The sequence below is a fragment of the Mustela nivalis genome, assembly GCF_964662115.1.
Source record: "Mustela nivalis genome assembly, contig: HAP1_SCAFFOLD_2215, whole genome shotgun sequence".
Classification (NCBI taxonomy): domain Eukaryota; kingdom Metazoa; phylum Chordata; class Mammalia; order Carnivora; family Mustelidae; genus Mustela; species Mustela nivalis.
In genome coordinates this window covers 6,203-73,230 of record NW_028134450.1, presented here as the reverse complement: position 1 = coordinate 73,230, position 67,028 = coordinate 6,203, and the positions used below count along the sequence as shown (strand labels likewise).

General features: G+C 51.2%; 2 protein-coding genes across 6 annotated transcripts; one reads left to right on the top strand and one right to left on the bottom strand.

Moving 5' to 3' along the window:
• Positions 1–6,612: 6,612 nt before the first annotated feature.
• Positions 6,613–32,389, top strand: MPP2 (MAGUK p55 scaffold protein 2). Of its 2 annotated transcripts, XM_082751033.1 has the most exons (13): positions 6,613–6,705; positions 9,181–9,244; positions 14,207–14,325; positions 24,233–24,385; positions 24,517–24,666; positions 25,024–25,251; positions 25,998–26,129; positions 26,244–26,349; positions 26,433–26,501; positions 26,728–26,889; positions 27,784–27,986; positions 28,387–28,515; positions 29,815–32,389. In XM_082751033.1, the coding sequence occupies exons 2-13, from the start codon at positions 9,214–9,216 to the stop codon at positions 29,989–29,991; spliced, it is 1,659 nt and encodes a 552-aa protein (XP_082607159.1). In that variant the 5' UTR covers positions 6,613–6,705; positions 9,181–9,213; the 3' UTR covers positions 29,992–32,389. The 2 variants fall into 2 exon arrangements, with proteins under 2 accessions (XP_082607159.1, XP_082607158.1); XM_082751032.1 differs by lacking the exons at positions 6,613–6,705; positions 9,181–9,244 and adding an exon at positions 12,561–12,657.
• A 9,279-nt stretch (positions 32,390–41,668) lies between these two features.
• On the bottom strand, positions 41,669–54,750 carry CD300LG (CD300 molecule like family member g). 4 transcript variants are annotated; one of them, XM_082751030.1, is made up of 8 exons: positions 54,621–54,742; positions 53,289–53,624; positions 50,526–50,627; positions 49,548–49,632; positions 48,735–48,847; positions 46,983–47,035; positions 43,770–43,859; positions 41,669–43,253 (listed from the first exon to the last, which is right to left on the bottom strand). In XM_082751030.1, the coding sequence occupies exons 1-8, from the start codon at positions 54,661–54,663 to the stop codon at positions 43,140–43,142; spliced, it is 936 nt and encodes a 311-aa protein (XP_082607156.1). In that variant the 5' UTR covers positions 54,664–54,742; the 3' UTR covers positions 41,669–43,139. The 4 variants fall into 4 exon arrangements, with proteins under 4 accessions (XP_082607156.1, XP_082607154.1, XP_082607157.1 ...); XM_082751028.1 differs by having other exon boundaries at positions 49,548–49,803; positions 54,621–54,739; XM_082751031.1 differs by lacking the exon at positions 50,526–50,627 and having other exon boundaries at positions 54,621–54,750.
• Positions 54,751–67,028: the final 12,278 nt, after the last annotated feature.

Genomic DNA, 67,028 nt, shown 5'->3' with positions numbered 1-67,028 from the left:
CCAAACTTCTTAGCGTGACATTTGAGGTCCTTCACAATTTGACCTCAGCCCACTTAAAAACCAAACAAACCTTCAGAAACAACTTTGGAGAAGTAGCATTTAAACACAATAAAACTCGCCCATTTGAAGTGCGCCAGTGGAGTTCTGACCTGTGTCACCGCCCCCACAGTCAAGACCCAGAACATTACCAACCCCTCAGTTAGTGCCCTCCCGCCCCTCTCCAGTTCACCTGGCCTCAGACAGCTGAGCAGATCTCTGTAGATCATATGTGCCCGTCTCAGACTTCATGCAAATGGTGTCAGTGTGTTCTTTCTGTCCGGCTTCTTTCACTCAGCATAAGGCTTTGGACATCCCTCCGTATTGTGAGGTGTATCCACCATGTGTTCCTTTTTATTGGTGCGTAGTACTGTTTGTTGAGGAGAATGGACCACAGTCTGTATACCATGCCTCTGTTCTGGATGTTGGCATTGCCGCCCACTCTCTTCAGCCACGTCTCCTGCTCCTGGATCGGTTCCTCCCTCAACGTACCTGTCTGACCCTCTACCTGCTAAGACTCCAGCGGCTTCCCAAACCGTTCTTTCATACCCCCAGCCTTTGCCTGGGCTCTTCCTTCTCTCGGGGATGAGTGTCTTGTACTCCTCCACTTGGCAAGATCATAGGACTCGGTTCTGGCAATTTCTCTTCTGCGAAGCCTCCCAGGTCCCCTCCTTACGTTGCCTTGGGTTCCTTGGATCCTCTCTACAGCCAGTTGCCTGCCGGTCCTCACCTGCCTACGCACCAGGCCGATCATCTGATGACGACAACTTACCTATTCTCTTCCTTGACTGTGCGCTGCAATCATCTGGAGAACTTTCCAGCCACTGTTGTGTGGCTCTCCCCCCAAGAGCCTGCCAGTGCAGAGGCTTGGTGGCAGGCAGTGTGTCAGGTGCTGGAGTTCCAGAAGTCAATAAGATATAGTCACTATCAGGGGGCCTGGGTGGCTCAGTGGGTTAAAGCCTCAGTGGGTTAAAGCCTCAGGTCATGATCTTGGGGTCCTGGGATCAAGCCCTGCATCGGGCTCTCTGCTCAGCAGGGAACCTGCTTCCTCCTCTCTCTCTGCCTGCCTCTCTGATACTTGTGATCTCTGTTTGTCAAATAAATAAAATCTTTTAAAAAAATCTTAAAAAAAAAAAGATATAGTCACTATCTCCAGGGAACTTCACAGTAGTGGGAATAGGTATTTACTGAATGGACTAATTAATACTCCAAGAAATACCTACCAAGGATACCACTTCTTGGAAATCCCTGTTGGAAAGAAGGTTTTTTTTTTTAAAGATTTTATTTTTTCATTTGACAGAGATCACAAGTAGACACAGAGGCAGACAGAGAGAGGGGGAAGCAGGCTCCCTGCTGAGCAGAGAGCCCGATGCGGGGCTCCATCCCAGGACCCTGAGACCATGACCTGAGCCGAAGCCAGAGGCTTAACCCACTGAGCCACCCAGGCGCCCTGAAAAGAAGGTTTTTATCTCCTTCATGAGCAGAGTGGGAAGTTGTCTCCTTGGATACACATTTTGATGGATTTGGAAGGGAATTCAGGAAGCTAGTTCCAACTTCCAAACCACCCATTTTATAGATGAGAAGGTCAAGGCCAAGTAGCCAGGTTTTCTCCCCTGGAGGAGAAAGGTAGTCTCTGAAAGCCAGAAGACTTTCCCATAAGGGCATCCAGGCCAGCTGCTCTTGAGAGCTGCTGAGCTGTTCTCAACCCTGGTGTCTGATGCCAAGTTAATAAAAGATTCAGGACACATTAGTAACAGTATTTTAATCAAGTCTAGATAAATTCAAGATTACGTTAAGCCATGGTGGATAACAGCAAAGAATCTGCTACAAAGATGGCAAATTGTTTCTAGATGTTTATTTCTTTTAGTACTGATAATTTTATGCATTGTCTCAAATTAAGTCAAATTTAAATGTTATTTAAGTTCAGCAGTTTTTGTGAGTTCTCATATTTTTGTAGATTGGAGAATAATTATGGAAAATGAAGCAAGTTTCTTTACTAACAAAACCTGCTAAGCCAAGCTCTGCCATTTGCTTGTTGTGTGATCCTGGGCAAGTCATTGAACTCCTCTGTCCTTTCATTTTTGTTCTTCTTTGAAGAAATGAAAGCTAAAAATACTACCTATGGAGCAAGGCCACACAACCTGGGGACAAATCCCAGCTCCACCACCAACAGCGTCATGCCGGTGGGCAAACTGCTTAATCTCTCTGTATTCCAGTCTCCTCATCTGTAAAATGGGACTATAGTACTCCCTGCCTTGCCAGTTGTTATGAGGATCAGAGCAATGTATAAAGGGGAAGAGACTGGACCTGTGCGTGGCAGAGCTCACACGTGGCAGCGCTGGTGTGGGTGACGGTTAGAGCGGAGTGGCAGCCCACATGGCAGGAGAAGATTTTGAATTATGAATAAGCTTTTTGAAAGTCAAAGAATGCAAATTAAGCAACGGGGTGAACTGACTGAGCAAATCCCCCAGACACAGTGGGAAGAAAAGATCTTCCCCATTTCTCCTACCTCCACACCGTCCTCCCTCTTCCCTGTGGGATGGGCAGGAGGTCCCCCTACTCTGCCCTGCGCTCGGGGTGGGCCCAGGGTGGTTAAACCTCAGTGCAGAGGGTGGGAGAAGATTCTGGTGGGGAGGCTTGGAGCTGAGCAGCTGGCACCAAGCAGGGCTGCAGTGGGGAGGGAGAGCTTTTGTTGTGTGCCGCATGGCATGGGCAGAGAATGGCTCTGGGACTGGGACCTCCCGGCATTCCTGGGAAGGGGGCATGGTCCTGGGTAACTCAGCTCCCCTGCTGTGGCTCACAGAGCACTTTTATATGGGTATGCAGAGGCTTTGAGGCGGATATTACCCAGCTCCAGCCAAACGATTTGCCTGAAGTCACCCAGCAAGCTGTCTTAAAGCTCTCCATAACCCCTTTCCCTGTCCCTTCTGTCTCTGCCTCAACCCACTCTACAAGAGCTCCCGTGGCCCAGGGCTCTGGGGGTGGGAAGCAGCACAGCGCTTGTGGGTGTGTGGGCGTACGTGCGTCCATTCTCGCACATGCAGCCTTCTTCCAGGTCACCAGTCCAAGTGGGGACACTCCCTTCTCCTTTCTTTCTGTCTCCAAACAACAACCCGAGTGCCTCACACGGTCCTCAGGGCACGTATTCCCACGGTCTAGAGCCTCCCTCCACTCTCTTCCCTTTGGTCCACAAGAGCACTCTGAGGCATCACTGGCTTGTGAGGGTCTCCAGCAATGGAGATTGGGTTATGGGGCAGGGGTGCTAGCAAGACTCCCTCCCACTCTTAGGTTCTGCTCTGTCTTTTACAAGCTCATCTCCACTCTGTTGATGGGCTACCTATTCCTGGCCCCTTTATATGGTGTCCAGAGCAGAGCCCTTGGCAACTTGGTGGGGGCAGTGGAGGAAGAAGAGGTAACAGTGGGTAGCACAGATAGGGCTTGGCAAGATGCCACTAATGGTTGTGTGGGCAGCTGGAAGAGGACGTACTATCCAACCTGATACCTGGGGAGCCAGCAGCCCTGGGGTGGACCTCTGTCTGCTCGAGGAAGACCTGAGGTCAGTGATGGGCACACCAGATATCCAGAGAGAGACTCAACACTCACTGCCCAGAAGGTACCTAGCTAGAGCCTGTTCAACCCAGCCCCAAAGGGAAGCCGCATTTATTATACACACCTTCTGTGTACCTTCTATTGTAGCAGTCACTCTACATGGGTCCTCTCCATTGGGGGTTATCCCAATTGTAGAGATGAGAAAATCGAGGCTCAGAGAGGTAATGCAAATGACCTAAGAGACTATCTCTATCTCTATCTCTATCTCTATCTCTATCTCTATCTCTATCTCTATCTCTATCTCTATCTCTATCTCTATCTCTATCTATCTATATGCAGTGAGAGTTTCAAACCTTTTTTCCTATTGAGAGGTCCAGCCAAGAGAAAATGTTTCTAGAGCAAGACTGGAGAGTTGCATGGGTCACGGCAAACGCGAGCGTGTAGACGTGGGATAGCTGTGGCGGCCCCTGCTGGCCATGATCGTAGGTGCACCATCACTCTCAACAGCGCCAGATCTGCCAGAAATTCACAACAGCCGCTTTGAATTTTATTTCTCTTCGTGTCCTGACTCTCAAAGCCCTGAGATGAACATCCACCAAACCTTGATTTTAGGGGAAGCAGAGACGCTGACTGCACCCTTGTGATCTCTGGTGGCAGGGAGGACGACTGAGCTAATTACAGACCAGAGAGGGAAAGGGAAGGGATGCTATCCCTCTCGCTTCCCCCACTCTCCTGCACCCCCGCCCCCCGCCCCCCTGGGTTGCCACTAACTGCCATGGGATGCGTTTGGGGCCCTTCCAGCCTGCTTCCCTTCTCAGCTACTCTGTTTCCCACCAGTAGCACTCTCATTCCTTGGGGGCTCATTTACTGCTCTTCCAGTATGACAGTCAACTACACCACCAGAAAGTGCTTTTTGTTTTGACGGCGCCCCTGAGCCCGGACCTCCACCCTAGAGGGGAGCTCCAGGAGATCGGGAGCCACTGAGCCTGGCACCAAAGCTGGTATCTTGACTTAGTATTACTGAAGCTGTCACCTTGTCTGAAACAGGGAACATGGTACTCTGCACGAATAAATCCTTCTTTCACACCGGAGTCTCACTGGGCTGATGAGAGAATCAAACAATTTATCAGCGGGAAGGGTCCTGAAAAGATGTGAGGTGCTGGCATTCTGTAAGGCTCTTTTAGAGAGATACTTGATACTTGTTGACTGACAGTTACTGGGAGTGTGGGTGGGGAAGGCAGTTTGTAAGAATAAAATTGGATTACACCTCCTTAGTGGTCCAGAATCTGGGATTCCACCTTGTCTTGGGGATACTGGATGAAATTGAAGGTTTGATGTGGATTGCTGTGGCTTAAAGAGTTGCCTGATTGAGAAGAAGTAATTAGTATTTCAGAGGGATTCAAGATCCTCCCACTTCCCAATCAAACGTAATTAGCTGAGTGATTCTCTCTCTGCCCAGAGGTGGACAGGTGACACTGGAGAGTGGCCTTCATAATGGGAAGAGGGCTTGTTTCCTGAGGTGAATTAGGTGGATCTTCTGGTCTGAGGGCTGGGGAGAGGGTTGGAAACAGTGCGCTCCCGCAAACCTCGGGTTGGAAACAGAACCTGCAATTCCAATTTCCACCATCTGGGGTCGCTTCTCCTTCAGTAAGGCGGGAAGAGCGAGGAAGCGCCAGGCCTTTCAGCAGAAAGGTTTTATGGCTTTTTTTTTTTTTTTTTTTTTTTCATGGCTTTTCCCTATATCTGTATACCCAAGTTTATGCCCTCTAGAGCTCAGGGGTGAACTGAGTCTCTTGGGGTCCCGGGGACCAGTCCTCCACTTCCAGGATGGATTCCTAAGTCAAACCCATTTCTGAGATTTCCAAGCAAGTTTCCAGGTCGCAGTCCACTTCCTCCCTTCCTCCCTCCCTTCCTTCTTTCCTTTCTTTTATTTCTTTTTTAAAAAAGATTTTATTTTGGGGGTGCCTGGCTGTAGAGCATGCTACTCTTGGTCTCAGGGTCGTGTGTTCAAGCCCTCATGATGGAGTTGGAGCCCAGGTAACAACGACAACGACAACAAATTTGTTTTTAAGTAATCTCTACACCTGAAGTGGGACTCAAACTCACAACCCCGAGATCAAAAGCCGACTTCACCGACTGAGCCAGCCAGTCTTCTGGTCTTAGGAGCTGAGGTCCACTTCTGGTCTTAGGAGCTCAGCTAGCAAGAAAGAGGGATGATCTCTGCATATTCTGGAAGACAGAGGGGGTGGGGGACACTGAGGTCAGAGAAGTGCTGGGGCTGGCCCGCCTATGCTAGGCTGTCTGAGCGAAGGATGGTCTCCAGGCTGAACCTACAAGCATTCCAAGGCCATACACTATCTTTTACAAGCAGGTCTGGGGTGGAGCAGAGCCTGATGAAGGCAGACAGCTAACTGGGTTTAACACTTTACTTCACTTCTTGAGATGGGACTCTGAAGAATGATAGAGAATTACTTCTTTCCCTAAACGGGCGTATGGACCTGTTCTCTGATCCGAACCTAAAATAAGATCTCAAACTCTCTCTCAAAGACGTTTCCCCTGTCTTCTTCCAGAGAGCCTGGGATCCCACTCTTCCCCATTGGAGTCCTTCCAAACTGCCCCCTGAGCCTGAGACCCTATGGGAATGCCCCTAGGGGATCTCTCTCAACTCCTCCTGTTCCTTTTCCCAATTGGGAAACGGGATAACCTGGAAAGGTGAGGCAGATCTGGAATTGAAAGGTGGCTCTAAACTGAGAGAAGGGAGCGGAGTAATCGTTCACCATCGCCCTTTTAAGGGATCGCTGGGCGCCAAGGGACGCTCGTTGGAACGGGTCCTAGCTCGGGCTTCCCCCAGTGGAAAGCGAGCAGGGGGTCTTGGGCTGTGCGGTTTCTCGCAAACCACCACCTCCCCGCCTACCCTCTAGCTGCACGGAAAGACTACTTTCTCCGGCTTTTCCCTCGGTATCCAGAGCCCCCCTCCCTTCCTCTCGCCTCTGGGTCTCCGCCCCCTCGCGCAGAGGAGGCCTTGCCGCTTTAAGAGCCGGGGTAGCGATTGACAAGCAATAAACGCGGAGCGCCGGGCTGCGCTGGAGCCGCAACGAGCTAGGGGCTGCCGGGGCGCAGGTAGGCGCCCCCCGACTCCCGGGCCAGCGCCCACCCCAGGGCCCTTGCTTTCTCTTCGTCCAGGCACAACCCTTTTCTCTGGGTCGGGTCTCCCCGGGCCCCTTCCTTCAGGCCGGTCCCCTCCCTCCCCACCACCCCCTTTCTCGGGGGCGTCTAGAGAAAAATCAAACCCCGCTGCTTCTTGATGCTGGTCGGAGCGGTTAGGGCTTCAAAGTGACATCGGGCACAGAGCTGGTGGCGAAGCTCCGATATCCGCGAGGCCTCTTCGGGGGCTGTGCGGATTCGGGGGACTTTGGAGCCGGGCATTACGTAAGAACAGCGCTGTTAGCGCTTCCGGGGGTTGGGGGCGCGAGACAGAGGTTGCGTGGGTCCCGGTGGCCGCCCCCGGACCCCTTGGGAGGCCAACACCTCAACCTTCCCTGGGAGGGGGTCCTGGGAAGGGGGGCACTGCTTCTTCCCCTTCCAGGCAGTGGGGGGGCCGGGTCGGGGTCGGGGGCCAGGGTTAGGGTCTGGAGACCTGAGAGGGGATCGGTGCCAGGAGAGAAGAGCCGAGGTCAGAAAGTTAGGTCAACTAAGACGGGGGGGTGGGGAGAGTGAGGACGGGGGCGGGGGGACATCATTCAGTGACCTCATCCCCTAGTCTCCCGCGGGCGCGCTCGCAAAGAGCCTTCTTTGATGGCTCGCAACACGCCCCCCTTCCGCCAGGTCCTAGCGCCCAGCCATTTAGGGCCCGGCTCTCGGGGCGGGGGCTATCCGATTGTCGGTCCGTGCAGGTCCGCACGTCTCTGGACGCCCCCATCCCTCCGTCTGTCTACCCCTCCCCACGACCTGTCGGTCTTCAAAGCGCCTTTGTCAGACCTTTCTCTTCCAACATCTCTTTGTATGGGTATTAATGGAGGGGTGGATGGGAGGGACGTTGGAGGGAACCTCCCCCTTTCGCTCCGGGTCCGCATCACCTGCTGACCCTGGATAGTGTGAATAGTCTGGGGGTAGAGGTGAGAGGGCACCGAGGCCCAGGCTTTTGGAAGCCGAGGTGCGCATTCCCCGAAGCCTGGGCCCCGGGCCTTGGCCCGTAGCCAGACTGGCTTGCCTGGCACTGCTGTTCTCCTGTGGGCACAAGCCAGGCCCCGCCCTCCCAGAGGCCGGGGTGGGGGTGGGGAAGAGCTAGCCGAGGCTGTGGGAACTGATTACCCAGAGAAAAACCCAGGCAGGCTGGGCAAGACTCCAGGGGACAGGATCCTCCCTGCCTCTTCTCACCTTCCAGTCTCTAAGGAAGGCGGATGTCTGGGGTCTGCTCTGCCAGTAACAGTCAGGGAGAACAGCATCAGCCAGGGAGAAGGCTCCAGGTTCCAGGTGGTCAGGACTTTGGATGGGGGAGGAGGGAAGACACAGCAGGGGTGGGCACAGGGGCACTGGCTGGCACAGCAGATCCTGGGCATTTCTTCCAGCCTTGGTGCTAGCCTGACAGAGGGTGCCCTTCTTTTCCCTGAAAACACCTTTCTTCATGTCTTTAGGGGAAGACCCAGGAAGAAGGGGAGTCATCCCCCAACCTTTGTGATTTCTGCCATTTGAGCTCAGATGACCGACCAGCTCTGGTCTGGGGGTGGAAGGGATGGGACTAGAGAGAGGGTTTTCTTAAAACCTGGTGATGATCCCTCTGGGTAGAATCCTTTTTTTGGTGGGGAGAGGAAGTTGTGACTCCCTGCCCCCCAGGGCCCAGCAGGCATTCGGTCCTAAAGTGGGCACTGCCAGCTGCTTCCCCCTTCTCCCCCACCCCTGCTGTGAGCCACTGCCTCTAGTTGTCATAGCAACTGGGAATTAGGGTTTTCTCCAGTAGCAAGTGCCCAGGAAGGCAAAGGGAAGAAGGGTAGTGGGTATCCCTCCTGTAACCTCCCCTGGAGAATAGGGAGCCCCCTGATTTTCTTGTCCCAGCTCTGGACTAAGAAGGGGCAAATGGAGAAAGTGGAAGTCAGAGAGGCCTCGGGAAAGTATGACTTCATTTCTGTCAGCCAGACACACACACATGTTTGTAGAGCACCTACACTGGCTAGGTTTGGGATCCAGAAGCAAAATAAAACAGGTGTAGTTCTTGACTTCATGGAGCTTACAGTCTGGGAATGCCCATCTTTCCGGCTTTTGACTCAGATTCCGGACTCAGACCACCCCCCAAAGAAATAAAGGACAAATGGCAGACAGAAACATAATTTTTTTTTAAAGTCATAAAACCTGGGTGTTCCATGTGGCTCTCTTTATTAGCTTCATGACCTTGGGCAAAGCAATTATCCTCTCTGAACCTCCTCCCCTCCTTCTTGGAGAAAGGGGCATGTGATATCTGCTCTTCTTGCCTTCCAGGTCTGTGGGATCCTGCAGCCTCTACGGAATGAATGCTCTCATCCCGAGGGGAGGCTCTTCCTAATTCCTTCCCTCATTGCTTTGCCATTGTGCTTTCTCATTCTTTTCTCTCCCCTCTTCTAGGAGAGACATTTCAGAGCCCTCCAAGACCTCACCATGCCAGTTGCCGCCACCAACTCTGAGTCTGGTAAGAAGGGGTTGAGGATGTCCGTTTGTATCCATGGTTCGGAGAGTGCCAGGCAGGGCCTTGAGGGTGGAGAGCAGTGGTGAGGCACTCCCACAGTCACCGGTAACGATGAACTGTCCCCCACCACTGCTCCATCCTGCTACTCAGCCTTTCCTTTGGGCAGCTTCCAAGGCTCTGCTGCACCTGCTCAAGGGTGGGGCCGGAGACACAGCTCAACTCACTTCTGTGGGGGGCCAGAGATGATCCCCAATATTGCCCAGGGCAATGGCCTGGGGCCAGACTCCTTGGTGAGGTGGCCCTTAGGAAGGGGCCCTTGGAGGATGGCTGGGGGTTGGAGGACAGCCTGATGCCACCGGATTAGTAAGCAGCCTGTGCCAGGGAAGGGCTTGGGGCTGTGTCCTGGGACGCTCGGAGTTGCACGTGGAGAATGCCAGCTGAGGAAGCCTGGACTTGCTTCTCTGGGAGATTGTGGGGCAAGGGAGCTGGTCGCCCAGATGAGCTAGGAAGCCTCAGGGGCAAATTTCTTAGCCTTTTGGAGGCTGTGTCTCTTCTCCTATAAAGAAATCGATGTGACACTCTAAAGCTGTGACTCGGGAAGTATATTCCCGATAGGGGTACGCACAGTTGTTAAGGGGTGCTCCTGGGTTATGATCTTGGTGAGCCTGTGACCTTGGGTCTTTTTTTTTTTTAGGACTTACGTTTTCCCATCTGTAAGATGATGGGATCGGATAAGAAAAGTGTTCTTAACTTTTCTTGGTCCTGGATCCCTTTTTGAGAATCTGATGACAGCTGTGGGCCTTTCTCATAGACAGATGCTTCTCTGTGCACAAAATCTGTATTCTGTTCTGGGGGTTCATGGACCCCATGTGCAGTCAGGGCCCTACCAGGTGAAGTTCCCTATGCTGGAGGCTATGGGCCCTCACACCATAGCCTGCTCTGGTTTTGCTCTGATTTGTCTGATGTTTCCCTGCCTGGGTGCTTCCTGCCCCTGCAGTCCTATCCTTTGCTCCAGGCCTTGCTGCTGCCTCTGTAAGATATTCCGGGCCTCCCAGTTTGGTTAGAGTAACTCCCCTGTCCCTCCCCTTCGAGAAAGTGAACTAGGAAAGTGAAGGCTGCTGTGGGTGGGCCAGATCCTAAACTGTGACACCCTTGCCTCTCCTCCCCCCAGAAAGACCTTTTCTCCATGTAGTGGAGGAACTGTACTAATGTCCCCCAGCCTTGGTGGCCTTAGAGGCCTTGGAGGGCTCAGTGCTTCCTACCTTGTGTCCAGCATGCTGAGCCCCCTGGGTTCTTCCCCTGCTCTGGTCTGCCTGGGCCTCACTGTAAGCTGCTTAGGGGTTAATTAAGTCCAACTCTGAGCCTGTGATTAAAGGCCTCTCAATCTGGGGCTGGCCAGTAAACCCATTAATAGTGCCTGGCAGGGCTGTAGAGGGAGGAGAATTTGACTTCCCTGGCTGCAGGCCACTTGATGGGGGCTTGATGGGGGTGCAGTGGGGACCAGGCAGGGAGTGGAGGCCAGGGGCAAGGGACAAGGGAAGAGGGAACTCATCTGCTTCCTCTGAGGACCCCTGGGGCCCCTGATCCCCTGGGTGTTATGTCTTCAGCTACTTCTGCCTTCCTGTATCCAAAGGAAGGAGGATAGGAACAAGCTGCTTAACCTCTTGGATCCTGAGTTTCTTCTGTAAAGAGATGATGTGTGACCCAAGCTATGAGCCTCTTGGCTCTTCCTGCAGGCAGCCCTCCCTGCTCCCACCCTAGGCTGAATTGGCTCCCGGCCTCAAAAATCTGATAATGGGTCTACTTCTTCTAATTTGGTGGCCATTACACTTCCTATAGGCCTGATAAGAGAGGCAGCTGTGGTCAGAGTCACCCACCTCTGAGGTTAGGGTCACCTTCCCTCTCCCCGCTCCCTTCCCAGGGAGATTGGAGCCTTGCGACCTGCAGAGTGAAGCCAACAGTTCCCTTTCCTATGACTCAACACAGCCATTGTCATTGGGGAGGGGAGATGGTGTGAGTGTACTCTCGTAGAGAGACCCACCTCTCCTTCTAGTAAAATGGAGGGGCCCTTTCCTGAGGGTGGGGGACAGGCTGGGGGATATGTGGGCCATGGCATTGGCTGAGTGTTCAGAGAACTTGCCCCTGGAGTTTTCAGGCCTGGAGCCCTGCCCACTCTGCCCTCTTTACTTGACTCCCTCTTTTCTTTGAATCAAAGCGGGCCGTTTTGAGGTGAAGCTGTCCCTTTAAATCTCTCCTGCATCCCTGGGTTAATGTCCTGGTGTGTAATCCCTCCTGCTGCCATGGCAACCAGGGGTGCATTTCGACCTGGTGCCACTCCTCTGGGAATGGCTGTCTGGTGGCAGCCTCAGCTGGTGGTGTCCTCATGGGTACAGGGTGTCAGAGGAATGGAGGCACTGGGCTGGGGTAACGACCAAGTTCTATGCTCCTGCCCACCGGGTTCCATGCTGCGAGAATGCATCCTCACCTTTTCCCTTCCAAGATGCCTGACTTGCCCACCAGTCACCATCCCTAACCTAAGGGGAGGAGCCAATGTGAGATGGGGGAGGGGAGGGGCCACTGCTGCGTTATGGGGTCAGACTGGGAGGTCGCTCCCTTCCCCTCCTTTTCCTCCCGCCCCCCCCACGCCTCCCTCCCCATGGCTAGCAGGTGGGGCAGGCATTTGGGGCTTGCGGTATTTGTCCCATGCCACAGTGGTGCCCCTGCTCCTTGCGGAGGGCTGAGAGTCATTCTCGGGGGCTTCCTTTGATTCTGAGGAGGTCATTGTAAAGGAAACTGGGCCTGGAGAAGGAACGTAGAGGTCTGAGGGCAAGAGGAGGAAGTGGCATGCGGGTTTTAGAGGAGAGACTTCCAGAAGAGGGGGGCGGGAACAAGCCGGTGCCAAATCCGCACCCCGCCTTGGGTTTCCCACAGCTGGGCTGTAAGAAGGGGGTCTCTGAGCACCGCCTCCGTTCTTAAGGGGCGGCAGCCTTAACCCCTTGCCCCGCAAACCTCCCCTCAGCCGCCCCCTCCGGACCCCCGCGGGTGTGAACACCGGGTGCAAGGTGCGATCAGGCTCAGGGAGGACCCGGACTCTTTGCCACCGCCCCACTCTCGGCTCTGGCACCGCCCCCTCCCCACCCGGCTGCTCCCGTTGGGGCTTTGGCCAATCAGCAAGGCGGTCAGGGAGACTCAGCCTTGCTATTGGCTGATCCCGCAGCTGGCGCTTCCCCCGAGTCCCGCCTCCTCGAGCGCGGCCCCCCTCGGGCTGGCAGAGCAGCGACAGCTGTGTAGAGGCTACTCGTGGAGCCCCCGGAGCCGGGTGTGGGGGGCAGCCATGGCTGGCAGCCCAGGCAGTGGGGCCTCCTTGGAGGGTGTATCCCTGGGCTCTTCTGAGGAAGCCGATCTCCAGAGGGAAGGTAGGGAAAGGTGGGGCGGGGAGGCTGCGCGGGGAGAGCTGGCCCCTTCATCTACCTTCCTTCCTCAGGGTTTGGGCATCTGGAGAGGGCGCCCTGGGAGCGGGCCCTCGGGAACCTAAGGGAGCTGGCCTGGGCAGAGGGCCCTCACTCCCCCGTGCTCTGTCCTCCTCCAAGGCTGACAGGCTTGTGAGTCTGTAGGTGAGGATGGCTGGGGAGGGTGGATCCCAGGATACCCTGGCAGAGTGGGAAGGGTCCCTGCCCTGGCTTCTTTCTGAGGCCTCTAAAGGCCTTGCAGGTGTCTGATCAATACCAAGCCCAGGCCTGGGCAGGAGGGATCTAGAGGGCGGGCTTGGATGTTGTTTCTGGAGAAGGTGGGGAGGAGGAGAGGTTGAGGGGGGGTTCCCTGAGCCATGTCTGCTTCTCCAGTTTCAGTGCCCCCTCCTCCCCATCCCTGTTCCTTCCTGGAGGAGGGGGTTCTGACAAGAGTAGTGAGAGGAGCCAGGGACTGTGTCCGCCCCCCTCCACGGATTGAGCTCTGTTATGTAGATGCAGGCGTGGGTGGATGGGTGGCAGAGTAATGATACCCCCTGCCCATCTCTGCCCCCAGCTGGGCACACTCTGCTTCTCCCTTCCTCCCCCCAGAACCTGCCACAACTAGGCGCTCCCACCTCCGTGGGTGCATACAGACAAGGCCAACCTCAGATCTCAGCAGCCACTGCCATAGCTGTGTCAGGTATTCTCATGTCCTTGGTTATGTCCCATGGCAGGCTGAGGGGTTGCTGATCCCTGGGCTGACTTGGTCTAATCTCTGCCCTTTGGCACCCACAGCTCCCCCAGGTGCCTGTCTCCCCAGCTCCTGTAGATGTTCTGGGCCGTAGCGTTGGCTTCCTATGATCTATATTAACTTCTCAACATTAATAGATCACTCTCTGACTGAGCTGAAGGGCCTGTAGACACTGTCCAGTTCCACTCACCCATTTTACAGGAGGGAAAGACTGAGGCCAGTGAGGGACCATGACTTTTGAAAAATCATGCGGAATTAGTGCTGCTGTTGTACAGCGCACTGTATAGGCTCTGACCTCCTGCATGACTGCCTGCTTGACTCTGGGCCTGCATTCAGGGACACGCTCCAAGTACTGTCTCTCCTATCCCTGAGCCCCCTAGGTGCAGGTGGCTGAGTCCTGGGACTTCAGCCCATCCAGAGATCATGTGAGGAGTCTGTGGCTCTCTGATTCAGGGCAGAACCTGGAACCTGACAAGGGCTTCCCTTTCTCCCCTCTTCCCACGTCAGAGTCCATTTCCTGATTCCCAAACCCTCCCACCTGCCTAGGCTAGCATTACTTAGGGCTTAGAGACCAGCTCAAGGAAACTGACTCCCTGCCTACCCTAGACCCCAGCCCTGGACATTCAGGGACCGGGAGTGCCCGAGCTAGGCAGGGGGGAGGGGCTGCCGGAGAGAGGCCGTCTTCTGCTGGACATGGGGGAGGAGGGGTGATTGCTCTGGTGCCTCACTAGTTCCTGTGTCTCATCACCTGTCGCTTCTCCCCAGCCATGCAGCAAGTCCTGGACAACCTGGGATCACTCCCCAATGCCACGGGGGCTGCAGAACTGGACCTGATCTTCCTTCGAGGCATTATGGAAAGTCCCATAGTGAGATCCCTGGCCAAGGTATAGTACTCCAGGGAGGTGGGCACGAGGGCACTGTGCCTAGGGAGTTTATGGGGTGTTGGCCATAGGGTGCTTGGGAAAGAGGCATGTGGCCCAGAAGACCCCCCGTGGAGGGACTCTGTGACAATATCCCTGCCCAGGTAATGAGTCTGCAGGACAGCAGGTGGTGGGCAGTCCCATACCTGGCCAGTGAGAGTGTGGACATGCCCAGGTGGATGGGATGACTGCCAGCTTGGAGGGGGGAGGATGTGATTGGTGCCTATATATTGGAGTCTTCAAGAGTTCATCCTGCCTGTCCCTTCTGCCTTTGGGCATTTTGTGCAGATGTCTTTTTAAGGTCACTTGCCATGTGCATCAGGTGGGGGAGAAACTCACTAGGAGAGAAGTTTTTAAGCATTTTGATAGTGGCTCTGCTGGAGGCAGATGCGCTAGGCATTTTGGGAATGTGAAGGGCGGATGTCTAACCTGGTCTGGAGTAGCCAGGGTCCTGGAAGAAGGGCCCCTTGAGCTGAATCTGAAAGACTGAGGAGGAGGGGGAGGGCATTTGGGGCCAGTGGAAGAGCTTGAGCAGAAACAGAGGTGAGAAAAAGCCAGAGGTCTGTGAAGGGACATAAGGGCAGGTGTGAGGCTGAAGCTTCAGGTCTGAGACAGGGAGTGTAAGCTGCAGACATGCTCTCAGGTTGTGGAGGGCACTGGGAGCTGTGCTGGGAGCTTGGGCCTTGTCCTGTTATGTTCTGTAAATGACACGGACCCCTTCATGGGGCTGAGACGTAGGGGACAGTATGAAGGGGACAGGGGAGAGGAGGTGGCTTCGTGGGTTTCAAGTGGGGGTTTGATGATAGGATATGGATGTTTTCGGAGCATCCTCTGGCAGCCCCATGGAGGGTGGTTGTAGGGTCATGGCTGGAGCAGGAAAGGCCAGAGTTGGGGATGACCCTGAGCTAGACTTGTGGTAAACCTTTGGGCTTAAGGGAGGAGAGGATGAAAGAAGTATTTAGGAAGTGAATTGGCAGGGTGTTTGGGCGTGGAAGGTGAGGGGTGGGGGTAACAAGGCACTCAGGATTCTGCGCAGGGGAGGTATGAGGCTAAGGTTCAGAGGCAGGGTTGGGAGGGGTGGGGGTGGATAGAAGGGTGCCCCCTTTCCTGGGGTAGAGGCAATGGAGTTGCAGGGAATCCTGTCTACTTGCTCAGATTTTCCAGAAAAGGGGGGGGGGGGCGTTGTATGCTGGAAATCAGGGATCAGGGTTGAACTGGGGCATTTGGAAATGAAGACTCAACTAATCACTGAAGGGAGGGGAGAGGGACCCCACCAAAGCCGGGGAGCAGGATTGACAGAGCCCCAGACTGACTGTGGCAGGTGCCTGACTTTCTAGGGTGGGGGTGATTCAGTCCTGGGATGCTGGGAGTAAAGGGTGGGACTTTGGTCCAGGTATGTGCTGGGTGTCGGCTGTGAAGGCTGAGACGTAGGGGACAGCATGAAGGGGACAGGGGAGAGGAGGTGGCTCAGAGTATCCCTGGGAGGGATGGGGAGGGGGACTGGCAGAAGAGAGGCAGGAAGAAAATGGAGTAAAGGGCGGGGGCTCTCTGAGGTCACCAAATGTTTGGGGAGAGAGTGGGTAGCTGGAAGAGAAGGCAGAGTTCAGAGAGAGGGAGGTCGGAGATTTCCAAGGAGGACGGCTTTGGGGGATGACGTGACAATTTAGGGTGTAGCTGCGGCAGGCAGGGAGGTCAGCAACATGCAAGAGGCCCAGAAATGGAAGGTTTGCATGTAACTGGCGTTGGAATCTAAGGTATGGCAGGCATCAGGGTGGGACAAGACGGAGGTGGGCTCAGGGTCTCAGGGAACGGCGGTGGGGTGGCCAGGAAGTTGGTGATGACAGTGATGAGACAGCAGAGAAGGTAGCCAGGTGGCAGCTTTTCCACAGGGTGGAGAGGGGGACTTTGTCACAGGATGGCTGTGACCGGCTCTGGCATGGGGTGTGGAGGGGGGCCAGGCCTTACTGGAGGGAGAGAGCTGCGCAGGGGACGCTGTGTCCCCGGGACATAGCCTGGTCCCACTACCCGTGCAATGGCTAAAGACCCAGGGAGGTTGCTAATGGCAGAAGGTGAAAGTGGAATGTTCTGGGGAGGAGAAAACTGAGCAGACTGGGGCGGGGTGAGGGAGGGGATTGGAGAAAGGCAGAGGCTTTCCATTCAGTGGTCAAGGATTGTATGCATGGATTAAAAATAAAAATAAGGGATCCAGCATTTCAAACAAAGAGAGTGTGAGCTCCAGCAGGGTGGGGCATGTCTGCCTGTGTCCCCAGGGGCCGAGAACAGTGCCTTGCACAGAGTAGGTGCTCATGGAATATTTGCTCAATGAATGAATGCAGAGAGTGTAGGAAAAAACCGAACAGCTCTCTGAGTATCATCTCCAGGATGGGAACGCTGACCCCACTTTCTTGCATTCTTGCTATGTCTTTATAAGAAAGAAGAAGTGTGATGCTGGGGCACCTGGGTGGCTCAGGGGTTAAGTCTCTGCCTTCGGCTCAGGTCATGATCCCAGGGTCCTGGGATTGAGCCCCGCATCGCATTGGGCTCTCTGCTCAGCAGGGAGCCTGCTTCTCCCTCTCCCCTCTCTCTGCCTGCCTACTTGTGATCTCTGTCTGTCAAATAAATCAATAAAATCTTAAAAAAAAAAAAAGGAAGTGTGATGCCGCTGGTACCCCTCCTCAGTCCCACTTCCACTGCTTTCTGTCCCCGCAGGTGACCCCTGGCTTGAGGTAGATGGTGTCCCACCCCTGAATGTTTGCCTGTCTTGCCTACCGCTGTGTTCAGATGTACACAATCCGTCCCTAGGATATGGGATTTTAAATGTTCCCTAATGGAATGATAGCGCGAGCCACTTAGGTTTGGGAGAGTTCTAGTTTATGTAAGTCACATGATTCCTGACATAAGTATAGATGGAGATACAGGTAGATTAATTTTATTTTATTTTTAAAAGGTTATTTTGACAGAGAGAGAGAACAAGCAGGGAGAGTGGCAGGCAGAGGGAGAGGGAGAAGCAGACTCCTCACCGAGCAGGGAGCCCGATGTGGGGCTCAATCCCAGGACTGTGGGATCATGACCTGAGCTGAAGGCAGATGCTTAACCGACTGAGCCACCCCAGTGCCCCATATAGATTTATTTTAGCTGTTGTGTCGTGTTCCAGTATATGAAATAGAGTATTTATTTATTGGTTCTACTGAGAGACAGGTACAAGAACATGCCTGTTGATTTCCCCGCTATTCAGAGCGGCGCTGTGGGGAGCGTCCTTGCATTCCTCTGCTTCTGCACATGTGTGAGAGTCTCTCTAGGGTTGACACATGGCAGTGGCATTGCTGAATATACACATTTTGACCCTCTCCACCTGTAACCTGCCAAAGCTGATTTCAGAGTAGAATTTATTAGACCATGTCACCTCTGGGTCCTGTTAGATGTTGCCTCTACAGTGAGACAGAGTGAAAGAGGGAGCTTTTAGGAAGGCAGAATCTCAGGATTGGAAGTGCCCCTCCAAAGCACGATTGCCCTCAGTGGTGTTCTTTGGTGTCTTTGTCTGGTCCACTGGACAGCTCTCCAGTGAGGGGTTTGCTGGCTGGATGACTGTCCCTCACTCAGTCATCTGTCTTCGCTTTGATGAGTATCTGTGGCGTGATCACCAGTAGCAGATACAGCACTGAGGCTGTGGGAATGAACTGCTGGAGAGTTTGTTCTCTGGAGGGGGTCCAAATCTGTTGGCCTGGGACCTCCCTGTACAGCCTAACCTAGAATCAGCCAGATCAGGCGGTAGACATAAACTCTCTTCTCCAGAATTCATCTTGGGGATAAGCTGGTGAGAATTTCCTCTGAAGAGATTCCCAGGATGGTTTCAGATGCATAAAGCACAGTAGAAGGTGGTGTGGACCTTTCTTCAATACTGAGACTCCCAGTAAGAGGCTGACGGGCTAGGGGGACCCTGTGACTTCTCTCCATTGAGCTGTGAGACAAGCAAGAAGTGCATCTCCAAAAAGACCATCTGAGCTCAGTAAGAACCCCTCTCATCCCTGTACGTGTAACCCTCTGCAGTGGGCCTTGGTCACTTCCCTCACCAAAAGGTAGAGTTTCTCCATTCTTCAATCTGGACTTAACCACATGACTTGTTTTGGACATTGGGACCTACTTTGTACTCCTCATCAATTTTAATAATTATATGTATAGAGACACAGTTCTAACCTAACAGATAAAAGTACTCAGATCCAGTTGTAAAAAGATCCAGCAGTAAAACCTTGGTTCTCTTGGTGAAGTGGCCCATAAACTCAGGAATAGTTAAGCAGGAATTAATAATAGCTATTAATCCCCTTCCCTTACTCTCGTGGAGTGGAACTTGCCTCTCTCCGATGGGGTTGTGCAGACAGTGTGGGAGGGGCTGGGCTGAGTAGATCTCAGACCAGGGAGGGGAAGGGCCTCAGGAGACAAATCCAGAAGGAAAGGCTCTGGAGGGAAGTCAAATCTGGCTAACAGATCATAAGTCCGTGGGGTTGGCTGCAGATGACAGCTGCAGCCCTAGCCAGTAGGTGACATCTGGGAAGGCTGACTTGGATCCAGCAGCAGGTGTTTCCGACAACAGGCAAGGCCAAGGTGAGGAATCCAAGTCAGGTGACATTCAGTAATTCAGGTGAACTGTTACCAGTGGGGACATCTGCCAGCTGGGAGGCCTGTGATCTAATCTATATGAGATGAGGTAGAAAGAACACAGGGTTTGGAGTCAGAAGAGTCACTGGCTGGCTGTGTGATTTTAGTATGTCTGACAACCTCTCTGACCTTTAGTTATTTCTTCTGAAAAGTGGAGATAATGATGTTTCTTTTCCAGAGACATTGGGGAATGTCATGGGTGTAGAAGTGTTTTCCAAACCATAAGGAGTTGTTACAATGCAGTCTTGGCCATGGCCAGAGTTCACTGGGAAGACTCCATTCCTGTGATAAGGCCAGGGTGAGAGTTGACAAAGCAAGACAAGGTCCTAGAAGAATGAAGGAGAGGGGGCAGGTCACTGAAATAGAGATTCTGACCAGGGGACAGGACAGGTGGAAGCTACAGTGGTGAGGAGTTCAATGTATCAGTCAGCTTCTGCTGGGTAACAAACCATCCCACAGTTTGGTGGCTTAAAACAACCAAGTTTCATTTCTCATGATCTTTTTGATCATTTCAGTGGTTTTGCCGGTCTGGGCTGCTCAGCTGGGGCAGAGTGGTCTAGGACATTCTCCTTCACATGGCTGGTGTCTCAGCTGGGAAGGGTGCAAGGTCTATGATGGCGTGCTCTCTTGTCCTCCAGGAGGGGGCCACTGGAGGGTACTCCACAAGGCAGTCTCAGCAGCAGGGAAGGACAAGCCCCAAGTCCCAAGCACTTTCCAGGCTCTGCTTGCCTCACATTTGTTAATGTCCCACTGACCAAAGCAAATCACATCATCAGTTCCAGATGGAAGAGTGACTTTACCTTCTGGCATACCATTCTCTGGGACTCCTTTCAGTATTTGAGCTATTTAATTATGAGCCTAGACTTCAGGGCTCATAATTCTCAAAATGAGAATTCCCTGTTTTCTGCCATGATCAGAGAGGTTGGCATGGAGGGCAGAAGGAAAAGCTCTCTAAGAAATGGCTAAGAAGCGTTCTGATTCTGGCTATGGATCTGGAGCTGACAGATCAGGGTTCAGGTACTGGCTGCACCCTTAGCTAGCTGTGTACTTGGTCCAGGCTGGGCTTCAGGAAAATCTCTCATCTGATGCTAGGGAGAGGAAAAAGTGGCCCAAGGCCAATGGAAAGGGGTTGTCAGTATCTAACAAAATCAAACCTGTGTCTTCTGCTTGACCCAGGAATTTACATGGAAGACTTCTCTATAGACAGACAACAGCTGCCCCAGGTTCTTCACTTCAGCCTTATTTGCAATAGTGAAATATTAGAAATAACGTAAAAACCCATGAGATTGGTTGAATAAATTATGGTCCTCCAGTCATGCAGTGAGTCAAATGCAGTAATTAAAATATAATAATAATAATAATAATAAAGAAAGGTCTGCAAGTAGCAGCATAGAGTGATTTCCAGGGCGTATTGTTAAGTAAAAAACCAAAGAGCAAACCAAGCCAATTAAACAAACAAACAAACCCCAAGGAATCAAAGAGTGGGTATTGTGTTCTATATTTTATGTAAAAAAGAGAAATTTGTACTTATTTTTGTGAAAAGAAACAGAATAAATTGGAACTAATAAAATGATCTCCTCTAGTGTGTGTGTGAATAAGGCAGAAGGGATGAGGATGGAAATGAGACTTATTTTTTATATAGATTTAAAATTTGAACAATGTAAATGTGCATATTCCAAAAATACAAATAAATTAAAAAGAATGAAAAAGTTAACTCTGAAACTAAGTGTGGGTAAGTGAATCCATCCACCTATTAGATTGTTAACATAACCATATAGAAAAGGGAATTAATTCTAGTTACTTTTGCTCATAATATTCTGACTGTATACCCTAAGTGAGATATAGGCTAAGGCTGTACTTCTTTCTTCTTTTTCTTTTATAAAGATTTTATTTATTTATTTGGCAGCTAGAGATTGGAAGTAGGCAGAGAGGCAAGTGAGGGTGTGGGGGGAAGCAGGCTTGCCACCAAGCTCAGAGCTGGATGTGGGGCTTGATCCCAGGACCCTGGGATCATGACCTGAGCTGAAGGCAGAGGCTTTAACCCACTGAGCCACCCAGGCACCCCAAGGCTGTACTTCTTAATACAGTAGCCAACAGCCACATGTGAGTATTTATTTATTTTAAATATTTTATTTATTTATTTGACAGACAGATCACAAGTAGGCAGAGAGGCAGGCAGAGAGAGAGAGAGGAGGAAGTAGACTCCCTGCTGAGCAGAGAGCCCAATGTGGGGCTCGATCCCAGGACCCTGGGATCATGACCTGGGTGGAAAGCAGAGGCTTTAACCCATGGAGCCATCCAGGCGCCTGTGACTATTTATTTGAATACTTAAATGGAAGGTATTAAATATGGAATGAGGGAAGGTGAGGAAAATCTTCAGATTTTATTTGGAATAATCAGATTCAACTAATGGCTATAAGTGACACCCCAGAAGGAATGAGCACCAGATGCTCAGATCTTGGTTTCTAAATACCATTCCCTGCCAAAAGGAATCTGAGCTCCTTGGAGAAATTGCTGAGCCCAGACCTGGAGTAGGGAAAGTATAGGATGAGCCCGTGGCAGAAGGAGGAAGGTGCTCAAGGACTGATGGGAAATGTCAAAAGGACGCAGGTGTGTTTGGGGGCTCCTACTGCACAAATTGGGGATAAATTGAGAAAAATAAGATAGTGATGGTGATGATTTAGAGCCCAGGGTAAAAAGAATCCATAGTGATGCAGAGAGGGGGCTATGGGGAGAGGGGTAAGAGGGGAAAAGGACAAGCTCTCTCTTATAGTAGAAAGCCAACTAATAAATGTAGAAGCAATAACGAGTTAGAAAATAACTATTTTGCAACTCCTAATTTAAGAATTGACTGGGGGGCCTGGTGGTGCAGTTGAGTATGTGTCCAGTTCTTGATTTCAGTGAGATCCAATCCCGCATCCAGCTCTGTTCTGGGCATGGGAGCCTGCTTGGGATTCTCTCTCTCTCCCTCTGCCCCTCCCCGCCCCCTTAAAAAAATGAATTGGTGGGCACCTGGGTGGCTCAGTGGGTTAAAGCCTCTGCCTTCGGCTCAGGTCATGATCTCAGGGTCCTGGGATCGAGTCCCGCATCAGGCTCTCTGCTCAGCAGGGAGCCTGCTTCCTCCTCTCTCTCTGTCTGCCTCTCTGCCTACTTGTGATCTCTCTGTCAAATAAATAAATAAAATCTTTTAAAAAAATGAATTGGCTTAGGCATGTGTCATAAATGAATGCTAAATTCATCAGTGAAAGATTGTTGGGGAGCAGAATAGTCACAGGATCTCAAGGTGTGGGAAAGAGACAAGATGGCTTATGTAGAGCACTTGCCTAAATGACTAACCTGAGTCTAATCATGGGGATATAATCGGGAAAATCCATTTTACAAACAACTTGCCTGAACTTAAAAATGTCCTGAAAGACCAAAAGTTATTGGGATCTGGTCTAGATTAAAGGGGAATAAAATGGGGTGCCTGGGTGGCTCAGTGGGTTAAGCCTCTGCCTTCAGCTCAGGTCATGATCTCAGGGTTCTGGGATCGAGTCCCGCATCAGACTCTCTGCTTGGCGGGGAGCCTGCTTCCTCCTCTCTCTCTCTGCTTGCCTCTCTGCCTACTTGTGATCTCTCTCTGTCAAATAAATAAATAAAATCTTTAAAAAAACTTAAAAAAAAAGGGGAATAAAATGATGGGACAATGAAATGTAACACCTGGTGCTTGTTGAGATTGCCCATCAGGGACAAACAAAACAAAACAACAAAAACAAAAACAAAACAACAACAATAAAACCCCACAAAAATGAATCTATAAGGGGAAATGTTTGGGACAACAGTGAACATTTAAATAGAGATTGTCTACTAGATTATATTATATCAGCGTTTTAATGTTGAACTTCCTGCGTGTGATACGGGATTGTAGTTTATGTGGCAGATCTCCTGTTTGTTCTTAGGTGATGTATGCTGAATGACTCTGGGGTGAGGTGACTTCTTTTTCAAACGACTCAGAGAGAAAAAAGTCTTCATGTATATCCCTGACCCGGCACTCCTTACTTCCTGACCCAACTAACATGACTCTCCTGGCTGGGCTGGGCTGCCTTTCCCTTTTTTCAGAGCAATACCTTGTTGTGGACCCCAGGGTTAGTAGAGGGACAAATAGGTACAGGGCCTTCTCCTGGTACTGTAGGCTGTTGACCCTTGAACAACATGGGTTTGAACTTGTGAGTTAACTTATATGTGGATTTTTCTTAATAAATAAAGTACAGTGCCTCAAATATGTTTCCTCTTCCTTATGATTTTCTTAACACTTTCTTTTCCTTAGCTTACTTTATTGTAAGAATACAGTATATAATCATATAACATAGAAGATATGGTTAACCAACTGTTTATATTATCCGTAAGACTTCAGCCAACAGTAGGCTATTAGTAATTACATTTTCGTGGAGTCAAAAGTTACATAGCGATTTTTTAAAAAGATTTTTTTTTTATTTGACAGAGAGAGAGAGAGACAGTGAGAGAGGGAACACAAGAAGAGGGAGTGGGAGAGGGAAAAGCAGGCTTATTGAGCAGGGAGCCTGATGCGGGCCTCAATCCGAGGATCCTGGGATCATGACCTGAGCTGAAGGCAGACGCTTAATGACTGAGCCACCCAGATGTCCCATACATAGCAATTTTTGATGGCGCAGGATTGGTGTGCCTAACCCTCGTGTTCTGCAAGGGTTAATTGTACTGATTTCTTCTCCCCCCCCCCCCCCCCCCCCGGGAGCACTGGCCTGAAGGTCTGGAGACCCAAGCTTGGGTCCCTGTGACCTTGAACAAGTTGCTCCACCTCTCCTGCTTCCTCATCCTGGGGTACAGGATGTCCAAGACCGTGCCGTCACGTGGAAAAAGCTGTCCTTGAACTCACAGGCTTATAAGGTTCCGGGGGAGTGGGGACAGCTTGATGATTTTAATGGCCCTCTGTGACAAGAGGATGGGAATGAGCGTTTGGGCTTGTATTCTTCCTTCTATAAACTGGGTCCTCATCATCGTTTGGGGCAAGAAAGGGGAAAGCAAGGTATGTCTGTGTGTGTGTGAATGTGCTTGTGTCTGGGTGAGCGAGCATCTGAAGCTGGTGTCAGAAACGATGCGGAGGTTGAGGTCGGAAGTCAGGATCTGAGCAGGTAGGGGACAGTGGTACCTCAGGCTTCTTGGTGATCCTCAGGTGTCACCTGTTCTGCTCATCCCCCACCAGGCCCATGAGCGGCTGGAGGAGACCAAGCTGGAGGCAGTGCGGGACAACAACCTAGAGCTCGTGCAGGAGATCCTCCGGGACCTGGCCCAGCTGGCAGAGCAGAGCAGCACAGCCGCGGAGCTGGCCCGCATCCTCCAGGAGCCCCACTTCCAGGTTCGGGCCCTGGGCTGGGGTGGGGGCTGGGGCAGGCTGCGGGGAGGGGGCTGGCAGGACATTAGCACAGGAATGGGAAGGGACCATGGGACACTGTCTCATGGTTTGCCCTCTTTCCACTACCTCCACAGTCTCTCCTGGAGACACACGACTCTGTGGCCTCCAAGACCTATGAGACACCACCCCCCAGCCCTGGCCTGGACCCCACCTTCAGCAACCAGCCAGTACCTCCTGACGCAGTGCGCATGGTGGGCATCCGCAAGACAGCTGGAGAGCATCTGGTGAGGCTGCAAGGCGGGGCTGGGGCTGGGGGTCTGGAGGGGGCACTGAGAGTAACTGGTGGGGACCAAATCTGGTCAGGAGAGGGCCGAAGAGGAAGATGGGCCCATGCAGCTCCTGGAGTCCACAGACCCTGTGCACCTGAGCTGCGCACAGAAAGTGCCCACTCTCCCTCCATGAATGCCCCCCTGAGTGAAGAATTTGGTCAGAGAGTTGGAAGAGGAGGACTCTGCGAGGCCGAGTCCGGGATAGAAGGGGGTGACGATGGGAATGGAGGGGTGCTTAGGAGACCCATCCGAAGATTCCAGCTTGGAGCCCCTCGGAGCCCCTTCATCATGCCGGCCCTCTATCCCCTCCAGGGTGTGACGTTCCGCGTGGAGGGCGGCGAGCTGGTGATCGCACGCATCCTGCATGGCGGCATGGTGGCTCAGCAAGGCCTGCTGCACGTGGGCGACATCATCAAGGAGGTGAACGGGCAGCCGGTGGGCAGTGACCCCCGTGCGCTGCAGGAGCTCCTGCGCAGTGCCAGTGGCAGCGTCATCCTGAAGATCCTGCCCAGCTACCAGGAGCCCCATCTGCCCCGCCAGGTGGGTCCCTCCACCAAGCTCCCCACTCCCGCCCAGACTCAGGCCCAAGGGGCAGCCGCCAGGGTGACATCCCGGGGGTGAGAGTGCCCCATCTCCTGCATGCTCGTGCATTGGCCCTAGTTGTGGGCACTCATACACATGTGTAAGGGACACGTGCACATTTAAGGCCTGGGGTGCCCACAGGAGCGCCCGTGTGGATGCAGCCCTGCATCTGCAGATGCGAACGGGGTGCACGCATGCGCAACGTTAGGTAGCCACGTGTCCTGTATGGCTGCCTCCTGGTTGGTGGATTATGGGGGTCTGGCTGCTCTGTCCATCTTCTCCGGTGGGCTCTCCAGCCATCTGCCAGAGCCCACTGGGCCAAGGGGAGAGTGTGGGTAGACCGAGGGATCCTGGTTTATGTGCCAGGATTGTGTCCCTTCCTCAGTGATCCCGCCTTTTCCTTAGTGGATGGATCTATGCACCCCCCTACCCCCGGCAGAGACGCCATCACTCTGAATCCTTTTGTTCTAGATGCAAAGGGAGGCTGGTCCCAGGGAGGTGGCTGGGTGGGTCTGGGGTGCGTCATGCCTGGAGAGGGACGGTGCCCAAGCCTCTTGCATCTTTGTGAAGGTAGGGGGAACACAGGGGACTGTGTGACACTCCCCCACCCTCAGGAGGGGGACGTGGGGTGGGGCTGGTCTGAGAAGGGTACTGCCCTCCAGCCTTCCCTTCTTCCTTTGACCCTTCCGTGATCCCTGGCCCAGGTATTTGTGAAATGCCACTTTGACTATGACCCGGGAAGAGACAGCCTCATCCCCTGCAAGGAGGCGGGCCTGCGCTTCAGTGCTGGGGACTTGCTGCAGATTGTAAACCAGGATGACGCTAACTGGTGGCAGGTGCGGCTCCGTGTCTGTCTCCTGTTGTGGCGTGGGAGGGGGTGGGAGGCGAGGTGAGGGCCTGGGGAGGTGTCTTCTCACTCAGGGCAGGTCTTTGTCCCATATCCCTTGCAGGCATGCCATGTGGAAGGGGGCAGCGCTGGGCTCATCCCCAGCCAGCTGCTGGAGGAGAAGCGGAAAGCCTTTGTCAAACGGGACCTGGAGCTGACACCCACTTCAGGTATGAGGGTCCTCCCTGGAACCCCTAGTCTGGGATCCGACACAAGCCTACCTGGCCTCACTCGCCCATCTCTCTGTGGCCAGGGACGCTGTGTGGCAGCCTTTCAGGAAAGAAAAAGAAGCGAATGATGTATTTGACTACCAAGAATGCAGGTGGGTGTTGGAGACCCTCTCCCTGTCCTCCAACACGGTCTGCCCCCCTCCCAGCCGCCAAGGACTTGTGCGCATGCTCTCCCTCCCTGTGCTTATGCGGCCAGTCTTGTCCGTGGGCCCTGGCTGCTCTCTCTTTGCTGACCCTAGCCCCAGCCCCTTGGCCCTTGGCTCCTGACCCCTCCTATGCCAGCCGCGTAACCTGATGACTACCCCTCCCTGTGTTCAGAGTTTGACCGCCATGAGCTGCTCATTTACGAGGAAGTGGCCCGCATGCCCCCCTTCCGCCGGAAAACCCTGGTGCTGATCGGAGCCCAGGGAGTGGGCCGGCGCAGCCTGAAGAACAAGCTCATCATGTGGGATCCGGATCGATACGGCACCACAGTGCCTTGTGAGTGGGAGCTGGGCCCTGCTGGGTGGGGGGCCAGGAGGCAGGAGTGCCCTAGGGGCCAGGGCCACATTCACTGAGTGGGCCTGTGCAGGTCATCAAGTAAAGTGATACTTTTGGAGGGGGGTGCGCCCCCAGCGGGTGATGGGGGAACTGCAGGCCGGAGAGGGTTTGGGACGCCCTCTTTTGAACCTGTGGCCCGGGTAGGCTGAGCAAGGCTTACCTCTCCTTCTGTCATGTTTCACTTGCTAAAAACCCAGCTGGGGGGTGGGGGGGCACCCGAGGGGCGCAGTCGGTTAAGCATCTGCCTTTGGTTCGAGTCATGATCCCCTGACTCCTGAGATGGGTCCGGATCGGGCTCCCTGCTCAGTTGGGGAGCCTGCTTCTCCCTCTCCCTTTGCTCCTGGCTCATACTCCCTTGCCCTCACTCTCTCTCTTTTAAATAAATAAATAAAATCTTAAACAACAACAACAACAACAACAACAACAAAACCCTGTTGGGAACCCGTGTGAAACAGGGCCTCATGTAGTGACAGAACCAGCAGGGGTGGTCAGAGCTCCTGGCTCCTGGAGGCAGGAACCTGAATGCTGACCCCAGATCCGCTTGACCTTGGTGGGTGGCTTTGGGGTGCCCATTGCCCCCCTGGGACTCCGCTCCCCCATCTGTGAGAGCTGGGCTGGAGCAGTGAACTCTGGAGCCCCCGCCCCAATATGGATGTCTCGGATCTGTGGGTATCAATGGTGAGGGCGAGGGCATGGGGCATGGGAAGGCAGCAGTGCACTGAAGGTGGAGGGGAGCTGCACCTGCTGGGCTGCGTGGCTCCCGTAAGACATGTACACGTGTGTCTGAGGCGGCACACGGCCTGCATGTGTTCATTCAGGCCCTCCCTCCCCCAGACACATCCCGGCGGCCCAAGGACTCGGAGCGGGAAGGCCAGGGCTATAGCTTTGTGTCCCGTGGGGAGATGGAGGCCGACATCCGGGCGGGACGCTACCTGGAACATGGAGAATACGAGGGCAACCTGTATGGCACACGCATCGACTCCATCCGGGGTGTGGTCGCCTCCGGCAAGGTGTGCGTGCTGGATGTCAACCCCCAGGTAGGGTCTCAGCCTGCTTGTTCCCAGCCTGCCCACTTCCCCTCTGTGTACTCTGCTGCCCACCGCCACCCCGCCACATACTCCGCATATATTTCCAGGCCCTGGTCTCCCAAGCAGCTCCCCCATATAACCCCTCAGCTCCTGCTAGGGACCCAACACACCTAGAACCTTTTTCTCAGCCTCCCAGGCCCCCCACTCCTCTAGCCTCCTCTGGTGTCCCAAACCCCAGCCACCTGCCAGTGGTTCCTCTACCATTCATCCCCGGGACTCAGGTCCCAGGATGCCAGGTACCATTTCCCCATCATTTCCAGATATCTGCCCCCCCCCACCCAGTTATCCTTCACCAACCTTCTAGGATGTCTGTGGGGATAGACTCCCCCATCCCCTTCTCTTCCTGCAGGCAGTGAAAGTGCTGAGAACAGCTGAGTTTGTCCCTTACGTGGTGTTCATCGAGGCCCCTGACTTTGAGACCCTCCGGGCCATGAACCGGGCTGCCCTGGAGAGTGGGGTGTCCACCAAGCAGCTCACGGTGAGGGCTCCTATGTATGCTGGGAGGGGTCCGGTGGTTGCCTTGGGGAGAGGACAGGCTGGGAATGAGGGAAAGGTGAGGGGAAGAAGGTGGCATCGGGGAAGGGGAGAGGGGCCCGCCCGAAGTATCAGTGAGTTTGGACTTGTGATTCCCGCTTTATAGATGTGAAAATAGAGGTCTGGGCAAGGAAGTGAAGTGTCCAAAGTCTTACAGTCAGGGATATGGCTAGCTTGGTCTGCAGGAGCTTTTGCCAGCCCCACAGCTTCTTCCATTCTATGGGGACAGAGTGCTGACCAAAGGGAGTCCAGAGGGCCAGTGGGAGATGTGTGGGCAGAATGGACCAGGTGGTGTGAAGGTGTCCATAGCTGGAGGGAAAGGCTGAAGGAAGCAGGAAGCTGGAGGCTGGAAGTCTGGCTGGAGGGATGAGTTAGCGTTAGGGAGGAGGAGGCTTCCAGTCAGGTATTACAGGACCCCAGGACACCTACCTCCCCACCAGGAACCCCTTTGAGCAGCCTTCCTCTTCCCAGGGAGATGTTGGGTTTGCCGAATTCTGGGCTCAGGGGTCCATCTTTTGGCCATATCTGGTACTGCAGCTCTCAGGCCCTAGGTCAGAGTCCTGCGGAGGCCCTGGAAAAGGCTGCCTGGGCTGGGCTCCAGGCTGAAGTTCCCTCGCCACAAACGTAGCCAACCGAGGTCACGGGGACATAGCTGGGCCAGTCCTAGAGCTCCCACCTTGACATATTTAAGTCATTATTCAAAGTTCCCTCTGCAATCCTGCCTGGCAAGCTGCCCAGCTCTGACTAGGTGTGGGGTGGTGGTTCCTGGGGTTGCCCCAGTAACAGCATGCCTGGGAGGTGTATCTCAGGCTGCGGAGGTTAAGGGCACCTGGTCAGAGTGGAGGGAGCATTGACTTTAGAGTCAGGCGGACCCTGTGCACCTGCTGGCCAGGTGACCACCCTGTACAATGTTCTCTGTTGGAAATGGCAAATAATGAGTCCTGCCTTACAGAGCCACAGGAAAGATTATGCGGGTTGCAAAGCAGTTAGTATGCCCTGCTTGGCACTCACTGAAGTTTATTTCCTTCCTTCCTTCCTTTTTACCTGTTAGTCTGTCCAGAGTTGCCAGAGAGCTGCCCTGGGGCATGTGGGGAGGGGCTCCTGCCTCCTCAGCCTGGGGAGCCCATACTTGATATGACTGGGCTAAGGGGAACAGGGACAGATAGGGAAGGCTGCCAATTCCCCCGACGATGGGGGTGAACGTGGGGGACACTGATGGCCGGGAGGGTCCCTTGTGCCGCAGGAGGCTGACCTGAGGAGGACCGTGGAGGAGAGCAGCCGCATCCAAAGGGGCTACGGGCACTACTTCGACCTCAGCCTGGTCAACACCAACCTGGAGAGGACCTTTCGTGAGCTCCAGGCTGCCATGGAGAAGCTACGGACGGAGCCACAGTGGGTGCCCGTCAGCTGGGTGTACTGAGACTGTTCATGGGGACTGCACCCCTCTGGGCTGTGACCCAGAACCCTGAATCCATCCCCTCCCCCAGCCATGACCCCCAGTCCTGGTCCTTAGCTCTCATCCCCTGCCGTCTGGCTCTCCCTGGGTGTCAATGGCTCCTAGCGGGCCCTAAGCTGTTCCACACAGATGCGCGCACTGCCAAGGAGGTGGGTGTTCATGGGGCACCACCGTGCCCAGGTGCTGCCCACTCCCGATGCCCCCTGGCCACCGGATGTCCTTCTCTGAGGGCCAGGCGATATGCTGTTTCCCGGAGTGTGTCAGAGTCACCTCCATAATGCCCAGTGCAGAGAAGAGGAAAGCTGCTCTGGGGCCTTGTGGTCAGTAGGTACACTGCTCCTGGCCACCTCTCTCAAACCGCCCTTTGCCCTTGGACTGGCCACGCCCATTCCATTCCCGGGCTCCTCCCGCCCCTCCTCCCTGTGGGGCTCGGGTCCCTGGGAGCAGGCCTGGCCTTCCAGGGCAGTGGTCCCGCCTGGGGCCCTCTTGAAGGCTGGGGGAGCCAAAGCTTGAGCCGGCTGCCACAGCCAGGGAGCAGTGCCGTCCCAGCTCCCTGGGGATGAGGCAGACACCCGCAAGTGGACCCCACACCGTCCTTCCGTCCTGCACAGCTTTTCACTGCCGAAGTCTCTCCATGGACTTCTCCGGATGTGCCCCTGGCAGGGCGGCTCTGCTCCCCGCAGGGCTCAGCGCAGGGAGGGGTGAGCTGACGTGTGACAGGGAGCCTGTGACTGCTGACCATGGCTGGGGGAATGGTGGGGGGGGAGGTTGGTGGCCTGTCTGGGCTCCCTGTTCAGGACCACAGTCCATCCTGGTCCCTCCGGTGGGGTCCAGGGGGCCCACTCTCATCAGGTGTGCCTGCGGGACTGAGGATGGGTGCAGAGAGGAGCTCGCCAGCCGGCCATGGAGCAGGGGCTTGGCAGAGGACGTCTGTGCTCTAGCCGGCTCCCTGTTGTACAACTCCAGGGGGCGCCATCCACACTGTTTCTGCCTGCGCAGCTTAGGTTCCGCAGGCCGGGGCACCTGGTCTGTGTTTGTGCTGTTTGCGTGTGTGAGTCTCGGTTTGGGGAGAAGAGAAGCCAAGGGTTGTTTTGCTTTGGAGGTCACTTTTTGGGGCCCTATTTTGGGGGCTCCCCATCAGTCCCCAATTCTTATGAGACCCTGATCCCAGTTTCCAGGGCCTTGGCCCTCCCTGGATGTCTTTCTCCCCCTCTCCTAGTGTCCCCCTATCCCATACGACATGCTCGAGTCCTTGGGGAAGGCAATTGTGTAAGATAGGAGAATCCCTTTTAAGAATGCCGTCCTAGACTTCCCCAGGCACCTGGCCCCTGTCCCTCTCTGTGACCCCGTCTGGGGTGAGTCTGTCCTTGCAGGGACCACCCTGTCAACCCCACCGCCAGCCAGCCCCTCTGTCCTTCCTAGTTCTCTGAGTGTCTGATCAGTCTTTGCTGCAGGTTCAGCCCGAGCTGGCCCCTGAACCACTGTGTGCCCATTTCCTAGGGAAGGGGAGGGAGAAGAAACAGAATATTTATTACAAAATTAGAAATATATTTATTATATTAGGGATCTCATTTGCATTTGCCTAGGATATGCAAATGAGATATAAAGGTCAAGCCTGCTGCCATCTCATTTGCATAGCTTGGCATCCACTATGCAGTCACCTTTATACTCCTCTTTCCCCTTTCATCAGTGTTCTTTTAATCCTCATTCCACCTCTTCCTTGCATCACCCTTACCCACTGCCCAAGGGGACCAGGAGTGGGAGGAAGCGCTGCTCTCCTCCTGGTCCGAGACAGTGGTGTCCTTTGCCAGTTCCCACCTCACCTGGGGCGCTTGGGAGTAGAAGCAGGGGAGGATCTGCAGGTGCAGCCCCCTCCCCTTGGTTAACCCTCGAAGTCCCCTAATGGAAAGAGCATCCTCGGATGGAGGTGGGGGAGCCCCGCCTAGGGTGCTGGGCACCTTGCTGAGGAGCTGCCACCTGGCCCTGCCGGACAGATCTCCTGCGCTGATGCTGTTCTGGCTTCTGGCACCTTCACCTCTAGTGATGCCTGGGGGACAGGGCTGGGCCCCTCCTCACCTGTCTTCATCCCATCAACTGCGTCCTACCTCCCCTACACTATCCCACTCACTCCTGGCCCAGGGCTGGGTTGGAGCAGGTGTGTGCCCATCACATTACCTCTCTGACCCTATCCTCCTTCCCTGGACGCTTGTATTTGGGGCACCTTGGGATAATGAGGACTCTGCCCCACACTGTCCACACTCAGTGGCCCTGTCGCCCTTCCCTCTCCCCTCCCTCAGCCAAATCCTGAGCTTTTGCTCTGACTGGTTTTCTTTCTTTTCCTTTGATTAAATGTGAAAACAAAGGCTTCTGGGCTCTGTCTGTCTTCGGTTGGGGCCCGGCGTATGGTTTTGGTACGGGGTGAGAATGGGGAGCCCAGCACAGACGATTCTGGAATGGAAGTCAGAGTGACTTGTGTCCAGTGATGTCTTCTACGATTTCCCATCTCCCCATTCCACGTGCCCCATCACCAGAAGATGCTTGTTCTAGGGGCGCGTGGGTGGTTCAGTGGGTGAAGCCTCTGCCTTCGGCTCAGGTCATGATCTCAGCGTCCTGGGATCGAGTCCCGCATCGGGCTTTCTGCTCGATAGGGAGCCTGCTTCCTCCTCTCTCTCTCTGCCTGCCTTTCTGCCTACTTGTGATCTCTCTCTGCCAAATAAATAAATAAAATCTTTAAAAAAAATTAAAAAAAAAAAAAGAAGAAGATGCTTGTTCTAAATGCTCATATCCAGGAGTCTGTGAGCATTCCTGGGGGCCGGGGACTTGGGGACTCCAAGGCTAATCCACTCCACTTCACCCAGAACTTGCTCTGTGGCTTTCAGCAAGTCCCTGTCCTGCTTAGGTTTATCCTTTATGGAAATGTCATGGGACTCTCTCTGAGCTAATGTTGGGGTTGGTTCTAGGCACTCAACAACACAAGCCATAGACAGCTGGTTGAAATGTCACCCAGATGTCACCATGGGTGTGTGTGTGTGTGTGAGTGTGTGTGTGTGTGTGTGAAATCCCTCAGGCAAGGCATCAGCCTTCCTTCCCACCTTGAATTCTTCAGGGGAGCTCAGAATGTTCACTGAGGAGTCTCAGCTGGGGGCTTTAGCTTTTCCCTCCTCCCCGCAACAACCAAACATGGAACCAGCTTTCTTCCTTTGATTTCCCCAAAGCATCCACTCACACAGGGATGAGCATGGGACGGAATTCGTTGGGGGGTGTGGAGACAGCATAAGGACTCATGTCTCCCACCTAACAGATCTGATGAGAATTTAGGGTTGAATATTAAATGCCCCAACTCTGAAATATTCCCTGATCATTCCCAGCACATTGAATACTTTTCTGGTCAACCTTTCCCTTTGGGGTCCCCTGTCTCCCTCCATGTTGTTACACCCTCTTCCTCTCTCTCTCTCTTTTTTTTTTTTTTAAGTTGGCCCCACACTGAGTGTGGAGCCCAACTCGGGGCCTGAACTCATGACCCTGAGATCAAGACCTGAACTGAGATCAAGAGTTGGTCACCGAAAGAACTGAGCCACCCAGGTGCCCGTCTTCCTCTCATTTTTGAACAACCTTCTTCCCATCTCTGGGGTGTCCTTGGAAAAATGAGTATTTCATGACCATACCTAGCGACCCCACACTTGTATTTTTGTCCTAATCCAGCGTTTCTCAATCCTGGCTGCACATTAGAATTGCCTGAGGGGTTGAAAAACAGACACACACAAAAACAACTGCTTGGATTTTATTCCAGATGAGTTAAATCAGAAGTTCTGGAAAGGCAGACCACTATAACTAACACAGTTGTTTATTATTATTATTGTTATTATTATTTTGTTTTATTTATTTATAGAATTTTCAATTCTCTCTCATTAGATATTTGTTTCTATTTTTGCTATTATAAATAACAGCACGGAGAGTCTTCCCACAGGCTCAATTTGTCTTTTTTTAAAAAAGATTTATTTATTTATTTGACACCCACAGAGAGAGATCACAAGTAGGCAGAGACCAGCAGAGAGAGAGGAGGAAGCAGGCACCCTGCTGAGCAGAAAGCCTGATGCAGGGACCCTGAGATCATGACCTGAGCTGAAGGCAGAGGTTTAACCCACCAAGCCACACGGGCATCCCTATTTTTTTTTTTAAGATTTTATTTATTTATTTGACAGACAGAGATCACAGGTAGGCAGAGAGGCAGGCAGAGAGAGAGGAGGAAGCAGGCTCCCTGCGGAGCAGAGAGCCCGATGTGGGGCTCGATCCCAGGACCCTGGGATCACGACCTGAGCCGAAGGCAGAGGCTTTAACCCACTGAGCGACCCAGGCGCCCCTATTTTAAGTTTTTTAAAAAAGATTTTATTTATTTATTTGACAGAGAAAGACAGCACGAGAGGGAGCACAAGCAGGGGCAGTGGGAGAGGGAGAAGCAGGCTTCCTGAGAAACAGGAAGCCTGATGCAGGGCTCAGTCCCAAGACCCTGGGATCATGACCTGAGCCAAAGGCAGATGCTTAATGGCTGAGCCACCCAGGCGCCCCTTATTTTAAGATTTTTATTTTTAAACAATCTCTATGACCAACGTGGGATTCGAACTCACAACCCTGAGACCAAGGTCTTATGCTCTTCAACTGAGCCAGCCAGGGCCTCCAACACAGCTTTATTATTAATTTCTTGCTCACATCATATCTGATGGGAATTGGGTGGCATTCCTGGTAGTGACTCAGGGATCCAGCCTCTTTCCATTTTTGACACCACCATCTTTCAGAACAGGCTGCACAGGTGGGATGGAAGAGGAGTAGAGGGTCAGAAATTACTCAGGGATATTATGGTCTAGGCCAGTTGGCCAACATTCCTTGGCTAGAACCTAGTCATGTGGCCCTGGATTATTGCAAAGGAGCCTGGGAAATGTAGTTTTCCTTGGTGCTCAGGAAGAGGAAATAGGATCTAGTCAGCCTCTGCTAGGCTAGGAGTGGAGTTTGGGAAGTTTTGTGTTTTAAAAATTCCCCAAGTGGTGCGCCTGGGTGACTCAGTCATTGAGTGTCTGCCTTCGGATCAGGTCACGATCCCAGGGTCCTGGGATGGAGTCCTGCTTTGGGCTCCCTGCTGGGTGGAGAGCCTGCTTCTCCCTCCCCAACTACCCCTGCTTGTGCTCCTGCTTGTGCTCCTGCTTGTGCTCTAGCTGTGTCTCTGTCATGTGAATAAATAAAACCTTTTTAAAAAAAAATTCCCCAGGTGATTCTAATTTGTAGCCAAGTTTGCCAACCACTTCTCATCTATTTTCACCATACTCTAGGGAGCGGAGGAACTCTCCTTTTAGCCCCAAATTAGCATCAAGGTAGTTTCCTACTAAAGGTATTTGAATTTCTAAGAGGAATTTAGCAACCAGTTTTGTTTTTGTTTTTAAATTCTTTTTCCTTCCTGGCACAGTAGCATATGATTAGCAGGGGCAGAATGGATTCTTACCATATTGTAGTTGGGAAACTGACCTACAGAGGTGATGGGCTTTTTGTCCAATGTCACACAGAAAGTCATGGGCAGAGCTGGAACAGACCCCTGGACTCCTGGTTCTCAGGCTGGGGCTTTCTCCCTGTGTGCTGCCTCCTAAAGATGGAGGGGGATTGATAGAGTCCGGGTGGGGTGCCCTTAGGGGAGGAAGGCACTGTTGGAGGAGGAACATGGAATAAGAAACGGAACCTTGAGCAGAGGAGTGGGTTATCTTGCCATCTCCAAGATTCAACTCTTTGAGAGATCTAGGCATTCCAGGGGGTTGAGGCCATCGACTCTCTAGAGCTTACCCAGCTCTGGCCCCTCCTCCCTCAGGACTGGGTTTAGTAATGAGCCCACAGCTCTGGGAGACATTGAGCAGGCCATGCAAGGGAGCAGGGAGGACAATCTATTTTGTCCCATAGATTTATTTATCTAATCTATTTGCTATTATCAAGGTTTTAATTATTTAGAAACTTATATGTTTTACTATCTGGTGAAGAAAGTTTCCAATTACTCTTTTGATCAGTGATATTTTTCTCAGTAACACTTTTCAAATTTTTCCTAGAAGGGGAACTCTAGGATCATTTTGTCAGAGCACACTAGTTTTCCTGTGGGGATCCTAATTGGAATTGCATGAAATTAGGCCATTAACCGGGGAGGATTCTCACTCTTTAGTCTTTTCCTACAGGACCATGGTCTGTCTCTCATGTACTCAGGTCTCCTTCCAGCCCAGGTCCCCCATGCACCTGTCTGGCAAGCAGCACTGGTGAGACTGGCATGGTCTCCGGTCAGCAGCAGCCTGATAGCCAGGAGAACACTGTGACTTTCTTATAAAACAAAGTTCTTTCCTTTCAAAGGAGATTCTCCCCCCACCCCTTCTCTACTCTTCAGGGTTAAAATAGTCTTTTTAGAGAAGGGAGGAGGTATTTAATTTTTTTTCTTGTTTCTAGATGTATAAGTTGACAAAATATATTTTGGAAGTGTTATTGATCTGTCAAATCTCAAAGTTTGGGTTATATCTCTCAGTGGGTTTAATTACACAGATGCCCTGCGTTTTGTTGAGTATTTTGTACTGAGGTTGCTATGGAGAACAAGGTCCCCCCCACCCCACCTCACCTTACATCTTCTAATAAATCATCCAGTTCCTTAAAAAATAATGGCATGGAACCTTAAGTATTAATTCAACACCATCTTCTGAGTACCACTGGGGCACAGTCCCTACACCCAGAGGCCCAGAGTCTGAGGGAGCACAGAGGACGTCAGTCCCCATCAGGACGCTGTAATAAGAAGCTGTTATGGGAGACCCAAGAAGCTGCTCCTTGATCAGATCACTTGTGGGGAGGCATCACAAAGCATTTCCAAGAGGCAATGATGCTGGAGTAAATTCTCAAAAATAAGGCAATTCTTGATAAGGGAATGAATGAATGCTTGTTGCACATTGAAAAACAATTGGTATTTTGGGTATTGAATTTCCTTGTCTACTCCTGAAATCTCACCTGAGTGTGTGCGTGCCTGTGAGAGGTAAGGGTGGGAATCAGAGCTTCTGCTCAAGGTACAGATCACCTAATTCTCCTTTACCTTCCACTCACAATATTTTAATTTAGTAAGGGAACAACGGTCGTCCTTAGTCTGTCAGCCTACTTTGACTTTGGGCCAGACTGAAGACACTTAGGATTGCCGGGCTAGAATAGGACCCTTCTTTTGGCTTACTTGGGGGCTAAGGTGTGTCTTCGTATACTTACTTAATGCAGAGACTGAAGCTTTGTTCTCCTAAGAAGGGCAAGAGAACAGGAGGGAATGAGGATCTATGAAGCGGATCTCAGCTTCGTTGTCCTTCCGCAGCTCCTGTTTCTTCTCTGCAAAATGTGCTGTCGGGCCAGCACATGCGCAGCCTCACCTCCAGTGCACTGAGACTCAATGGCTTTCCAAAGGTATCTCTTCCTGAGAAAACTCCTTAGAAATTTTCCAAGACCCAAATCCATAGTTGGAAGTGCCTGCCATGCAGCCGTTCATTCTCTCTGTGACCCTCCAAGAACCCCACGTACCACCATATACCCCCTCGGGACACCATGGCCATTGTCTATATGACTGCCTCCCGGACCCCAATAACCATGCGCTCCTGGAGGGCAGAGGCCAAGCTTTCCTATCCTTTGGCACAAGGGTTAGTACAATTATAGTCAACCCCAAATCATTTCTTTGAAGAAACCAGTACAATCAACTGATTTACTTCCCTTAAAAATGTATGAGTTGGGCAGTGGTCTCTGAACTTCTGAACAGGAAAGGGCTTCATAAGATAGAGTGTGACTCCTTGATACACATAGAGGAGGTGGACCGTGTGTGTGTAAGCTCTTATCCCTGTAACCTGTAAGGAACAGAACCTTAATTTCCTTTTTCACTACTATAGCTCAGTTAGCCTTCAGCATGCATTCATGATAAACGACCTAGAAGCATCTTGAAGTAGGATCTTTCTGGAATAATACAAAAGGATAAAGGCAAATTCGGCACCAGTTAGGTAAACAGTAGGAAACTTTTTAAAAAAAGATTTTATTTATTTATTTGAGAGAGAGGATGAGAAAGAAAGAGAGCAGGAGAGGAGAGAGGTCAGAGGGAGAAGCAGACTCCTTGCCAGGCAGGGACCCTGATGTGGGACTCGATCCTGGGACTCCAGGATCATGACCTGAGTCGAAGGCAGTTGCTTAACCAACTGAGCCACCCAGGTGCCCCAACAGTAGGAAACTTTAAACACAGCCACACACACAAATACTCCCAGCTACAGCTGCACACCTGGGATGGGTCCCAGTACAGGATCCCAGTACAGGGTCCAGTGCAGGAAACTTTTGAAGTACTTAGTAATTTCAGCAATGTCTGAAATAGTTGTGAAATAACAGATTGATAGCCATTTTCGGGATGCTTGTCCCGGGGAAATAAAAAAATTATTTTATGCTAAGGGATCAGGGAGAAAAGCTACTGCAAAGTGAGGTTGAGCCCAAGGGAGAGTCTGTGGAACATTCCCAGAAGACAAAGCTGATGATCGCAGCAGCCCACTGAATCTGGTTAACCAAGGACACCTCTCAGGTGGCAGGAATCCAGCTCATAGGAGCAGCCAAATGTCCTCAAAAAGCATCATGCTGGAGCCACCATGCACTGTGGGAACCAGATGTGGTAGGTGTGCCTCTCTGATGGTCCTCCTTGCCCAGGAAGGAGAAAGGGCTGCATCCAGCATCTGGATGTAGCTTCTATTTGTCTTCCCTCTTTTTTCACTTTCACAAGTCTTGGCACAATGCCTGACAATTTCACAAATTATCTAAGTGTGTAAGCCCCACCCCACCCATTTTATTTTAGGGCTTGGCCTTTTTCCAGAAATTGATCTTCTCCCTGTAGTTCCGCATAAACTTACCCTCATACCATGTGGTAGAGGTGCCCCAACACTGGTCCATGGACCATCTCATCTGTGACAATATGATGAAATTAAGAGCAAAAGAAGAAAAATTATGATTAAGCTGAATATATTTAAGTTTAAGAATTATCATTTATTCTAATATGGTGATGGTGAATGTTATTTTCTCACATGCCAATTATAGAAATACCCCCCCCCCTTTTTTTCTAACTTGAATCAAATCTTTCCATGAGTCTCTGCTCATTAGAGTAGAAAGAAATGAAATCTCAATCCGATTTTGGAGAGCTTCCTCCTTTCCCTGTAGTTACATAAAGACCTATGGGACTTACATAGTGCCTGGGAAATGGGAGTCAGAATCTGGTTCATGCAGAATGGTGATCAAGGAACCAGTGTGCTTTTAAACAATGAGATTGTACATTAAACAATTTTTATTGTGTTGCTGAGCTTGTGGGAAGGGAAATATCCAAGAGCATGGTGAGTGGACAGGAAAGGTGGAGTTATCCTAAAAGGCAAATGACAATATTAACATCACATTTGGAAAATTAAATATAAAGTCAGGGACAACCTGAGGTTTTGGTAAATTAGGGATCTGGGAAGGAGCTAATTTGGTCCCAAGTTGGTATCCTGTATCCTGACAGAAACAAAAGCAAATCCTCTCTGGAGGAAGGTATCCTCAATTTTCAGCCCCCCAGGTTGAAATCATCCATAGATGAGCTCACATTGTGAGATCACAAAATACAAAGAAACAAATTGCCATGAGGGACAGTCAACAGAAACAACAGCGTATTTATATCTCCAGGGACTTTTGGTATTTGGCACAAAATGTAACCTAACTGTGTGTGTATAACATATTTAATGGAATAAAAGATGGCATTACAAAAATTAACAAGCAACCAGACTGTAGAATGACTAGTTAGGTTTGAAAGAGAACTATCTAGAACTTTTCAAAATTAAAAAAATAATGCAAGGATGAAAATGAAAAGCAATATTGGGGAGTTTAACATTCAATTAAACACAACTGAATGGAGATTAGTCAACCAGAAAGTTCTTCCTCTAAGTATGGTGCTTGGACCTACAGCATCATCATCCCTGAGAGCTTGTTAGAAATGCAGGTTCTTGGGCACCACCCAGAACTACTGAGTCAGAATCTGAAGTTTAACAGATTCCCTGTGATTTGTAGGCATATCCAAGCTCGGGAAATATTAAACTGGTAGAAATGACATAGCCAGCAGAACAGAGATGAGGAGGGAAATGTGAAAGAGAGGTTAAGAGATTCGGTAGCGATAAAGAGAGGGCCTAGAAAAATTTAATTCTGGTCTGTGGTAAGATTAAAAATGGTGGAGAGCAGATAATATTTGAAGAGAATGGCCTAGAACAGATGACAGGCATGAATTCACATATACAAGAATTTATAGCAAACAAGAAAATAAGGAGTTCATGGCCAGGAGTAAGACTGCAGAATACTGAGATAAGTAGAAAAGTGGTCTGAGTATCCATGTACAAACATAAAACTAAGGTGTTTCAAGATGGGAGGTTGCAAAGTGACAACTGGCAAAGGAGTGGTCTTTCTTAACCCTGCCTGGAGGGTGTGACTGGGCCCACACGGTGGCAGCAGTGGGCGTTGAGGGAGTGAGCAAATGTCTATGGAGGGTACTCGAGTATCTGATAAATCCGTGGAGACTTGGAATCCCAGGGATGCCAATCATAGGTTGCCTTTGAGAGAGCTGTGCCTCTCAAAAGACATTGATCTGTTCAGTTTGTACATGGTCGAAAAATAAGCAACAGGTGGTAGTGGGATGACCTGGGATGTCCCTTGGTCCCCAGGTAGCCCTGGCTGCAGCAGGTGACAGGTTGAGAGGACAAGAGGCTTCTTTCCCCACTGAGCAGTCCCAGTTCTTACGGCCCTCCAGCTGAAGGGTTTTCCACAGGGTAAGTTTTTGGGGTCCGTCTGACACCACCTGAAACTTGATGTTCCCTCCCTCCCTTGACATCTGGCAACACACTATACCCAGATCCTGGGCAGAGACCCCAGAGCTCACACCCTGCCCTCCCTCTCTACCCAGAGAAGGTAAGAGGAACTCACCTGTCCCTGGGGACCTGGGGAGTGGCTGGAACTTTCTGGAGAGCTTCCTATGCTCTATCAGACCCTCTCTACCTTGCCCAGTCCCCCAGGCCCTCACTGCAGGGGCATTCCTGTGTGCCTCCTCCCGCCATACCCATGGAGACAGATGTAGACACTGGTGAGGACTTGGAGAAAGGCTGCTTGGAAGGCTCTGGTGGGAGTGAAATTGGTTCTGTCATTTCAGAAAGCTGTTCAACAATGGGTATCGGTAACATCAGAAATGTTCGCCCCCTATGACCTAGCACTTCCACGCACACAAATCCTTCTTCAAGAAGTCTTCAAAGGCAAATCAAGGGGCGCCTGGGTAGCTCAGTGGGTTAAGCCTCTTCTTTTGGCTCAGGGCATGATCCCAGGGTCCTGGGATCAAGCCCCACATCTGGCTCTCTGCTCGGGAGGGGGCCTGCTTCCCCCTCCCCCTCTGCCTGCTTCTCTGCCTACTTGTGATCTCTCTCTCTCTGTCAAATAAATAAATAAAATCTTAAAAAAAAAAAAAGACAAATTGAGCCTGTGGGAAGACTTGCCATGCTGTTATTTATAATAGCAAAAATAGAAACAAATATCTAATGAGAGAGAATTGAAATAAATGGAAGCACACGGTGAGGAAATATCACAGAGATGATACACATTTTATTTATAAAGTTTGGTGAAACATGGAGAAACGTTTCTAAGAATTAAGTGGGTGGGCGCCTGGCTGGCTCAGTGGGTGGAGCGTGTGCCACTCTTGATCTCAGGGTCACGAGTTTGAGCCCCGCGTTGGGTGTGGAGATGATTCACAGATAGAAATCTTAAAAAAGAAAGAATTCAGTGGAGAAAGCAGAATTTAAATCTGTATATACAAACTCATTTGTCAGAGAACACCAGCGAACGATGTGGAGTTAAAAAAAAAAATGGGAAGGAAACGCAACAAAATGCAGCTGGATTGTGGGGGGAGGGGGTGAGCCTGAGTGCATTTTCTTCTCCTCCCCGCTGTGTTTCTAACTTTTGTATACCAAGCGACCACCCACTTCACTTTTTAAAGAAAGTTGAAAAAGAAAAAAATAGCAGTTCTGTTATTCTATTCCCTCCCCCTTCCCAATCTCCAGGTGACTCAGGGTCACCTTCAGGTTTCTCTTAGGTTCCTGCCCTGTACCCTCTCTCCTGCCTTTTAGATGCCCCCTGTGCTTTCCTACTCCTCCAACCCAAAGGCAACCCCAACCCAAAGGCAATTAACTCTTTCTCAACAAGGAAGGAGCCAAGCTTTTCTCCAGCCTCCTTCCAAAGCCTGGGATGCACAGCTGAGTAGGGAGCCGGGAAAAGTAGCCCCTCCCTGTCAGTCCCGGGGGCTCAGGCCTTCCAATGGGCACCTGACCTGGGCCTGGACTCAGACCAGCCCAGGAAAGCCCCCAGCTGGGTCATGGTGTCGTAGGCAGAGCAGACCCTATGGGGAGGGGGCAGGCGGGAGACTCCGCAAACCAAGTGTAGACTTTAACCTGAGCCCACTGCTTCTCAAACTCAAGTATTAGAGTCACTGGACACTTGTTAGAAATGTAAAGTTCTGGGCCCAGCCACAGAGAGGGTCTTGGTAGGTCTTGGGAGAGCCCAGGAAGCACATTTTTAACCAGCCTCCTGAAGGACTGGGATGCAGTCACATTTTGAGAAACCAGAGCCCCGTCTATTCCCAGCACGCTCCTCTTTCTTCTCCTCGCCCACTTATGCCGGAGAAAGTGGTGCTGAGTCAGGATGGAAGGAAGGGAGAAGTAGGTGGGGGTCTTTGGCTGGGCACCCAGGCACGGGGGATTTCTGGTAGCAGATTCAAACTCAGACCAGATCTCCTGAGCCTTGCCTGGCTCTGGTGAGCTCCGAGGGGGCTGCATAACACCCCCCCCCCCAGCCCCCCAGGGATGCGAACATGCTGAGGAGGTCCGGGGGTCCCGCTGGCACCACTGAGGCCACCACTGCAGGTTTGGGGGCTGACAAAGGCTTCTGGATCAGGCTGGGCGAGCAGGAGGAGAGCCCGGGGTCTTGGTAGGCGAACTCTGAAGCTGTCGTGGAAAGCTTATCGGAGTTAGTGCGGGCCGGCCTGGAGGGGACTCTTGGTGCTAGACTGAGATGAACTTGGAGAAGCCGAGCTTCTCCCCGGACATGTGGAGGGGAGGCTCTGGGATCATGTCCCGCTCCGGGTCCTGGGAAGGTGCTTCATCTTCCTCTGAAGTCTGGAAAGACAACAGTCAGGGGTTGAAAAGCAGAGCCCAGCTGGAGGCAGGGTAGGGGGTTCTCCAGGTAGCTGTTGGGTCCACCCCAGCCTTTTCCACAGTTCTGGGCCTCTAAGGGGCACAAACTAACAAGCTCTCCCCAGAACCCCCAGGCATTGATCCATGCCCCCCACACCCTCCTCATGGCCTGCGGCCAGGTTTTTGCCTGCAGATACTGGAATCCTGCCAGCCCAGAGCGCTTTTAAACTGTGACTACCAGCAAGCTGTTCAAGAACTTTCTGGATGGGGAAAAAAGAGGATGCAGGGTTGGAAGTCCTGACTCCCGAATGAAATGGCCAGCATCTGCAGTTGTGGTCCTGTAGGTGGGGGGATTCAGGGGGCAGTGTTCGGAGCGAGCGGATGCTGACGAAAGAGCCCCCTCCCCCGACTTCCCTGCATTGTCAGAGAGGAGCCAGGCTAGGTGGCTCCAAACCCTCCCCCCACCCCTCCCCACTCCCCTGAGACCTCTGTTCACACCTGGCTGAGGCCCTGGGTTTCTGTGCATGGGCTGGGGCTGGCTTGGGGCCCAGGGGGCCCTGTGAGGTTGATCACGGTGTACTCCAGCGGCTGAAACAGAGACTCGGTCAGCACAGCCCATTCCTGGCAGCAGTGATGCCCCCCCCACCCCCCACCATCCATAGCAAGAGGAAGGAGCCACGGGAGAGCATGGGCAAGGGGAGGAACACAGGCTGCAGGGTCAGAGCCCTTCCATCCAATTTCCTGCATCTCCAAGTGACCTTGGGCACACCACTAACCTCTCTGAGACTCAGTCTCCTCAGCTGTCAAATGGGGATCAGAATTTTTCCCTAGGGATTATAATGAATATTTCTGGTAATGTTTTACTGCTCAACACCTGGGAACTCCTGCAATGATTCATTTGTTTTCATTATCGTCTCCTCTCTCCTCGAAGCAGAAAGAATGTGGAGGCTGCTGGCTGTCCGCAGGTCGGGGAAAGCAAAGTTGAACACCTCCAAAGTTCACCGAATAACAAACCGCAGAGGAAAAATTCTTTACAACCATAAGCCTGGGCGCCAAACCCCACCCTTGATCAGATAAGGAAGCCAAGGTCAAAGGAAGAGAGGCAGGTGGTCCAGGGTGAGTAGGGGCTGTCCTGGGGCCAGCAGCCAGGTAGAAGGGGCTGGAGCCAGCCAAGGGCTCCAGCCAAGTATCCCAAAATCATAGCTGCCCTTAGGGGTCCCGGCTGGCAAGTCCCATGACCCCACAGGCACTGAAGACAAAGAAGGAATCTCCTGTCTTCTGGACACCTACTGGTGGTCTCCTCTCACAATTTCCTGACCACAACCCCGTGAGATGGGGATACTGAGGCTCAGAGAGGTGAGGTAACTTGCCAGATGTCACACAGCTGGGCTGGGACTCGGACTCAGGACACTTCAGATCCACGCTCTTTTCCTATCCCTGGCCACCATCCTGGCGGGACGTGCTGCACACGCTTCCCTTCATTTCAGTGTCCTTGTCCCCTAACTGCCCCTCTCCCCTACTTCTATCACGGCTCTGGCTGCAGGGGATGGAGGCAGAGGTCGACACTTGAGCCATCTCCGGTGACACATTTAGTCTTACAGGATGAGATGAAAATCAGAGCAGAATTCCTCGAGGGGGCTGGGGCTGGGGGGACGAGGGGACGAGGCAATGGGAGGAGTGGAAGGAGATTTCACAGATCCTGGTCTCTCCTGGTCCTGCCTACGGTGAGGACATGGCAGAGCCGGGGCTCGATCTGACGACTCTGATGTCAGGTGCATTTCCCCATCAGTCCCATCTTTACAGTTTTGTGATTCGGCCCCAACCAGCCCCAGCTGACCACCACCGCCCACTGGCAGCCACGAAAGCGGCTTTTACCCAAGGGTGTCTGCATTTTCCGAACTCTCCTGGGGCAGGGACCAAACCACACATGCAGGGAGTGGCCAGGACCCCTGTCCCATGTCCAGGGGTGGGTCCAGTGGCCTGTTCCAGCAAGTGCGGAGGCATTTTCTAGGTTGTTGAATATAGAGATACATATGAGAGCCTCTGAATCTAAGCACTAGGGAAAAAGCAGGGACTCTGGGAAGCTTTGGGAGGAGGGAGCTGAGCCCTTATCTGAGCCGAGCACTCCCCCTTGCCTGTTTCAGGAGTCAGGGGCCTGGCTGTCTGATGTTCAGAGCTGAGGATGGCTCTTTCTTCTGAGTCTAGGGGAACTGGCCTGGGTGGGCCGAGCAGTCGGCTCCACTTCTCAAGCCCTCCGCACTCCAGCGTGGCGAGGCAGCAGCAGCTCGGGCACTGCTGTCAGCGCCACACACTGGGTCCCTTTTCCCAGTTCTGCCTCTTTCATGCTGGGCCTCTGGGAGCAAATTACTTATGCTCTCGGAGCCTCTGTTTCTTCTTCTGTAAGAAGGGGGTCATGAGAACTCAGGTAGGATTTAACAAAGATTCAGCAACATAGGTAAAGCCCCAGGTACACAGTAGGTGTTCAATTAGAGAGTAAAATGAGAGCATCTTGAAATATCTCTGTGGGCAAGGGAAATGCTGGTTTGAGCCCTTGTACTTCCCTCCGAGTTTCACACCCCCCGGCGGCTCTAGGGCACAGCCAGCAGAGTGCCCCCTTCCCTCTCTGACCCGAATGTGGGCGAAGAAAACCCCAAACCCTTTCAATTCCACCTGTAGCCCTTGCTAAAAATTACAAAGAAGCCCAAAGGGAAATAAACCAAAAAAGCAAAAGCTCTCAATTGGCCGTGTTCACAGAGCTCTTGTCTCTGATCCTCTCAGGAGACCCTGTTCCATCCTTCCCTCAACAAGGACCTTGCCCTGTTCCCAGCCCCTCAGCCCACAGCCCTGTGCCCTTTCCTGGCCCTTCCCACGTGAGCAGGGGCAGGGACAGGTGGGCAGGTGGGAAGCAGTCCCAGGCGGCCCTTCCCAGGGTGGGCGGGGTAGCAGCAGCTTGGAGAGAAGGGAGATGTTCTGGGACCTCCCAGAGCAGAGACTTCCCCTCTGGCCCCGCCCCTCTTCTAGAGCGGCAGGGTATGCCCCAGGATGCCCCAGGACGCACTACGGGAAGCTGGGCTCTGGAGGACAGCGGCAGCCCCCCTCCCCATCTGGGTCTGACCTTTCCCTCACTCCTGTCCACCACCTCTGGCCTTGCCGGGCTTCCTGAGACAACAACAGCTGCTTCCTAAGCCAAAGCCCAGAACCCCATTCCTGCCCCGGCCCCTCCCCAGGGCGATCAGGCCTGAGTCTTTTGTCTTCACTGGCGCCAGGAAAGAAGGCCATGGCAAGCCCCCCTTTCCCGTCCCCATGTGTAGGAGAATAAAGTAGAGGCATCTCAATAAACAGCAGAGGTGCGGGGCCAGAGGTGGGGCTTCTGTGTCCTGAACCCATGACCCTGCAGCCCTCCCAAAGACCACGAGGATCCAGCTCTGACAGTCTCTGCTTCTAAGAGGGGGAGGGGAAGAGGGTGCTGGGCCTGGGGAAGACCGCTGCCTGGAACCCGCTGGGCACTCAGGGTGAGGTGGGGCATTCTTTTGGCTTGCACCCTGAAAGGCTAGTCTCAGGGCTCACAGAGATTCCCCAGAGACGGGCAGCAAGCCTTGAGTGGAGCTCAGAGACAAGCAGGTAGGGAGATGCACAGACAGGGCCCAGGTGTCCCGATGCCCGGCCCCACAGGGATCGGAGCTGGGGTTTGGGGCTGGCCGCTTTCCTTACCAAGTGTGAGAGGTGGACCTTCCCGTTCCTCTGTGTCTCTGTGGCCAGGTGAGCTGAAAGAGACCAGCAGGCATACCCTGAGGCCAGGAGCAGCCCAGAGCAGCTTGCAACAGCTCCCACAGGGGTGGAAGGGCCCCCCTGGACTTGGGACCGGGGGCTTCCCAGGGTGAGCATGTGTAGGAGACGGGTTGGGACAGGCAGACTTCTTGGAATTCCGGCTCAGTCCCTTAGCTATGATCCAGACTTTTGGGATGAGTACACAGAAATCTCCGGGTGTGAGCCAGAAACTGGCTGGGGAAGTAATTCTATGAGCTAAGGTCATTGCTTCTCAGCCTCAGTGTGCATCCAGGATCCCGAGACATTGTATGAAAATGTGCATTCTCTGCAGCAGGTCTGGGCTAGAGTCTGAGAGTCCTTTTAACAGGCTTCCACAGGATGTCACTGCTGCTAGCTGGGGACCACAATTGGAGATGCAAGGTGCTAAGAAGTTCTGAGGTCTCGATCGGGAATATTCCCACCCTGTGTGCTCCTCCAGACTCCTCTGCGGTGAGCTGGGGGCGTGGGCAGAGCTGACATTTCTTGCCGGGGGCCACACAGGGCGAAGTCAGAGGCAGGCCCAGGATCACCGCCCTCCCCCACCCAAGGCCAGGAGCAGTAAGACAACTTTGCCAATTTGCAGAGTGTTCTGGCATACGTCTTCCCGGTTCCACCGCTTCCTGGCTGTGCAGACGGAGGGCAAGCTGCTTAATCACTCTACCTCAGTTTCTTTCCCGGTGAAATGGGGGCGCTTGTAATGGGCAGTTTCTAATGCCACAGTATCGAGAGCATTAGAGGAGATAAAAGCAACAGAAGCCACACAGAAACGCCCAGCCCACGGCAGCTCCTTTGATTGATATTTCGGCCACCCCTCTTAAACCATACTGTCTGCCAGGGGAGCCCCGAGTTGCACTCAACCACTGACCCCGGAAGCACGACTGCTCCAAATCACGCCAAGTTTTGAAGACTCAATATGAGAAAAACGCAGGATGAAGAATAGGTAGCATGAATAGTTTTATATTGTTTCCACGTTGAAATGATCGTGTTTTGGATAGATCATGCTAACAAAAGTATATTATTAAAATTGACGTCCCCGGTTTCTCTTTACCCTTTTTCATGTGACTTTTAGGGAAGTTTAAATCGCATATGTGGCTTGAATTCTACTTCTGTTGGACTCGTATTCTATTTCCGTTCTAGTTCTCTTGTATTCTAGATCTGTGATCCGGAAAAGTCGTGGCTCAGGGGAAGTAAGTGACTTGCCCAAGATCACATGGCTAAAAAGTAGCAGAGCAAGTCTAAAAAGACTTGAAGCCAAGTCTTCCCAGGAGCTATGCACCTGCTGAGACCCCACCGTATGTGTGAGGCCCCAGTAGCCTTCCTGTTCAGGGCTTAGTTTCTAACTCCCGCCCCCACCCCCTGCCGTAGTCACACAAGGAACCGTACCTGTGGAGGCGGGATGTGGATTGCTGGGATCAATAGGGACAGAAGTGATTGATGAGGTTGGACAGATGGGGGCAAGCCAAGAGCCCCCGTTCTCCCATTCGTACATTTGAATGTCTTTTTCCTAATGTTGGCTGACCTGTGGCTCCCTCAAAAGGGAGGAACACGGCTCCTGATGCTCATATCTTGGAGGGACACACTGAGCCCCAAGGTCTCCCTGGGGTGGTGGGGGGAATGCAGGTCTCAGTGGGGTCCCTGGTGTCTACTTTTGCTCACCTTCCTTCCTCCAGCGGAGAACACAGCTGCCGAGGGCTGCCAGGCCTGCAGCCAGGAGGAGTGCCAGCAGCACAAAGACGGGGGCCAAGATGCGCACCGTTGGGATGGAGACACTGTGGGCGAGACGGAAGGACCCCAGCAGCTGTCACCACATCACCGTGGCACGCTGTACACCATAGCATTCTTCGTCTACGTCTATATCCCAGCCATGTCCCTTGTCTTTCCCAAAGAGATCAGAGGGCACCGGGAACCACAGCACCTGGGCGGTCTCAGTGGGAGGGACTCCAGCCCCCACTACTAACCCCAGGAAACACTCTCAGTTGGGTCTGAACTTGGCAACAGGTTACCTGGATATCTCAGACAGGAAGCCTCCGTCAGCAACGGAGTGCGATTATATACAACCCCTAAGAACCAATCTTTCAGGCTGCGGCTCCCGTTGGGTAAGAAAAAAACCCATGTTTGTGCTTGGCACAGGGCCCAGTGCAAGGTGCATCGGCAAAACTGGGCTGGCTGCCCCTGCTGCTGGGGTGGGGAGAGAGAGGGGGGCCGGAGCCACCGTGGACCGTTCACCTCAGGTGGGCCTGTGTGTCCAGAGCAACATAGCTGCCGGCCCTGCAGTGTAGGTTGTCCACTGCTCAAGGGTCCTGCGGAGGAGGGACGGGGGCTGCGTCTGCCCTCTGTGCTGTTAGCCACGGCCCCGATAGGAGGCTGTGTCCGCCTAGAGGAAGGAGTGCCAAGTCCTCCTCACTTGCTCCCAGCCACCTCCTGTTGTGGGGATGGCCTGAAAGGTGACCTTGGTCACTGTGGGCTCACCTGGACACGGAGCTGCTGCTGCTGGGGGACAGAGGGGTGTCCTCTGCGGAGGTGAAGTCCGGCTGTGTGGGTGGGCGGGAGGTCCCTGCATGAGGAGAGGTTGCTTCGTGAGGAGAGGTCCCCGCGTACGGAGATGTTCCTGTGTCTGGGGAGCTTCCTGGGTGCTGGGCTGGGGAGGTCCCCATGAGCGGAGAGGCCTCGGCCCCTGTCTTCCCCTGCTTGGCTGTGGTGACTGTTTGGTGGAGACCGGGAGAAGCTACAAGTCCAAAAGCAACGCTTCAGCACCTTCTTGGACCCTTGCGTCCCAGCATTCCCCAGACCTATGACCCTTGACCTCTGAACCCTAGCCTCTCCAGGACCAACTTCTCAGCACATCCCCAGCTAAAGGACCCCCCAGGAAGCAAACAGAGACCTAGAGGAAGCCATCGTGAGCAAGCTGCCCCGGTCTCGGTAGACCCTGCACACATGCAGAGTTTTCAGCCCCTGCCTGTGCCCGCTGCCTGGGTCGCCACACCCCTGCCCCATTCTGCGACCCATCCCCGGGCCATGCAGGACACACAGCCCCATCTGACCTCCCCTACCGCCCCCAGTCCTAGAGAGTTATCACTCATGTCGCCCCATGCCCACCCTCACCACCTCTGCCTCAACAGGCCTTGACCTCCCTCAACAGCCACGGGGTCCGCAGGGCAGGGTGGCAGGGACAGGTCCAGAGGTCAGGGTCCAAGGCCCCACATTTCCTGCTCAGCATTGCAGCCTGAGGTGGAGCAGACAGAACACAAGCCTGGCCTTCAGGCTGCACTTCCTCCCAGGGCTCTGCTGCTCCTTGCGGGACCTGGCCCCACAGGGCCGCCGATTCCTCCGTGGACAGGCAGCTCCTAAGCTCTGGGGCCCCGGGCGCAGTGCCTGGCTATGGGCAGGCGCTCATGGGATGCCGCTTTGTAGAGGGGTGGAGGGGAAACAGAAAAGCCATTCACTCACTCAATTCTGGGGGCTGAGTTTGCCAAGCTTTTGCCTTGGGCTGGAAGCTCCTTGTAGTAAGAGGCTGGAAGGAGGGAGTGGGGGAGAGAGGACAGCAGGGACCTAGGGGAAAGGGAGAGGCTGGTCTCAGGGGAGGTGAGGGCCACCGCTCTGAGCCAGATGTCGTGCCTTGGTGGCAGCCAGTAACTTTCCTGCCCCCACCTCTCTGCTCAGAGTCTCCACCACCTTCTTCCCCCAGCCACTTAGGAGGCACGGATGGAAGATTCTAGTCGATTCTAGTCGATTGAAGGCCTCCCCATCCTGCAGTCCCCTTGGCCTCCCACTTAGCTCAGACCTTCAGCTTCCCTTGCTCCCTGCTCGCCAGCCTACTCTTTCTGTGCCACTCTTCACACCAATACTGGTTTTGTCTCTAGAATATAGAGCTGGGTATGGAACCATCGTTTCTGGCTTCAGAGCCGTCAATGGCCCTCACGGCCTATGAGCTGAAGCTCAAGCTTCTTAGAGGCCTTTCAAAGCCTTTCAGACTCAGACCTCAGTTCCCTGTGTCGGCTTCTGGAACACCATTCATTCCCCTATTTGGCCTCTAGTCCCAATTAAGTGAGCGTCCCACCTGCCACCGTGCCTTTGCTTCACCATTCCCCTGTGTGCCATGCTTTTCTCCACCTCTGCCTGACACACATCTTTCTGTCCCTGCAAGGCTGGGATCCCTCAAGGACAAGATGCCTAGCCTTTGTGCCGAGCACAGTGGGCAGAAACGTGGTGTGGCCAATTGCCCTGGAGCCGCCGAGCTCCCAGCCCCCCACCCCCAGCCCCTGGGTGCTCCTCTGTCACCTTGCTGGAGTGCCATGTGGGACTCGCTCCCTGTCCCCATCATTCTCTATTCTTTTTTTTTTTTTAATATTTTATTTATTTATTTGTCAGAAAGAGAGAGAGAGAGAGAAAGCACAAAGCAGGGGGAGCAGCAGGCAAGGAGGGAGAAGCAGACTCCCCGCTGAGCAGGAAGCCCAACATGAAACTCGATCTCAGGACCCTGGGATTATATAACCTGAGCTGAAGGAGATAAATAATCAGTTGAGCCACCCAGGCATCCCTTATTCTCTATTGTAATATAAAGTCAGGTTTCCTCTGATTTTTCTGAGGAAATGACCACATCTTGCACAAATAAACGGTACTTATCTTTTCCTATCCGATATGTATACTTTTTTATCCTGTCATATTTCATGGCCTAGACCCTCCAGGCAATGGGGAATAGAAGAAATGATAGTGCATACTCTTGTCTTGTTCTGATCTTCCTAGAAATTCTCCTCACTCGCCATACTCAATGGTGGGCTGCAGACGGCTCCCACTGACTCGGGAGAGCTGACTGTTCACTTTTCAGGAATTCTGTGAGCCGGTCATTAAACTATCGGTGGCTGGAAATGGGGGAGGGCGGGGGTCATTTAAACCACGGAAACCAGCAAGCGTTACAGATCAGAGTTTCCCCAGGTCAGCATTCACGGGTACACCATGGCCATTAGCCTTTATTTTCTACATCCTCAACTATCATCAGGAAAAGGTCATCAACGTCTGACACAGGATAACACAATAACACACATACCATGCATGAATGAATAATTACAAATGAGGTCAAAATTTAAAATAGAGAGCCTCAAATATAGCTAAATTGACCCCCACTAGGTAAGAAGGAGGTCTGAGTACTGATAAGAATCAGAGATCAGAGAAGCTTGTATATAACAGAACAGGTTCAATATGGTTACGACACTGCTGCTATTGTTTGGTGAGCTTAGCTCTATCTCCTTGAATTAAAAGAAAGACCCACAGATGTTGGGGATCTGGCAGTGGGGATGGCCCAGGAATGGGCTGGGTCCCAGCGATGCGGCCAGGAGAGGGAAAGAGCAGACACCAAAGTGAGAACAAAACAAAACAAAACAAAACAAAACAAACCCTGGGTTTGAATCCTGACTCCATCACTTCTTGCCATGAGACCTCATGGCAAATCATTTCATCTCTGGAGCCTCGCCCCTACCCCCGTCTGTGAAATGGGATACAGAGACCTGCCTCACCCTCATGGGCCAGCAGACGAGGGTTGCCCACTCCCCTAGGCCCTCTCTGGCTTCTCTCATTTCAGATCAGCGGGTCCACGGGGGTTCTGGACATACAGAGAGGTGCTCCATCCCATGCCAGAGTCCCCTAGTGTCCCTGAGCTCAACGAACTCCTCTGAGGCTTGATCCCAGGCCCTCTTCGCCCCTACCTTTGGGGCTTCGAGATCTGGGGAAGGGAAGCAAGAAGGAAGAACGGAGACCACAGGCAGGGCGAGGCCAGTGTGGCCGCGGCTAGGGGGCGCTGTGGAGCGGGTCTGGGGTGCTGCACAATGGTGGGTCCAGGCTGTGGAATCCTCGGGAATAGTTCTGACTCCAAGGAGGGAGCCTTTTTCATTCTGTGGGCTGCACATCTCATCCCCAGCCCATGCAATCTCTCTCCCACCTCTGGGCAAAGAGGAAAGGCACTGAGCTGGGAGTTTAACAGATCTGCGTGGTATGACCTTGTCAAAGAGCGACTAGTCAAGCCTCATGCTGCACCGTCCCAGCTCCCAGGACAGCTGAGCACTTGACCAGCATCATCTCACTGAGCCCTTGACCCCCCCCCCCCCACCAGGAGGGTGGTACAAGTGCTACACCTGTTGACGAGCGGGAGACAGGGTCTGTCCCTCCTCCCCTCTGTATCACTTGTCCCCCATGCAGGGAAGCAGAGATATGTGTTACCTGGAAAGACAAGCAGAGAGACCAGGACAGACTCATCTCGCCCCAGTTTGGAGACCCCACAGTAGTACTTTCCAGAGTCCTGCAGGGTGAGCTTCCTCAGGGTCACATGGAGTGTGAGCGTCTGGGGGCTGTCTTGGATGGACACCCTGCCCTCCGTCGTCTCCTGGCCATCTTCTCCTGCATAGATGGTGTTCGAGCAGCGGGACAGGAGGAACCCGCCCTGCTTGCACCAGTACTTCTGGTGTGTCCTGAGCTCCTCCTGGTAAGTGCACTGCAAGGACACCGTGTCACCTTCAAACCCACTGATCTCCTTGGGGCCCACCATGGCTCCATAACCTGAAACCATAGCAGGGATGGAGGTCAGAGTTCTGAGGACCAAGTACCATGGTCAAGACCAACAAACTCCTCAGTCACTCCCTTCTGTGGCAGTCCCAGAAGGGTTGGTTGTCCCTTCCCACCAAGCGAGACTGGGACGGGGCTGTTGCTGTGTCCTAAGACCCTAACACCCTAAACACCCTAAACACCCTAAAACTGGCGTATGGAAGGGTGGTGATGGGGAAGCTCGAGATTCAGACAGCCTGGAGTTTGAATCCCAGCACTGCCTCATAGCAGCTGTGTGACCCTGGGGAAGTTGCTTGCCTTCCTTGGGCATCTGGGTTTTCCCATCTATAGATGATGATGATGATGATGATGATGATGGTGATGATGGTGATGATGATGATGATGATGATGATGATGATAAAGTCCAGGTACATTGAAATTAAGACGCTCTCCTATGTAAGATACACTATAATTTTATATACCACTAAAAAAAAGCACTGTCACTTGAACAATTGTCATCCTTTATAAGACACATCCTGACATTTGATGTTAAAAGGTTGAAAAAAAAAAGAGGCAGACCCGTGAACTGATGAATCAGGACAATGCCTTATCTCTCAGGGTTGTTGTGAGTGGCACAGTAGAGGTGCAAGAAATATTTGCAGAATTTACCATGGCAACCGTGTACAGGGTGTCTTGTCTGCCTTCAGGCTGGGTGCAGAGTAGGAAAATAAAGATGAGAGAGGTAAAGCTTCCCTCCTAGCCACCTAATCAGAAGGGTTTGGAGCCCAGACGTCTGGAGAAAAGCAGGCTCTGCGTTTCAGAAACAGCTAGTGCCTGTACCCCTGCCCCGCCCCCCTCCCCCCAGTGGTATGAGGACCAGTGCTGTGGGGGTGAGACCCGGAAGGATCAGGCAGCAGTGGGTCGCGAGAATGAAAGAATAGGTTCTCTCTGCCAGCTTGGGCATGAGCCCCACCTCCCCTCCCCACTCCACCCTCTCCCACCCCATCTCACCTGGGAGCAAGAGGCAGCCCCATACCAGGATGAGGGCCCACATGGTGGGCGCTGGACATGCAGGAGCACACGCGGAAACTGGGAGCTCCTCTCAGAAACCGCGCGGGGCTTTAACTTCCTCCAGAGGCACAGGAGGATGAAGGGGGGAGGGGCCGCGCAGGGTCCCCCTCCCTGCGCAGAGGGAGGCGCCTCTGCGATTCCCTTTACTTACCCTAGGCGCTTGCCAGCCAGCGGGGATTATCGCCTCTCCACCCCCCAAACCACCCAAGCACCTCTCCCAAACCCGTACCCCTTGAGGAGGGGGGGGGGGTCTTAACCATGTCTACCCCCAGAGGGTCTGTGTGCAGACCAAGAATTCAGGCAGTCCAAGAATGAAAAAATTACATACTGACTTTTATTAACCTTTAAGGGATTAATCTTTTTCCTTCTATTGTGCTAGCATTGTCTGTGACTTTGTCACCAAAAAAATCAGCCACTGGCACATCAAGTCGCCGATAGCTTGAAATATCGTATGTGCTTCTCACTACTTGGAAAATAATTAGTTACCAGGCCTGTCACTAGAGCTGGTTACTGAAAGCATTAATAAAACCCATTTATTACTATATCACACATTTATAAATATTTTGATAACCACTTCAACATTATTGGCTTTCTTTTAGGCATATATATATTATTTTATATATTTAAAAGACGGTTATTCCGAGGGGCGCCTGGGTGGCTCACTGTGTTAAAGCTTCTGTCTTCGGCTCAGGTCATGATCCTGGGGTCATGGGATCAAGCCCCCCGCATCGGGCTTTCTGCTCAGCGGGGAGCCTGCTTCCTCCTCTCTCTCTCTCTCTCTCTGCCTGCCTCTCTGCCTACTTGTGATCCCTCTCTGTCAAAAAAATAAATAAAATCTTTAAAAAAAAAAGACGGTTATTCCGAGACGAGGCCCATAAGCTTTACCAGACTGCTAAGTGGTCAATGGTACAGAGGTTCAGGGTCCCTCTGGCAGTGCCCCCTCCTTCCTCCGTCGCTTCCCGGAGGACGCAGTACCGCTTTTGGTCACCAGGAGGCGCTGCGAAAGGGGAGAAGGGAAGCCCAAGGGCTGGGCAGAGCCGGATACCGGGAAGCACGTTCGAGCCACGTTGCAAGGTCGGGTCTCCCCATCCGCCTTGAGTTGTCTGGGCATTTAAAAAAGCGAATTAGCAAGTTCTTATCACAAAATTGAATCCTCCTTTTTTTAAAAATATTTTATTTATTTATTTGACAGACAGGGATCACAAGTAGGCAGAGAGGCAGGCAAAGAGAGAGGGGGAAGCAGTCTCCCTGCTGAGGGGAGCCCGATGTGGGGTCCTGGGATCATGACCTGAGCTGAAGGCAGAGGTTTTAACCCACTGAGCCACCCAGGCGCCCCAACAAACCCTCCTTTAAAGGAACAGAACACACACGCACACTAGAGGGAGCCCTGACACATAGTTTTTCAAAATAGCTCTGTGGTTGGGGTGTGTGTGTGGGGAGGGGGTTTGATTGCAAAGTTCATACTGGTTGCAAGCAAAATTTTACACAATTCAGGAACGTTAAAAAATAAAATAAAAAAGAATGGGACTGTTTCCTGTAATTCCCCCTCTCCTTTGGAAAACCAGGGTTAACATTTAGCGTATGTGCTTCTACTTGTACAATTGACAGTTTTCTCATTTGCTGGGTTAATATTCGAAGCATTAACTCAGTTGTTCTGGGAGGAGAGATTGTGTGTGTGCAGTGTGTGTGTGAATGTGAATGTGTGTGTGTGTGTGTGTGTGAGAGAGAGAGAGAGAGAGAGAGATTTGGACAATGTAAGGAGACATGTCTCAATTTCATAATGACTAGGGGGCACTGCTGGTGTTGAATGAGCAGGAACCCCAGGCTCTGATTCCATCACATGTACAGACTACAAAAGGTTGGGCGCCTGGGTGGCTCAGCCAGTTAAGCCTCTGCCTTTGGCTCAGGTCATGATCCCAGGACCCCGGGGATCACGTCCCACTGCCTGCTCAGCAGGGAGCCTGCTTACCCTTCTCCTCCCACTTGTGTTCTCTCTCCCCATCTCTGTCTCGCTATCAAATAAATAAATAGAATATCTTTAATAAATAAAATCTTTTAAAAAACATCAAAAGTTAATCAGTTTTTGCCGTTTTAAAAACACAGATTAAAATCGTATTTATTGTAGCCTTTGATCATCATCTCTCTCTTTTCTGTTTTTGTCCTTCTACAGAATAAATTCTGATCTTCTTACTTTTCTTAAGTCCTAAGTGATTTATTTTAAGCACCAGCAAGAATCTGACACTTCACTGTTTTCTAGTGTCATGGGGCCTGAGCACTGACATTTTGAAATATGTGTTATTTGGTTACAAATTGTTTTCCTTTTATTTTTTTCCATTACTGTCCAGGTATGGTATTATGATTTTTAAAAATTAAGTGCACGAGGAGTTATATTGTTTATGGTTGTCATGTATCGAAAGTAAAGAAAGTGGTACCCAAAATTGTATTTTTATGAAGATAGTTTTGGGTCCCATATGCATCATCCCTGCTTCCTTCATGCATATTTTAAAAAAATATTTTATTTATTTATTTGACAGAGAGAGATCACAAGTAGGCAGAGAGGCAGGCAGAGAGAGAGGAAGGGAAGTAGGCTCCCTGCTGAGCAGAGAGCTGATGCCATCCCAGGACCCTAGGATCATGACCTGAGCTGTCCTTCATGCGTATGTCAAAGTCCTTCCTTCTACACTCCCAGCCCTGCACCTAGCTGGGAGCAAGGCTTGAGGACTCCATTAGAAACAGATCATAAGGTTCAAAAATAGTGCATGAGTTGGGGAGAAGGGTCTCAACTGAAGCATTGGTGTGGGTGCTGCAGTGAGTCCTGCCCCCTCGGGTATACGGGCATACGAGGAGCAGTGGATTGACCTCCCCTCTCCCTGGGTTTGGGGATCTGAGAGGAAAGCGCATTTGTGTCCTGCTTCCTATGGGAGAGCAGTGAGGCAAAAGGGCTCCTGACCCTGTGGCTCTCTGGTGGCCTCCTCACATCATGATGGCATTTGTGAGCCTGGAGATGTCAAGGGTGGGGTGATGGGATGGGCGGCAGACCCAGGGAGAAGCAGCCACTCCAAAGCCCCTAGGAAGTGGAGAGCCCAGTGGATGCTGGCTTGGGCAAGTAACAGTAAAGGCTGCTCCCTACTTTTCTAGGTCCTGGTGGTAATTAACAACCTCCAGGACTTAGAACCACCTTTGGGAGAAGGGAGAATGGGAGAGAACTCTCACGTTTCCCTGGAGTCCTCTGAGAAAACCTGCATTGAAACTGAAGACCCAGCTTTGGGGTGGCAGTTAGCGGGGTCTGACAACATCTGGCCAGACAAGAGCCCAGCTCGCCCGTCCCCCAGGTCTGGCTCCCCTCTGCATTGGACTTGCTCGGACTAAGTCACTTCCTCTGATCGAAGATGGTGATTTTTTTTCCCTCTTAGGTCAGAGTTTCTCGACATCAGCACTACCGACCTTTTGGGCTAGATGATTCTATGTTAGGAGGGGCTGTCCCATGCATTGTAGGGTGTTTAGATGCTGATTGTGACCATCAAAAATGGCTCTAAACATTGTCAAATGTCCCTCTAGGAGGCAAACCTACTCTGGGTTGAGAGCTTCTACCTTAGAGGATGACTGAATCCATGAAAAAAAAAATTATAAGCTGTGTAAATTGTGTTTGCACAGGTGTGTTCACAAGGCTTTGGATAGAGCAGAGTGGGCAGAATTAGGTCGAGTTTCTACAGTCTCGGACAGTGCTAAAAGACTGCAGGCCTCCCCCCACCATGGGGCTGGGGCTGTCCCTGTCACACCCCAGCCATAGAGGCGGTCCAGAACGAGTACTCTGCAGGCGAGCCAGCTCCCAGGAGAGAGAGAGAAGAATAGAGAGCTGGGCGAGTCATGCCTTGTTTCTCCTTCCAAGTTCATCAAGCCAGTAATGGAAGGCATGGGGGGAGACACCGAGGGTGTTATGCCAGTGGGCCTCTCCCTTCTTGGAAGGAAACATCAGGAGTGCGAATGAAATGTCCCCCACTAAGATGCAATGAGCCACAGGCTGGGAAAAGCCTTCTTGAATCCCTGACTCACTGCTTGGGAGAAAGCCGCCCTGACAGCTCCCCAGTCTGCAGCAGACTTGGTGTGAGCCACAGACAGACTTCCAAGTGTTTAGCCACTGAGATCTTACAGTTTGTTTGTAGCTGTGTCATAGCCGAAACCACAGGAGAAGTCGTTTTCTCGCCCACATCCCATTCTCTAGCCCACCTACGGCTCCCACAGCCCCAGCCGGTTGCGAACTCAATCTTTCAACCTCCTCCCCTGAAACAAATCTGAAAACTCCTTTTGAGATTTTATGTTGACTCAGTGACGGACTTTTTAGTTCTAGGAAGGATGGTGAGATGAAGGCGGAGGGCGGCCCAGAACGCGGGGTGATTAAAACCATCTTCCATCAGAAGTGGGATGAAACAGACATATATTTTAAAATCTTTGCAAGATCTTTGAAAGCTAAATGTAGTAATGGGGTACCTTGGATTAGATCCCCGAATAGAGAAAGGATATGAGTAGACAAACTAGTGAAATCCTGATAAAAGTCTGGAGTTTCCTTAAGAGTAACCTACACATGTCAGTTGCATCATTGCAACAAATGTATCAGGTTATACAAGATGTTAATATCAGGGGGAAACAGTAAAGGATGTTCAGGTGTTTTTTTTTTTTAAGATTTTATTTATTTATTTGACAGACAGAGATCACAAGTAGGCAGAGAGGCAGGCAGAGAGAGAGAGGGAAGCAGGCTCCCCGCTGAGCAGAGAGCCCGATGCGGGACTGGATCCCAGGACCCTGAGATCATGACCTGAGCCGAAGGCAGCGGCTTAACCCACTGAGCCACCCAGGCATCCCTGTTCAGGTATTTTCTATACTATCTTCGCAATGTTTCTGTATATCTAAAACTATTTCACAATAGAAGGGTTTTTTTTTCTTTTTCTTTCTTTCTTTCTTTTATTTTTTTAAGCAATCAGTGATGAGTGAACATGAGTGTGAGAGGTTACCAGGCTGAGGTCTGCAAGTAGAAATCCAGAAAGAGGAGCTGAGCGTGCAAGGTGCTTTTGTCCTTGAGAATATGTACTGATTCAGAAGCAGCCTCAGAAGGGATGAGCTAGGAGTCTATGGCCCTCCGAGAGTAGGGAATGTGGTATATGTATTTTTATCACATTAGGCTAGAACCCCAAAGGGCTACACTTTGGGAGAAGGATCAACTGCAAAAAACAGACCACTGTGGACTTTCACTCAGCCTCTTGCCATTTAGGTGTCTCTGAAAGCTTCAAGCTTTAAACTTGAATTTAAAATGGTCCTTTTCGGGGTGCCTGGGTGACTCAGTGGGTTAAACCTCTGCCTTTGGCTCAGGTCATGATCTCAGGGTCCTGGGATGGAGCCCCATGTTGGGCTCTCTGCTCAGCAGGGAGCCTGCTTCCTAGTCTCTCTCTCTCTCTCTGCCTGCCTCTCTGCCTACTTGTGATTTCTTTCTTTGCCAAATAAATACATAAAGTCTTAAAAAATATAAAAATAAAATGGTCCTGCTCTGGGGCGCCTGGATGGTTCAGTGGGTTGAAGCCTCTGCCTTCGGCTCAGGTTCTGATCCCAGGGTCCTGGGATTGAGCCCTGCATCGGGCTTTCTGCTCGGCAGGGATCCTGCTTCCCTTCTGACTCTGCCTGCCTCTCTGCCTACTTGTGATCTCTGTCTGTCAAATAAATAAATAAAATCTTTAAAAATAAAATGGTCTTGTTCTGGTAACACCCTCCTTACTCCTACATCCAGACAAAGATACCAATGCAGAATCCTTTCTGGAGGAAAATAGCATCAGCCTGAGTCTCCAGTTATTGTAAAAATTGTTTTTGCAAATCCAATCCAATATAACGTTGAAGACAACCAGCTGTATGGGGAGACAAGACTCCATCAGCGAGACCGCCCGGAGGTAGACTCGTGGAAGCGCCAGATGTTGAAAATAGCAGGACCAGCCTTAACACAAGAATTCTTACTCTGTTCAGGGCAGTACAAGTCAAGCTTGAAATGTTGGGCAGACGAGTGGAAAATATACAAAATGACAGAGCAGATCTGAAGAAGAACGACATAAAATTCCAAGACTGAAAAAACCTCTGATAATGAAAGTGAAGAATCCAATGCCTGAGGTTTAGATTAGACACAGTTGAAACAGTCACAGTGAACTGAAAGATGGGTCAGAAGAAACCATCTGGAAGGAAGAACTGAGAAAGGAAAGGATGATAAACAGAGGAGGTAAGAGAAATGGGGAATCAAATGAGAATGTCTAGAATACAGTTTACTGGAGACTCGGGGAGAAAGAAGACAGAAGATGTGACCCAGCAGTCTTGAAAAAAATAATCGCAAAGAAGTTTCCAATTGTGATGAAACATGCGGTATGTTTTTTCACACATTGTATGGGGTGTGTGTGTGTGTGTGTGAGTGTGTTTCTTTTTTTCAATATTTTATTTATTTGACAGAGTGTGCGCACAGCAGGGGGAGCAGGAGGCAGAGGAAGAGGGAGAATCAGACTCCCCACTTAGCAGGAAGCCTGATGTGGGGCTCGATCCCAGGACTCTGGGATCATGACCTGAGCCGCAGGCAGATGCTTAAGTGACTGAGCCACCCAGGTGCCCTGTGTGCGTGTTTCTTATAGGGCTGCTAGAGCTGGCAGCCCAGGGCATGGGCCCCTCTTGCCTGGGTCCAAAGGAGGTACAGTATGGACAGCTGATGGGTGACAGGAAACACAGTAGAGTAGAGGGGGAAGGGTGGTCTTTTAATCTTTTCATCTAACTAATAAAAGATTATGCTCAGTGAAGGAAGCCAGGCTTACAAAAGACACGTTGTATGATTCCATTTAGAAAACTTACAAACAGACCAGAAAAATGGTATTGTATTGGGATACATACATTTAGATGGTAAAACCAGAAAGCAGAAGTAATTACTATAGATGTCAGGTGCGTGCTGGCGGGGAGGGGCCCTGTATTCCCCTCGGTGCCTCCCCCCCACTCCCGCAGGTGGTGGCTCCAAGAGTGTTCACTTTTCACTGATTTCGGACATTGTCTTGTTTACGTACTTTCCTGTGTGCCCGTCCTGTTTCACAAACCAAAACTGTGTTTTTGAGGTGGAGTGACAAAAATAATAAATAGGAAAAGTTATCAGGAAAAAAAAACAATTACAAGTACTTTCCCTGGTTCTCCTTGAGCGGTAAAATCGCCCTTTCTTCAGACCCTTCTTCTTACCCTCTTGATGCTTGTCTGGGAAGGAGCCCCTTTCTCCTCTTGGAATGATTCCCTGTTCCCTTCCCTGTCTGGGCTGAGTGCCAAACCAAGGGAGGCAGACCTGTAGCCTCAAGGGTTCTTTGTTTCACCTCTTTGAGGATCACGGGCATTCTCTCTTTTTCAGAGGTGCTTCCTCTCCCCACCTCTGCCTGTAAAGATAGACTCCAAGCACCTGGGTGGTTCATTCCGTTAAGTGTCTGCCTTACACTCAGGTCATGATCCTGTGGTCCTGGGATAGAGCCCCGCCCGCACTGGACTCTGCTCAGCGGTCTGCTTCTCCCTCTCTGCATCCTGACCAAGCCCTGGCTCGGGGACGCCACCCCCGCCTGCCCATCTTGGCCAACTGTTCCCTGAGTTACCTTCTTTGTTCTGGGGTGCAAGCCTCTCCCTAGCTCTCCACCCAAACATCCCTCTCTTTCTCTTTGCCTACTTCTCCTTCCAGCCTGCTTCCCCAAATATCCCCAGGGCTAAAGGACAGGTACATATAAACATTTTGGTAAATAATGTGCTAAATGCTCTTCCAGAAAGTTTGCACCAATTAACACTCCTTCCAATATAAACCTGTTGATTTCCCAACATCCTTGACCGCATTAGTCATCCACAAACTTACACATTTTTGTGTCTTAGTAGGTGAAAAGGGACATACATCACTTTTTATTTTGGTTTAGAATCCTTTCATTTTGAGTCAAGTTGGGCATCTTTTTGTATGTTTATTGTATCTTTTTCTTCTGTAGCAAAGTATTTTTTAGCCATTTTCCTTTTTTTCCCCGCCTTTTTGATTTGTGGGAATGCTTGTAAATTCAGGAATTTAAATATTGATCATAGAGCATGACATATCCTCCCATGTTACAAATAATATATTTTGTCCATAAAAGTGTTTACATTTCACTTAGTCACACAGATCTTTTTCTTTATAGATTTGGGTTTAGATTTGAGCTTAGAATGGCCTTCCCTCACTCCAAGATTATAAAAATAAATCCACTGGAGAAGTATTTTGGTGTGAGGAATGAGGTGGGGATCCAGCTTTCTTTTTTTCCTTATTGCATACGGAGTAGCTAGTTGTCCCCACACTATTTTTTTTTTAGTAATTCCTCCCCCCACACTTATTTATAATGTCATCTTTTTAAAAAGTTAAATTACCATATACATGAGGATTATTTCTGCACTTTCTGGTCTGTTCTATTTGTCTAGCTGTTGATGGTTTCTTCAGTACTAAACTTTAAAAAGTTGTTTTCGTGTCAGAAATGTTTCATATCAGATGGGGCTAGCACCTGGCACACCACCCCACCTGGTCCTATAACTTCTTTTCTAGAACTTTCCTGCTGCTCACCAAGGCTCATTTTTCTGATGAATTTTGGGAGCATTTTATTTTATTTTTTAAGATTTTATTTATTTACTTCAGAGAGAGAGAGCGAGCACAAGCAGGGAGAGCATCAAGCAGAGGGAGAAGCAGGCTCCCCACAGGGATCCCAATGTGGGGCTCTATACCAAGACACTGGGGTAATGACCTGAGCTGAAGGCAGACACTTTACTGACTCAGCCACCCAGGTGCCCTGAATTTTGGTAGCATTTTAAGTTTCCTCTGAAGATCCTTAAAAAAAAAAAAAAAAAGATTTTATTTATTTATTTGACAGAGATCACAAGTAGGCAGAGAGAGAGGGGGAAGCAGGCTCCCCGCTGAGCAGAGCTCCCAATTCGGGGCTCAATCCCAGGACCCTGAGACCATGACGGCGAGCTGAAGGCAGAGGCTTAACCCACTGAGCCACCCAGGCGCCCCTGAAGATCCTTTTTATACTTCAGTTGCGATTACATCAGGTTTGGAGAGGATTTTACAACATTAAGCTATCCTTTTCTGAATCTTTTGAGTTACCATTTGTTGTATACATGTTTTAATAGTTTTTTAAATGTCCCTCCCCCCCATACATCAGTAAGTATTCAATCTTTTGGTTACTCTCATTATGCAATTTTTTTCTTTCATTATACTTTATAATTATTTGTCTCTGCTCATAAAAAAGTCATCACATTTGTAATATGAATTGCATATTCTGCTCTCTTTATCTCCTCAGGACTTCTATTTCTATTTATTTTAATTTTTTAAAATTTTTATTATTTATTTTTAAAGATTTTATTTATTTATTTGACAGAGATCACAAGTAGGCAGAGGGGCAGGCAGAGAGAGGGGGAGACACTCTCCTTGCAGAGCAGAGAGCCTGCTGTGGGGCTCGATCCCAGGACACTGAGATCATGACCTGAGCCGAAGGCAGAGGTTTGACCCACTGAGCCACCCAGGCACCCCAAAATTTTTATTTATTTTTTAAAAAGATTTTATTTATTTATTCGAGAGAGAGACAGAGGGAGTGCAAGTAGGGGGAGTGGCAGAAGCAAACTTCCCACTGAGCAGGGAACCCCCCTACCCCGACATGGGGTGCGATCCCAGGACCCTAGGATCAAGACCTGAGCTGAAGGAATGCTTAACTGACTGAGTCACCCGGGCACCCTATGCTGCTCTTTTTCCCCCAAACATCCAAACATATTGGCCACCACACCCAGAGCAGTATTAAATAACTGGTGGTAATGGCAGATACCTTGAGTTCAACTATAATGTTCATGCACAGTTAGGGCTGACATGGCTTCTTGGCCAACTGATTCCTTCTTGTTATAAAATATCCCCCTTCTCCTTGGCACCATTCCTCGTTTTGAGGTCTATCTTTGCCGGACATTAAAGTAGTCACTTCAGCTTTCTTAATTAGTATCTTCAGGGCAAATCTTTTTTCCTTCGTTTTCTTTTATCACATCTGTATTTTTATATTCAAAGTGAGTTTCTGGGGCGCCTGGGTGGCTCAGTTGGTTGGACGGCTGCCTTCGGCTCAGGTCATGATCCTGGAGTCCCAGGATCGAGTCCCACATCGGGCTCCCAGCTCCATGGGGAGTCTGCTTCTCCCTCTGACCTTCTCCTCGCTCATGTTCTCTCTCACTGTCTCTCTCTCAAATAAATAAACTAAAAAATCTTTAAAAAAAATGTCAAAGTGAGTTTCTTCTAGCTAGCATACAGTTAAGTTTTGCTTTTTTCAATCCAGCCTGATGATCCCTTATAATTTGGAGGTAGCCGTCCATTGACTTTTTACAAAAAACAACTTTATTGAGATATAATTAACATACCATAAAACCTCTCCATTTAAAGTGTACAATTCAATGGTTTTTAGTATACACAGAGATTGACTAGTGGAATTTTTAGTAGATTCACAGGGATTGGTATATTCCACAGACGGTTGTAAAACCAGCACCATAATCTAATTTTAGAGCATTTTCATCATCTTAAAGAGAATGCTGGTACCCATCAGCATTCACCCCTCACCTTCATTCCCCCAACCTAGGCAACCATATCTCTTTCTCTCTGTACATTTGCTTATTCTGTGTTTTTCATATTCAAGGAATCATACAATGTGTGGTCTTTTTTGAATGACTTCTTCCATTTACCCTCATGTGTTGAGGTTCTTTTGGCACGTATCAGGACTTCATTTCCTTTTTATTATTTCATTTCTTTTTATCCCATTGTATTGTGATGCCCCGTTTTATGTATCCATTTATTAGTTGATAGACATAGGTTGTTTTGTTGTTTTTTTTTTTTTTTCCCACATTTTGGCTATCACGAATAATGCTGCTTGAACCTTCTTGTGCAGGCTTTTGTGTTTTCATTTTCATCTCTCCGGTACATATCTAGGAGTGGAGTTGCTGGATCATATGGTAATTCTATGTTTAACCTTCGTAGGTTTAACTTTTAACCTATGTTCACCTTCATTTTTGAAAGATATTTGTAAAAAATCATGTATGGAAGCATCTATGGAGATAATATTAATTTCCCCTTTTTATTCTATTCATAGATTACTCTATATGGAGTTACAGTAGTCAATTTCCAAATAGCAAACCATTAAATTTCCAAATACTAAGCACTTTCAAAAAATACACCCTACTTAATCATGGTGTAGTATTCTTTGGGTGTCCTGGTAAAATTGCTCACACAGCTTTCAGGATTTTTTTCTTGAGTGAGATAGGTTGTGGGTTGGGTTTCTTTGTTTTTTCTTTTCTCTCACAGGTTTTCATCTCAATGCTACGTTTACTTCATAAAAAGAATTTTGAAGATTTCCTTCTGTTTCTATGTTTTAGAAGAGGTATGGATACCTGTTGAAGTGTTTGGTTGAATTCTCCTGCACAACTATTCAGTGCTATCGGAGGGATCAATTTTTTAACAACTCTACTCTATTTTTTTTTTTTTTTAATTTTAACTAGGCTCCACATCCAGCATAGGGCTTGACCTCATGACCCTGAGATAGAGTCACATGCTCTACTGACTGAGCCAGCCAGAGACCCCAACCATTCTACTCTATTGAAATGGGTCTGTTCCTATTTCTCCCTCTTCTTGGGTAATTTAACTAATACGCATAATAGTAATAATACTCTGGGTTTCTGAACCAGTCAAGTCCTCTGAGTGCAGTGACAGCATCAAGATCACAACACCCCAGGAATCATGCAGTATGTATTTTCCTGTCTGTCTTCTTTTTTTCTTTTTAGAATATTTATTTATTTATTTGCAGAGAGAGAGAGATCACAAGTAGGCAGAGAGGCAGGCAGAGAGAGAGGGGAAGCAGGCTCCCCACTGAGCAGAGAGCCTGATGCGGGACTGGATCCCAGGACCCTGGGATCATGACCTGAGCTGAAGGCGGAGGCTTAACCCACTGAGCCACCCAGGCACCCCTGTCTGTCTTCTTTCATTCAGCATAATATATCTTAACATTCACCCACATTGTTGCATACTGGGGATATTCTTTGAATAGTAGCTTGTTTCTTTTTATTTATTTAAAGGATTTTATTTATTTATATCACACACACACACACACACACACACACACAGACAGCAAGAGAGGGAACACAAGCAGGGGGAGTAGGAGAGGGAGAAGCAGCCTTCCTGCTGAGCAGGGAGCCTGATGGGATGCGTGGCTGGATCCCAGGGCCCTGGGACCATGACCTGAGCTGAAGGCAGAGATGCTTAAGGACTGAGCTACCCACGCGCCC

What these genes read in the sequence shown, in the direction of transcription:
- MPP2 (XM_082751032.1), top strand. Translation starts at nt 12,576, where the DNA reads ATGGCTGGCAGCCCAGGCAGTGGGGCCTCCTTGGAGGGTGTATCCCTG. An exon ending in AGACAGCTGGAGAGCATCTG is followed by an intron (nt 24,667 to 25,023) that starts GTGAGGCTGCAA and finishes TATCCCCTCCAG; the next exon opens with GGTGTGACGTTCCGCGTGGA. An exon ending in ATGACGCTAACTGGTGGCAG is followed by an intron (nt 26,130 to 26,243) that starts GTGCGGCTCCGT and finishes TATCCCTTGCAG; the next exon opens with GCATGCCATGTGGAAGGGGG.
- CD300LG (XM_082751028.1), bottom strand. Translation starts at nt 54,663, where the DNA reads ATGTGGGCCCTCATCCTGGTATGGGGCTGCCTCTTGCTCCCAG. An exon ending in AACTCAGCCCCCAGAATTGA is followed by an intron (nt 49,804 to 50,525) that starts GTGAGTGAATGG and finishes TTGGACTTGTAG; the next exon opens with CTTCTCCCGGTCTCCACCAA. An exon ending in AGGTCCACCTCTCACACTTG is followed by an intron (nt 43,860 to 46,982) that starts GTAAGGAAAGCG and finishes TCTCTGTTTCAG; the next exon opens with CCGCTGGAGTACACCGTGAT.